This window comes from Castanea sativa, chromosome 5, assembly GCF_040712315.1.
Source record: "Castanea sativa cultivar Marrone di Chiusa Pesio chromosome 5, ASM4071231v1".
Lineage (NCBI taxonomy): Eukaryota > Viridiplantae > Streptophyta > Magnoliopsida > Fagales > Fagaceae > Castanea > Castanea sativa.
Window position 1 is genome coordinate 72,527,473 of NC_134017.1, and position 72,089 is coordinate 72,599,561.

General features: G+C 33.5%; 3 protein-coding genes and 2 pseudogenes across 3 annotated transcripts in view; 2 read left to right on the forward strand and 3 right to left on the reverse strand.

Annotated features, from left to right (window-relative positions):
- Positions 1-10,438: 10,438 nt before the first annotated feature.
- On the forward strand, positions 10,439-13,341 carry LOC142635743 (RING-H2 finger protein ATL46-like; annotated as a pseudogene).
- A 7,138-nt stretch (positions 13,342-20,479) lies between these two features.
- LOC142635744 (RNA-dependent RNA polymerase 2-like) lies at positions 20,480-27,390 on the forward strand. The gene is made up of 4 exons (XM_075809847.1): positions 20,480-21,007; positions 23,528-25,425; positions 26,351-26,501; positions 26,608-27,390. Exons 1-4 carry the CDS (start codon positions 20,480-20,482, stop codon positions 27,388-27,390), a joined length of 3,360 nt encoding a protein of 1,119 aa, XP_075665962.1.
- Positions 27,391-31,923: 4,533 nt separating this feature from the next.
- Positions 31,924-36,152, reverse strand: LOC142634037 (G-type lectin S-receptor-like serine/threonine-protein kinase At1g11410; annotated as a pseudogene).
- A 12,614-nt stretch (positions 36,153-48,766) lies between these two features.
- LOC142634036 (G-type lectin S-receptor-like serine/threonine-protein kinase At1g11410) lies at positions 48,767-54,998 on the reverse strand. Its single transcript, XM_075808306.1, has 7 exons — positions 53,682-54,998; positions 51,606-51,734; positions 50,572-50,774; positions 50,140-50,350; positions 49,761-49,998; positions 49,227-49,377; positions 48,767-49,145 (listed from the first exon to the last, which is right to left on the reverse strand). The coding sequence occupies exons 1-7, from the start codon at positions 54,982-54,984 to the stop codon at positions 48,843-48,845; spliced, it is 2,538 nt and encodes an 845-aa protein (XP_075664421.1). The 5' UTR covers positions 54,985-54,998; the 3' UTR covers positions 48,767-48,842.
- A 14,602-nt stretch (positions 54,999-69,600) lies between these two features.
- The window catches only part of LOC142633868 (G-type lectin S-receptor-like serine/threonine-protein kinase At1g11410), a 16,796-nt gene continuing 14,307 nt past the window's right edge, over positions 69,601-72,089 (reverse strand). Inside the window, exons 3-7 of the mRNA XM_075808123.1 lie at positions 71,590-71,792; positions 71,158-71,368; positions 70,780-71,017; positions 70,250-70,400; positions 69,601-70,168 (exon numbers count right to left, since the gene is read on the reverse strand). Coding sequence (XP_075664238.1) covers positions 69,866-70,168; positions 70,250-70,400; positions 70,780-71,017; positions 71,158-71,368; positions 71,590-71,792 — 1,106 coding nt within the window. The 3' untranslated portion in view covers positions 69,601-69,865. The remainder of the gene's footprint in view (positions 70,169-70,249; positions 70,401-70,779; positions 71,018-71,157; positions 71,369-71,589; positions 71,793-72,089) is intronic.

Sequence of the window (72,089 nt, forward strand, 5' to 3'; positions counted from 1 at the left end):
ATTATAGGATGAGTTTTGAGTACATGTTGCTTGTACTTGAAGAGAGTGGTTCCACGACTGCCAATCTAACAATGGATCTGGGTTGAGGTGTTACGTACGATATTGTACGTGAGGTTTTTTTTTTTTTTTTTTGATAACGAACTTGAAAACTTTCATTAAACAGAAGAAAACATTACATCATGATGGAGAGCTTGTTCCAAGAAACAAGGATTCTCTTCCATCCAAACCATAAAGTCAACAATACTAATAGCATGTTTTGCTAAGAGATGGGCAGGTATATTCCCTTGTCTACATACATGAGAAAACAACACTTTCCTAACATCATGACGAGAGCTTAGAATCCCATAAATTATATGCATAACCGAAGCTGACAAATGCTTTGGCTTCCACCTTTAAAGGACCTAAAGGAGCATGGAATTTTTTGCTCAATGCAGCCACAACCAAACCATTAGCATCACGAATTATCACACCCACCTCGAATTCCTTCATTTCCTTGAAAACAGCCCCATCCACATTCACTTTATACAACTGAGTTGATGGAGGTAGCCAACACTGTTGGACCACAGGTTCAGTTAGCAACGGTACAGTAGTAGCATTGGCTTCTTGAAATTCCAACAGCCAAAGAGAAGTATCACGACACAACTCCAATTCACCAAGCCGCTTTCCACCATTGTTAGTTTCATTATAGTTACCCCATAACCTCCAAGCAATCGTTCCCATCAAAGCAATCGCATAATCATCACAACGATCAACCATTAACATCTTCCATGCTAAGTCCATAAAACTATTGAATTGACCTATACCAATCGAATTAAAAATCCCTGAACAGCTCCACACCATTTTTGCTCTCGGACATGAAAAAAAATAAATGGCCTGAAGTTTCGGGCTCTAGCATGCATTCCTCACAAAGATCATCAAATAACACCTTACATTGCTTGAGATTCGCTTTGGTTGGAAGAACATCACGGCAAGCCCTCCATAAAAAAATGTCTAACTTTATGAGGAGCTAGTAGCCACCACAATTTCTTCCAAAAACAGCGCAAGACATGGTCATTTGAAGAAGATGCACCAACAGATTCAGCAGAGCTCTCCATGGCAAGTTTATAGGCGCTCATAACAGAAAACAAACCACTAGAGGTACCTATCCAACTTAGCTTATTAGAGGGAAGGGAATCACTAAGTGGAATACTGCTAATTTCCTCCACTTCAAAAGGTAAGAACAATTGCTGCAACAAATGGAGATTCCAACGCCTATTAACCGGGTCAATGAGTTCAGAAACTCGAAGATCCTCTGGTGAATTCAGCCGAGGGGAAACCACTTTATAAGTCGAAGAACTTGGAAACCATTTATCCTTCCACACCTGCACATTTACACCATTACCAATCTACCATCTTAGCCCTTGTTGCATAAGCTGTTGGGCTGCCATAAGACTTCGCCAAACATATGACGGATTATTACCAAGTGAAGCCTCAACAAAATCACGAGGAAAATATTTTGCTTTAAAGACATGATAAACAAGAGAATTATGTGCCATTTTGTAAGTGAGGTATTTGTGGCTTAGTATCATGCGCACGTGATACGAATTGTATCAACTACTATCAAGTGAAAAAGAGATACGAATCGTAGATAAGTATTGTTCATATTTATGAATCGTATGCTATACATATCGTATAAAAACAAGTGACAACCGTACAGAAATAGATGGCTTTTCTCAAAAGAAAAAGAAAAGAAAAGAAACAGATGGCTTAGATTTACTTGTGCAAAACGTCTAAGATCACACATATAAAACCACAATTGTCTATGTGGCAGGCAACTGGTAATAGAGAAAAAGTTGTAAGTCCATGTGAAAGTAACAGACAATTACTCATAATCAATTATGAGAAAAATTTTTACTCAAAAAAAATTATGAGACGTGCTATGTGAAGGAAAAATTCTGGTTTTGTATCTCATACAAAACACATAGCGGAAGCAACAAACTATTTCATTCATGATTGATAACGTGCACAATGTAAATTTCAGAATTTAAGAACAAGATAGCGTACCTTGGTGTGGAGAAATTCAAATAAAGATTAGAAGCACTTGGAAACACTTTTAATCTTCACTCCAATTCCACTTTACCTCCAAGATGTGTGGTCTCTCAATCAGTTTTCAAAGGAGAATGAAAGTGTGTCTCACACTCTCTCACACCATTTCTTTTTCCACTACTTTCTTAAAAAAAATTCTATATGTTTCTCCCTTTATAACCAACTGATTATCTAATTGGGCTGGCCTATTGGGCCTTTCCAATTGAGTTTTAGTGTGTGGCTTGGAGTGGGACCAAAAGGAACCAATAAGACACTAGCTCCAATGGGCCTTGGGCTTTTCTGTCAACTCTTGACAAGTCCAAAGTTACCATTAATTATATTTAATACCACTATATAAATATAATTGCACTCTAGGCCTTATTAATAAATTATATCCCAAGACTTTATTATACACGTAACCCCTTCATAAAATATTCGTGGTAATACAAAGTCATGAACGTAAACTGCTACTTTGTAAATTACTACATCTTATCCTTGAGTACCCGGTTTAATTCTTTAAAGTTATTCATTATATATTTATGAAATCCAATTTCATAAATATATACTTTAGCACTTTCTTACTAAAGTGGTTAGGCCTAACTCTCTGAATAACTGAACCCATTAAACTTATCTCAAGGGAATATTTTATATCTCCATTAAGAGACTATGAATTCCATCTTGAGAATATATGTTCCATCAACACTAAATGTGGCTGCCCAACATACTGAGGTTTTGACCGTAACTTTAGATCTCACTCCTGATATATCAAAGCAAACTACACTTCATGATCATGTCCATTATTCTCTCAGGATTAAGAGTTCATGCAAATAGAAGTCGTGGGATTTATTATTCATTTGACAGTCGTTAGGAAAATAATAAATCTCACAGCGGTCCTATTCAATATGTTTTAACTCTTAAAACATATCAACATATCAACTAGAAGTTTTCACTTCCATGATCAAGACAAATCATCTTAGTTGACACATTATAGTCTTTGCAGATGAAATGCCCAATTTCATCACCGACTACGAACTATAAATTCTGAGTTTACAAAGAACTTGTGATTCACATCTTCTGTGACTTTTCACATAAATCACATACAATGCATCTCATGGACTATATGATAATGTCCCATATTCATGTTACCATTATTTTAGATAATAATAAAATAATTTTATCAATCACAATATTAAGTCATACATCATGTTATACATCATGTTATACATAATGTCATACATAGCATCATACAATAGGATTTAAGGGCACTATTCCTAACAATCTCCCACTTGCCCTAAAGACTATTGTGCACTAATCTAACTCCCATTCCCTCCAAATGTGACTCGAAAGTCCTTTGAGGTAAGGCTTTGGTAAAGGGATCTGCTAGATTATTTGCACTTTCAATCTTTACTACCACAACATCTCCATGAGCAACAATGTCTCGAATTATGTGGTACTTCCTCTCAATGTGCTTTCCTTTCTTGTGATTTCTTGGATCTTTGGATTGTGCAACCGCTCTACTATTGTCGCAAAACAATGTGATGGGAACTTGCTCCATTCTCACAACACCAAGATCAGAAAGGAATTTCTTTAGCCAAACAGCCTCTTTTGCTACTTCACAAGTAGCAACATACTCGGCTTCCATGGTGGAGTCTGCAATACAAGATTGCTTAACACTCCTCTAACTTATGGCTCCACCTTCCAAGGTGAAAACACATTCTGAAGTGGATTTTCTGAAATCTAGATCCGATTGAAAATCTGAATCTGTATAGCCAATGGGAATCAAATCCTCACTATGGTAAACAAACATATAATCTCTCGTTCTCCTAAGATACTTGAGAATATGCTTTACAGCTTGTCAATGTTTTGGTCTTGGATTTGATTGATATCGATTGACCATGCCAACTGAATAACAAATATCTGATCTAGTACAAAGCATGGCATACATGAGATTTCCCACTGCAGAAGCATAAGGAACTTGTCTCATCATATTTTCTTCCTCTTGAGTCTTAGGCCTTTGGTCATCAGACAGAGGAACTCCATGTCTAAAAGGAAGTAATCCTTTCTTGGAGTTTTGCATGCTAAACCGTTCTAGGACCTTATCTATATATCCAGCTTGTGATAAGCCTAATATCTTATTCATGCAATCTCGCCAAAGCTTAATCCCTAGAATAAAGTTAGCCTTACCCAAGTCCTTCATATCAAATTGGCTTGACAACCAAACTTTAACCGATGACATTACCCCTACATCATTCCCAATGAGTAGAATATCATCAACATAAAGCACTAGGAACATTACTATTTTGTCTCGATGTCTTTTGTACACACATGGTTCATCAAGATTTTGTTCAAAACCAAATGACTTGATTGCTTGATCAAATCTGATGTTCCATGACCTAGATGCTTGTTTAAGTCCATAAATGGACCTATTCAACTTGCATACCATATGCTCTTGATTTTTTGGTATGAAACCTTCTTGTTGCAACATGTATATTTCTTCTTCAAGATTGCCATTAAGAAATGCAGTCTTGACATCCATTTGCCAAATCTTATAATCATAATGAGCAGCAATGGATAAGAGAATTCTGATAGATTTAAGCATGGCTATTGGTAAAAAAGTTTCATCATAATCAATACCTTCTTTTTGTGTATACCCTTTCACCACTAGTCTTGCTTTAAAGGTTTCAACCTTTCCATCTATCCCTCTCTTTCTCTTGTAAACCCATTTGCAACCAACAGGTTTAATGCCGTTAGGCGCTTTTACAAGATCCCATACATGATTGGAATCCATAGAATCCAATTTAGATTTCATAGCTTGGACCCAATGATGTGCTTCTATATCATTCATTGCTTCATCATAAGTGTAAGGATCCGATTCAGCCTCTTCTGAGATAGCCTCATAAGTTTCTCCCAAACCTATGAATCTTATAGGAGGCTGAACAATTCTCCCACTACGACGAGGCACCTGTGTACTAGACATCTCATGAGTAGTATCTTGTGGTGTATCTAATAGAGTCACATCATCCCTAGTTTCATCCATTGGTTGTTCAACTATAGGTTCATTCATTTTAGCCAAGACAGCTTTACTTCTAGGAGTAAAATTATTCATATAGTCATTTTCCAAGAATTTGACATTTGTGCTAACAAACACTTTATTATCCTTATGACCATAGAATAAACCTCCAACTGTTCCTTTTGGATACCCTACAAAAAATACCACTTCTGTTTTAGACCGTAACTTGTCAGACTTTCCTTTCAACACATGTGCTGGACAACCCCAAATGTGGAGATGTCTCATACTAGGCTTACGCTCATTCCACAACTCTACAGATGTTTTAGGAATAGATTTTAAAGGTACTAAATTCAGAAGATACATTGCAGTATTTAAGGCATATCCTCAAAAAGAAATTGGTAGAGTCGAATAACTCAACATGGACCTAACCATATCTAAAAGAGTCCTATTCCTTCTTTCTGCTACACCATTTTGTTGTGGAGTTCCAAGTGCAGTCAACTGGGATATAGTCCCATTTTCAGTCAAGAAATCCTTGAAATCACCAAGAAGATATTCACCACCTCGATCAGATCAAATGGCCTTTATGTGTTTACCCAATTGATTCTCAACTTCAGCCCTAAACTCTTTGAACTTTTCAAAGGCTTCGGACTTCTGTTTCATTAGGTACACATAACCAAATCTAGAGTAATCATCAGTGAAAGTAATGAAATACTCATAGCCACCTCTTGCTTGGATTGACATAGGACCACATACATCTGAATGTACTAGTTCTAGCAAATCTTGGGCTCTTCTACCCTTTGCATTAAAAGGTCGTTTGGTTATCTTACCTTCCAAACAAGATTCGCAAACTGGAAAACCATCAAAGTCCATGGGCTGTAAAAGTCGATCTTTGATTAGTCTTTGAATCTTACTTGAATTAATATGACCTAAACGCAAGTGCCATAGATATGCAACACTAGTAGAAGAAAACTTTCTCTTTAATGATTTCACATGAGAGTTACTATCTAATTTAGAATTGTATAATTCATGCTTATCAGGAGTTAAAATATAAAGACCATTTACAATATTGCCAGAACAGATAAACACTTTATCCTTCTTTATTAAAACATTGTCTTTCAGGATAACACAATATCCATGTTTACCTAAGTAAGTTGCAGAAATTAAATTCCTACGAACATTAGGTACATACAAACAGTCTTCCAATATTAAAAATCTAGACTTAAAATATAAATTAAACACTCCAACAGCTTCAACTGGAATCTTGCTCCCATCAGCCAAAGTAAGAAATAGTTCTCCCTTATTCAACTTTCTGGTCTCCTGGAACCCCTGCAAAGAATTGCATATATGATTAGTACAACCTGAATCCACACACTAGGAATCTGTTGGATTCTGTACCAAACATATTTCAAGAAGAAATGAACTTTTCATACCCTTATTCTTAGCAGCTTTGAATGTTGGACAATTCCTCTTCCAGTGTCCTTTCTCACCACAATGGAAACACTTTCCTTTAGTTTTCTTTCCTTTGTTGGCAACCCCTAAGGCAATTTGTTTACCATCTTTCTTAGTGAAGTCCTTCCTCTTCTTTTTCTAACCCTTGCCTTTCGACTTAGGTTGAGAAGTAGAAGCTTCACCCACATTGGCTTTAACACTAGAAGTACCAAGGATGTCTTTCGCCGCCACTAACTCATTCATTAATTCAGACAAAGAATAAATCTTTTTGTTCATATTATAATTGAGTCTAAATTCCTTGAATGATTCTGGTAGTGACTGGAGTATCATATCCACTTGGGATTCTCCATCAATGTCGGCATCTAAAACTTCTAATGTGTTCAGATTAGCAATAATACTAAGACAATGCTCTCTCACTGAACTTCCTGCAGCCATTTTGGTATTATAAATTTACCTCATGGTTTCTTGCCTTGCAGAACGACCTTACTCACCAAACATCTCCTTCAGACTATGCATTATGTCCGAAGCAAGTTCTACATCCTGCATTTGATACTGTAGAACATTTGAGATAGATGCTAGAATGTAGCACTTGGCCATCTCATTAGATTTCTGCCAACAATCATATCGCTGTTTTTCCTCAAGAGGAGCATCTAATGAAGGAAATGTAGGACATGGTTGAGTAAAAACAAACTTGTGCTCTTCAGCAGTAAGAACAATATCCAAATTTCTTTACCAGTCAACATAGTTGGATCCAGTCAGTTTGTTTTGGTTAAGAATAGAAACAAGTAGGCTAAATGATGCCATGATAAAATCTGAAAATAATAAACATAAATATAATAAGTAAACTGGACATTAGCAATTTAGCATATAAGCATATAATATGGAACCTTAATAAAACCATAAAATAATATATGCAACGACAACCCAATCTCATATTTAATATCCCTCATCATAGAGTGAACATAAAATACTATGATTGATTGAAAACTATTCTCATTATTAGTGCTATCATGATAACTCTTATCAAACACTAATAATATGCCGTTTTACATTTAGCCTCTAAGTAATAATAGTAAGAACTCAGCATAGAGGATACTATAATACTTAGTCTAGTGTATACCATTGTCTAGAATCATGTGTAACCACATTTCATCCCTTTAACAGGCTTATTTTGTAGTACCATGATAAAATACCCTTCGCATGGAATGCAAAGCTCGAAGCTAAGACAAGGTGTTTATCAAACCACTATAAACCAAGAAATTCAATCTTGTAGGACTATGAAATAAATACTCTCTGCATGGAATGTTAAGCTCGAGGAAAAGACAAAGTATATATTTCACACTGCTATGAATCAACAATGGAGGCCGTGAGATCCAACCCTTGTATCTCTCTCACACTAGATATTTTAAATTAAAGGTTTTTAAGATCAAGAATGATAATAATGCTAAACAAGTGAAAAACATAATCCTAATCTCATTAGGAATAAATTTCATTAAACTAGCATTAATATATAAAAATATATATAACGTAATAAAAACCTTTATTACATATAAAAAATTCATATTATATTATATATAATATAATATACAAATTAATATATGTAATATATATATATATATATATATATATATATATATATATATATATATATATATATATATATATATATATATATATAAAACCTTCAAAGTGTTAAAATCCTTAACATATCAACTCATGTATGCATCCAAGGATATTAACATGCAATTACGTCTAAGTCATGCAATTGAAGTCAAGCCGTGCAACAAATACCAAGCACAGTACGGTTACATTCAAAAGTCAATGGCTATACCAAAAAGATGCTCATTCTTGGCCATAAAGAATCCGCATATTCAATATGCCCATCAAGCCAAAACTATTAAATGATTTATTAATGTCAAGCGGTGCAAACAGTTAACACACACATAAACAGTTAACACACGCACAAACAATTATTGACTTGATGCAATAACATAGAATTAATGTATTGAATCCTTACAGATCAAAGCATGAAAAGGATTTCATATGGATTCAACGTTTTTCATATCAAACTTCATGAATATTAAAACCCATGACACAACACCATAACTTGATGCAGAAAATTGAAAGACAATGATGACAGTTTTCTTAAATTTTAAAATCCAATCACACGCTATACAATCATGATATGAAAGCCTGGCTTTGATACCAATTGAAGGAAAAATTCTGGTTTTGTATCTCATACAAAACACATAGCGGAAGTAACAAATAATGATCTATTTCATTCATGATTGATAACGTGCACAATCTAAATTTCAGAATTTAAGAACAAGATAGTGTACCTTGGTGTGGAAAAATTCAAAACAAAAATTAGAAGCACTTGGGAACACTTTTAATCTTCACTCCAATTCCACTTTACGCCCAAGATGTGTGGTCTCTCAATTAGTTTTCAAGGGAGAATGAAAGTGTGTCTCACACTCTCTCACACACCGTTTCTTTTTCCACTTACTTTCTTAAAAAAAATTATGTATGTTTCTTCCTTTATAACTAACTGATTATCTAATTGGGCTGGCCTATTGGGCCTTTCCAATTGGACTTTAGTGTGTGGCTTGGAGTGGGGCCAAAAGGAACCAATAAGACACTAGCTCCAATGGGCCTTGGGCTTTTTCGTTAACTCTTGACAAGTCCAAAGTTACCATTAATTATATTTAATACCATTATATAAATATAATTGCACTCTAGGCCTTATTAATAAATTATATCCTAAGACTTTATTATACATGTAACCCCTTCATAAAATATTTGTAGTAATACAACGTCATGAACGTAGACTGCCACTTTGTAAATTACTACATCTTATCCTTGAGTACCCGGTTTAATTTTTTAAAGTTATTCATTATATATTTATGAAATCCAATTTCATAAATATATACTTTAGCAATTTCTTACTAAAGTGGTTAGGCCTAACTCTCTGAATAACTGAACCCATTAAACTTATCTCAAGGGAATATTTTATATCTCCATCAAGAGACTATTAATTCCATCTTGAGAATATATGTTCCATCAACACTAAATGTGGCTGCTCAACATACTAAGGTTTTGACCGTAACTTTAGATCTCACTCCTGATATATCAAAGTAACCTACACTTCATGATCATGTCTATTATTCTCTCAGGATTAAGAGTTCATGCAAATAGAAGTCGTGAGATTTATTATTCATTTGACAGTCGTTAGGAGCATAATAAATCTCATAGCGGTCCTGTTCAATATGTTTTAACTCTTAAAACATATCAACATATCAACTAAAAGTTTCCACTTCCATGATCAAGACAAATCATCTTAGTTGACACATTATAGTCTTTGCAGATGAAATGCCCAATTTCATCACCGACTACGAACTATAAATTCTGAGTTTACAAAGAACTTGTGATTCACATCTTCTGTGACTTTTCACATAAATCACATACAATGCATCTCATGGACTATATGATAATGTCCCATATTCATGTTACCATTATTTTAGATAATAATAAAATAACTTTATCAATCACAATATTAAGTCATACATCATGTCATACATAATGTCATACATAATATCATACATAACATCATACAGTAGGATTTAAGGGCACTATTCCTAACACTATATTTATAATATTTTTATAACAAATTCTAGTTAGCAAGTTGTTACAGGTTTCTAATTTAAATCTACAACTGAAATTACTTTGTTGCCCACTAATAACAGCAAGCAACAACCTGCCACATAGGATTTGTTGTGAAAATGTTATAAATATAGCGTTTCTCCTTTTTATATGGTACTAAAAATACTCTTATTTGTGAGAAAGGGAATTGAAAGAAAATGAAGGACGGATGAGGCCAGTTCGAAATTCTCAACCTCTTGTTCAGCCTACAATGATATGGCGTTTGGTACAAGATAATGTTTTAGGATTCACAAGAATGTTTAAAGATTCTCATGTTTGGTTGCAAATTACGCTAGGGAATCAGATGTCAAGGGAATTTGGATTCCCATTTTAAACTTCTCTTAGCAAGAATGTGGATTCACTTTAAAACAAGTAGGTATCCATATTCCCAAGGTTTAAGGAAATTTTATTTTTTATAAATTGACAATTTTAATCCTCTTTTCTTATCATGTAAGCAATTAAGATAAAATATAAAACAAATCATCAATATCTTTTCCCTTGCCTTTCTCTTTTACTGCCAAAATAACATAAATAGGATAGACAACTTTGTTGATATCCTTTAACAAAGTTCTATTCAGGTTTCACTTGTGAAAAAAAAAAAAAAAAGGTTTGAAGGGGACCCTTTATTATTGTTAGGTATTCACTTTTGCTATTGTGCATGTGTTGCTTAACAAATTATTAATAGTTTATATTTTGTTTTACATTATTTATTTAGAGGAAGATTTTTTTTATTTAAGGAATTGGTAGTTCATATTCAAATCTAAGGATAAAATGGAAAAAAAAAAATTCATTTAAGATTCTTGAGAATAAACTAAACATTATTTGATAAGAGATTCCCAATGAAATCAAGCATAGGAATAACTACATTCCTAAGCATCCAGATTATAAGGAATCACATTCCTAGGAATTTGAATGATAGGAAAAATGTGGATTCTCCCATACTAAATGCTACATGAGAGTAAAATAAAAGAGTGAGACAATGTTGCCTAAGTTATAAAATCAAGAAGTGGGGTGGTTTTGTTGTCAAGTCACTGTTTCACTGCAAAAAGTGTGCATGGTTATATGCAATAACAAGTGTGAAATAAACACCACTCACAAAGATGAAACGTGATCCATGAGGATTGCCATGTGTATGGCCGTTGTGGTGGTTTATGTATGTAAATTTGGCTAGGTGAAATATAATCGTTGGATATTTTTTGATAAAATCATTGGATCTTTGGTAGTTTACGAATCATTGTGGTCCGTTTTGATTGTCGAGGTTTGTGCTGGACTGATTATACCTTACATCCAATTTTGACCGAGTAAAATGGAAAATAATAATTTGTTTTTACTCTCAAATTCTAATAAAACTCGTTTCTCTCTCCAAATAAAAGATAAATTGTATTATTAACTAGTTGTAGACCCATGCGATGTGTGGATATAAATAATTATTTTGTATTGTAATTTTCTTCTAAAATTTGTTGAAGATAATTTGTTTTCCCTAAAAATTAAACTGTTTCTATTCAGTCTAATTAGGTCCACTTTGGTCTCATTCCGTCCAATTAGGTCTATTTCAGTCTACCGGTCAATTTCGGTCCCCTATAGTCTATTTTAGACTAATTGAACCATAAATTAATTATTTTTGTAGGTTGCCTTTCCAAGTTTAACTCAAAAATTCTTTTTGTTTTTCCCCTTAATTTTTGTTTTGAAAAGTATGATTTGTTATATTTTGGCTAAATTCTTTAGTTTTGAGTTAAAATATAAAAAGAAAATAGACATTAAAAATTAGAAATATGAGCTCTAAAAATGCAATAAATATTCAAAAGTCTGATTCAATCCACATTGGTTCTATTCGGTCCATTCTGTCTTCTTCAGTCCTATTCGGTCCTATTTAGTCTATTCTGTCCATTAAAGTTCTATTCGATCCACTTCTGTCCATTCAATCTTATTTAGTCCACCTCAATCCACATTGACTCTATTCGATCCACATTGGTCCTATTCTGTTTACTTCGGTCCTATTTGGTCTAATCTGTCTACTTTTGTCATATTCAGTTCACTTTGGTCCTATTTGGTCCATTTTTTCCACTTTAGTTCTATTTAATCCTATTTAGTCCACGCTATTCACTTTGGGTTTATTTCGTCCACATGGGTTCTATTCGGTCCATTTGATCCACTTCGGTCCTATTTACTATTCACATTGGTTTTATTCGGTCTAGCAGTAATCCTCTTCATCTATGGTCTTCTCTATTCAGTTACAAGATTCTGTATGAAAGTGCCATCTTCTTCAGCTTTTTTTTCAATCAAATAAATACCCAGAAACCTCTAGCTCCCATTCAACTACTCTTTCACTTACATGACTCAAGTCTAGACCAAGCTTTCATTGATGCTCTACCTATGTTCTACTACAAAGATATAATGGGCTTGAAGCAGCCATCTGATTGTGCTGTTTGTTTGTGTGAATTTTCTGACCTTGACAAGCTAAGATTACTTCCTACTTGTAGTCATGCCTTTCACAATGCATGTATGAAAAGCACGCCCTCTCTGTAGAGGGACTCTATTGGGCTCTGGCAATCCTAAGAAAATTCTAGCACTATATTTTGTTGTTTCCAGGGAGCAATCAAATAGATTTCCCAGTGATGGAGAGAACATGTCTTCTAGTAGTCAGAAGCCAATAAATATAGAGGAAGCTGTTGGCGAAAAGAGGGCATTTTCTGTGAGACTTGAGAAGGTCAGAAGCTTACATGACGGAGTAGGTTGTGGAAGGAGAGAAATTGAAACAAGAAGCTGCAATTTTTATGCTAGGAGATGTTATTCAATGGATACATTTCAATATGTGGTTGATGATTCAAATCTACAAGTGGCATTGTCTGATGGTAATAGTGTTGGTGATGGAGGTAGTAATGTGAAGCATTTCAATGAAAGAGGATACCTTGCAAAATTTTCAGATAACGGGGATGTGGAGAGAAGGAAAATCAGTGGCGCATTAATGGCGAGAGCTTCTTTGTATCCAAGATCTGGCTTTGGTCAAAGAAGAAACTGCTTTGAACAATCGAATGGATATGTTGCATTTCCTTAATCTAAGTTGTAAAATTGTTATTTACAACTATTTTGTGTTGGCTTTAATTTCGTGCCAAATTTGATTGTATTTTTGTTCAATCATATGTACCATGTATTTTATGAGAAATTTTATTGTATGGGTCATGTGTGGAAGAGAGTGTGAAGACTTAAGTGCCTATTGAAGACAAAGTGGATTTCGCGAGAAGCTTCACGAAAAACCTTCCCGCGAAGTGAGCCACATGTAGAGCACATGACTGGAATGCGAAGAGTCATGATAGCTGGTTTTCGCAAGTAATTTGCGGGTAAGGCCTTCTCGCAAAATACCCGCGAAACATTCTGTTTTGCTTTTGGCATATCTGCTACACCATGTCTTCACCCACACTACATATACCTATATTACCCTCATACTGTAAGGAGTGCTTTTCAGAGAGAAAATCTTAGATATTACTCTTGAGAATTAGAGATTGCTATACCCACAATCCTCTGCACAATCTTTTGCGGTTTTCCTTAACTCCTACCTCTTTATATCTAAATCCTTAAGAGGTTGATAGCCCAAACACTTACCACACTCATTCTAAGTGTAAAGTGAGGTTTTGGTATTGTTGGGAAGCATTGGAAGAAGCCAATCGTTCGGCGGATGCAATCGGGCTGAATTGCGTGATCCGGAGAGCTAGAGAAGACAAGACTTCATTAAGTCAGTTGGTAGCAAGAGCTTGGAGTAGTTAATCGATTTACCGCTTGAAGGGAGGCAGAGAGGTTTTTTACCGAGTTCTTTCATTGAGTTATTTGATTTCCTCTTCGATAGCATATTGCGGTGTTATCTTGTGTTTGCATCCTTCTTCCCTACTCTTTTAACTTTCATTTTATTGCTATTATTTTATGAAAATGACTTAGAGTAGTTTTATTATTTGTTCGCTCGCATTTACTCTTATTCCGCACTTAGTTAAGTTAGAGTAAAATCAACTGAACCGTAATTTTTAATTTAGGGTCTAAACAAGCTCTTGTATTTTTTCACGAATTCGAGCTCGCAGGCCTTGGAAAACTACATTTAGGTGGCTGAGTGGGCTAGGCTGGTCAGCCTTTTTCTTAAAGTCAGTTGTGTTTTGGTGTGGAAAATGGAGCTGGGTTGAAAATTAGGGGCACAGTCACCTAGAGCATGAAAACTCTTTTAAGGTGTAAATTTGGTTGAATTAAGCTTGTAGAAAATGTGTTGCGAAAGTGGGCCCATGCATTATGTTACATACACTTCGTTACAAACGCATTCATGCGTTATCTTTTGTCAAAAGTGAAAGCTCATATTTGTGTTAAAACACAAGAGTTTATTCAAACCAAAAAAAAAAAAAAAACTACGACTAGATTGCTTTTACTCTAACTTAGACTAAGTGCAGAACAATAGTAAATAAGCGCAATAAACCGATAACACTACCCTAAGCAAAATTCATCTATCATCAATAATAAAATGAAAGCTTAAAGAGTAGGGAAGGGAGATGCAAGTACAAGATAACACCAAGACGTGTTATCGAAGAGGAAGCCAAAGAACTCGGGGAAAACCCTCTCCGCTACCTTCCAAGTTGAAATCGATCTACTAGAGTATAAAGTTGGAGTACACGAATAAAAAAAGACCATCCAAGCCTACTGTACTCCATGTACTTGAGCCCTCCAAGCTCCTGTAACCAACGGATTTCTCAGAGTTATGTCTCCTCTAGTTTTCCGGATCTCACAATACGTCCGATTGCATCCGCCAAGGCTCACCGGCTTCTTTTGGCAAATTCCCAAAACTTTCCAAGCTCTAAAACACTCAATACATTCTGAAAAGGTGTGGGTTGTGTTTGAGTACAAATCTCCTCTCAAGATATGACAATGGGAGAGGAAATGAGAATAGGCTATAATGATTTTTTACTAAGGATGAGTAGCTCTCTCTCTCTAAAAAATGGGTGTGTTCTGTTGTAGAAAACCTATATAGGGTTTTTCTCTCTAAATAACTTCTTTTACTTTTATGGGTAATGAGGCTATATATAGTATAGGTAAAGGGTAAGAAAGTCACACTTAAAATCCTCCAAGCAGAATTTTTCGCATGTATCTTGCAAGATGGTCTGTCACGTGAAGTATTCGCGAAATGAAGCCTGTGACTTGACTCTTCAGCTTCCAACATGTACTTCTCACATGACCTTTTTGCGGGTTACTCTTCTCATGAACTTCTTGCGAGCTACTCGCGAAACTACACTGATTCTTCATTTCATGCTTGATTTTTCACCAACTTAATACTAAACCCAATACAATAAAATCCCACAAAATACAAGGAAAAAAATAATGCAATTACAATACTTTTTGTCATGGAATAAAGCCAACATAAAATATAGTTGTAAATCACAACTTTACAAAACGTTTCATGGGCAAATTCTCATCTTGGTCTCTAAAGTTTACCAATTGAGTTTTTTTGCTCTCTAAAGTTTCAATTCCGCATTACTGCCTATTGGTCCCTAAAATTTAAAAAAGAGTGCTATTGGTCATTCTATTAATTTCCGTTAGTTTACTAACCTATGTGTCTAACATAACCAATGGTAGTAGCTAAATATTCTTTCTTGTAAATATGTGAAATCTAACACTACACATTTAATGCTCCGTTTGTTTCAATAGAAAATTTTGTGTAAAGATAGTTTTCTTTGTTTTCTAGTGTTTGGTAGCATAAAAAAATATGAGTTAAAGTAAAACTATCTTTGGTCCACATAAAAAATATGGCTTATTTTTAGAGATTGTTTTCCATTAAATTTTTTTGGAAAATAACTATCTCACAACAAACTATATAAGGGAAGTTAGGAGATTGTTTTTCAATTCATTTAAAGTTGCTACCAAACATTGGAAAATGAGATAGTTTTATAGAAAATGATTCTTGAAAAATGACTCATTTTTTAGTAAATATCATTGTTGAAATAGACAGAGTGTGAATTAAAAGATTCTTACAATCTAGAATAAAATTTGCTATTTCCAAGGACAATTGCACTTAATAAATTGGAGATAAAATTTTACCTTTTACGTACTATTTTGTAGATACGTTATGCAGTGGGAAGAACCCATAAAATGAATCTAATTTCCATTTAAATTTTAACTTAATTAGAGTACTAGTTTAATATACCACAAATGTAAAGAGTGAGAGAGAGAGAGAGAGAGAGGATACCTCAATGCTATGGAGTTAGATGGCACTCGGATGAAGAGTTCGCAGTGATAGAAAACTCGTTGAGATTGTAATTTGATCATCATAAATTAGGTCGTAGTTAGTAAGTTTAAGAATAAATACAAGGTTAAGGATAAAAACTAAAAGTTTAATAAACTAAAAACCCTTCACCTCCAAATTCTTCCATATTTTTTGCCAAAAATATACTCTTGGTCCCTAAAGTTTACCCATGGAGCAATTTTGGTCTCTAATATCTTAAGTAAGCACTATTGCCTATGGGTCCCTAAAGTTTAAAAAACGAGTGTTATTAGTCATTTCGTTAACTTTTGTTAGTTTGCTGATCTATGTGTCTAACAGAGTAATGACATGATATTATGTCATTGACGTGACAACTTTTTATTATTATAAAATTACACATAATAAATTCATGATTTACAAAATAGGTATGGTCTTTTCCCAAATCAAACCTACTTCAAACGGTTCTTTCCCCAAACATTTCAAATCCCCTAACATGCAAGGCAATGGAGAAATCAATGATAAGATACCCTTATTATTTAAAGAGTAACCAAGAGTTATGTAACTTAACTGATACTTTTTGGTGTACCTAACAGAAATGCCTAATGTTCAAATCCTTTCAACCAATGTAATTATTAAAATTTTAAAACCTAAAATAAAAGTATACAATAAAATATTTTTCCACACCCCTTAGCCTTTAGTCTTCTCTCCTCGCACTGACTATTTTTCCTCCCTCATGAAGCAACTTCCATCCTTAGTCTGCCTCTAAGTCGTCTTTGCATTGAAGATAAACTGATTTGGGTTGCCATAAAAAATGGCATTTACTCAACAAAATCAGCATATCAGCTCCTCAATGACATGGCAAAGTCAGCTACAGCGGGTCCTTCAAACAGGAATGCTCACAAAATTTTATGGCAGAAGGTATGATCACTGAATGTTCCAAGCAATATTTAGCACTTCATATGGAGGGCTTGTAACGATTCCCTTCCGACCAAACAAAATTTAAGCAAGTGAATCCCAATTCCAAATGCTATTTGTGAGTGGTGTGGTAGTGAGATCGAAGATTCAATGCATGCGCCATGGGGTTGCCAAATGCTAAAGGAAATATGGTGGGAAGTGGAGCTGTGTAAGAGGTTCTTATCCGAAAGATTTGTAAATTTCAGGAACCTATTTGAGGGCATAATGCTCCTAAAAAGCCATAACCTTGTTGAAAAAGTGGCATTCATTGCATGGAGCATTTTGACTGCAATGCCTTGAGAGTGGGCAGCCCAACATTGCCAACAACATTGATCCATCGGGACGCTTTGGAGCGACTTCAAGAATTCCAGGTTGCCATCGATCCTCCATTGCATATACTTGCAGAATCACCCGACTCATTGGCTTCCACCACTGCCTTAGCAGTTCAAAGCAAATTGTGATGGAGCTTTGTTCCATGACATAAACCGTGCTGGCTTGGGAGTGGTTATTTGAAACCATGAAGGCATGGTTATGGCAGCTTTAGCTGAACAGGTCCCTTTGCCCCCATCAGTTGAGGATGTGGAAGCAATGGCGTGGAGAAGAGCAGTCACACTTGCTAGCGAGCTCTATCTGCAAGGTGTAGTGTTTGAGGGTGATTGCGAGGTGGTGTTCAAGCACCTCACTTCTGCCGAGTCAAGCTGGGCTTCTTTTGGTCACATAACTGATGAAGTTTGCGCTCTAGCTTCGAATATGCGTTCTGTCTCTTTTTCCCATGTAAAACGTAGTGGTAATGCTGTAGCTGATAAGCTTGCCCGATTAGCTAAGTTCTTATCTGATCCTCATATTTGGATCGAAGACATCCATTGTAATGCAAAATATCTTGTAATAATTGACAGAAGTTTTCTGTCCATCTAATATAAAGCATCCACTGGTTTCTCAAAAAAAAAAAAAAAATGTTATCTACTCAAATTCTCCCCTTATTCTAATAAAGGAGAAATAGATTAAAATTTAATTATTAGTACTATAATTTTGTACCCTTATTCCAAGAAGGGAGAAATAAACTAAAATTTAATTAGTACGATAGTTTTGTACTAACCAATAAATTAATTAAATTTATAAAAAAAAAGAACCCACCAACATGTATCGTGTTGGGTTTCAAAACGAAACAGTCATATTTTCCCATTTGACTCTGAGGCTCCCAAATTTGTGTCCCGTTTCCCTTAGCTCATGAATAAAATTCATTTCAAGTTTATCATTAAAATAATAGTAACTACACTTACTACACGTGCTTTGGGCGTGCGATAAGACTCTTTATTTTGGGTTTAGTACTATAATTTTTTGTTCATCACAATTTGAAAAAATAAATAATTATTTTTTTCGAAGAGAATAGGATTTCTATGTCAATTAGAATATATATATATATATATATATATATATATATATATATATATATTTTGTGATCAATGTTGACTATTTAGTAGAGAGTTAATAACCATTAGGTTTTTTTCTTTTAATTTTTATCTATTTACTATTTTAGCCTCAATTTTTATTTGTAAGAATAATGATAAATTTAGGGTATTTTTAAAGAACAAAATTTAGCTATTGTTCCTTAAATTCCCCACTTAACATTGAGTCATGTGTCTACTTAACTAAAAAATACATTTTAATCCCATGAAGAAAAATCCACATGTAGAATCTTAAGAGAAAAACCTAAAAAATAACACAAAAGTATTGTACTTAAATCTTTCCAATTTTTAAAAGTGAAAAATGTAATAATTAATTTTCTGAATCCTTTTAATAATATTAATAACTAGCCTCATCACACGCGTAGACTTTTTTTTTAAGTGGTCCTATTTTGTAGAAAAAAACTGAATTTTTTTTATTTTAAATATATAATTTTTATTTTGAAAATCTAATTTATATATGAATAAATTAATTTAAAAATTAATAGGAGAGTGGTCCTATTTTTTAGACAATGTTTTAGTGGGAGTTAAAGTTGCATTTTTACCGAATTGTCTTTAGTTTTGTCCCTAGTTAAACATAGGGGTGCGGTACTATTATTTAAGAAGGTTTTCCTGTTTAAATTCCTCATTTTTTAGTTCAAAAATGTCCCTACACCCCTATGTTTAAGTAGAGACAAAATTAAAGGATAATCCGGTAAAAATGCAACTTCAACTCTCACTAAAACATTGCCTAAAAACATAGAACTGCACTTCTATGAATTTTTAAATTAATTTATTCACTTATAAATTAAAATTTTAAAATAAAAATTATATATATAAAATAATTAAATACAGTTTTTTTCTACAAAATAAAACCACTAAAAAAAAGTCTTATCACACGTGCGAAACATGTGTGATGAGACTAGTAGATAATAGTATAGATAAAAATGCAACTGTAATTTCTACTAAAATATTACCTACAAAATAGGACCACTCTCTTATTAATTTTTAAATTGATTTATTTACTTATAAATTATATTTTTAAAATAAAAATTATATATATAATAATTAAATATAGTTTTTTTTCTTACAAAATATGACTACTAAAAAAAAGCCCTCATCACGCACGTGAAGCACGTGTGACGAGGCTAGTAATAATAATAATAATAATAATAAAAAAATTAATACTCTTTCCGTCTCACTTAGTTTATTCTCTATTTTAATAAAAGTCATTAATTTATTAATATTCTTATTATATCCTATTTAATTTTCAAAACTACTCCATCTGAAAAGAAAATTAACTTTATTTAAGAGTAGTTTTAAAAACTAATAAATTTTTAAAAGTGAGAAAAAATAATAAGTAATGTTGATTTAAAAAGACTTTCAAATAGTACAAACTAAATAGAATGGGACGGGAGGAGTAAGTAATAACTGACCCACTAGTACTTAAAAAACAGAAGTGGAAAAAGACTCCAGCACTCCAAACTGAACTGACTTCCTTAACTCTCGGAAAAACAATCCAGCACGATCCCATGATTTTGCATATGCCTCTTCAGTTACTCTTGATGCATATCACTCTCTCTTTGGCCTCACGGTGCTTCGATTCTCTCTCATTCTCAAAGTAACGACTAAGCAATGAGTGTGGCGGCGGAGAAACCCACAGTTGCGGTGTCAAACCTTCCACAAACAATCACGGTCCTCGACCTCCGTCACTTCCTCGAATCCCAACTCGGCAAGGACTCAATCTTCGCCCTCGAAATCTCCACCGAGCGCAAGCAATGGAAGCCCCGAAGCTTCGGTCGAATCCAGTTCACCACACTCGAAGCCAAGCTCAAGGCCATGGCCGTGCCTCTTACTTTCGAATCCCACACTCTCAGACTCTCCGAGACAACGTACGACGACATCGTCGTACGCCCCGTGAAACCCAAGCACCGACTCGATAACTGTGTTTTGCACGCGGGTTTTTTCTTTCGAGAGTGTTGCATGAGTGTGTTGGAGTCTTGGGAGGGTGTTAGGGTCTGGGTTATGCCCGAGAGACAAAGGGTCGAGTTCTGGGTGTGGCAAGGTTCGGAGTGTTATAGACTCGAAATTATGTTTCATGATGTTTTGGAGACTGTTCGGTGTAGTCTTGCTGATGGGGATGCCGATGCCTTGGTCTTAAAGGTTTGATTTTTACTTTTTTTTTTTTTTTTTTTCTTAGCTTTTAGGTATGGCTTTGTTATTTTATGATGAATATGTTGCAGCTTTAATAGGAGAAGAAACAAGTTTTGATTGTTCTTTTATTTGATCTCTCTTGGATTGTTTATGGGAATAAGAATGAGAGAATAGGGAACAATGTATGCCTTTTATCATTCTCTTGATTAGTTAATGAGCTAGATACTAGATAGGTGGTTAATGGTTTCTGACATATTGTATATATATTTTTGATCGAATTATGTTATTGTTACTATCACCTCTACCGGATCACCCTCGTTGTCAAATGGCAAAATTGGGAGATCTTTGGGTGGAGAGGCGGTAATCTCACAAAGTTGCTAATATTTCTCAAACAAGGGTGGTTAAAAGCCTGTTTAAAGTTGAATTGAAAGGATTTGAGATTTTGATGGAGGATGGGAGCCTGTTTTCAACCTGAGAATTTACAAAAGAGGAAGATTCCATCTTCATTCTATTTTCTTGGGCAGAGATGGAGCATGGTGGCTCCTGACACGTCTATTGGAGCTAATAACACTGGAATGATACTTGGATTTTTTTTTTTTTTTTTGATACAAAAGAGTAGCTTACATCGCCCAATTTTTTTACTTGTCAAAAAAAAAAAAAATGCTACCTGGAGTTCATTAGATCAATAAGGAAGCTTTTCTGCACTATTTTTGCTTACGACAAAGAAGCTTCAATGGCGAACTATATGAGATTGGATAATTGCGAAATGTGTTGGGATGTCATGTTTTACTAGATTTGTCCAGGATTGAGGGCTGGAGATGTTATGCTTGTTCCTGGGCCTTCTTTATTCCTCCAAAGTTAAAAGAAATGGAGAAGAATGACTGTTGATTTCCTACTAAGAGTGGTGTTTTTGAGGTAAAATACTATTTTAAGGTCCTTTATAACAGATTACCCCACTTCTTTTTATGGAAAAGCATTTGGAGGAGAAAGGCCCCATAAGAGTAGCTTTCTTTCACATGGACAGCTATTAGAGGGAAGATTCTCAGTATGGATAATAATCTTCAGAAGAGAAATATCTGCAGTGTACATATCAAATAGATATTTTAGCATTGTAGAGTAGTGTTGCATGTGTAAGAGAAGTGGGGAGTCCTTAGATCAACTGCTCCTTCATTGTGATTTTTCTTATAATCTATGGTCGTTGGTGTTTTGTTTGTTTGGACTCCATTGGGTTATGCTGAAATGGGTTATGGTTTGCTAGCTTGTTGGAAACGGGTTCTGGTAGGCATCATAGTGCTGAATTGTAGAGGGGAGAAAAAAGGGGGGGGGGGGGGGGGGCGGGGGGGAAGGGGGTGGCAGTTTCATTATGCATTATGTGGACAATCTGGAGAAAATATATTCGAAAGGATTGAAAGTTCATTGTTGGAGATAAAATCGTTGTATGTACATTCTTTGTATGATTGGATGTCTGCTTTAAGTGGTCGCTCTTTTTCTAGTTTGTATGTAACTTTCAATGATGTTTGTAGCCTCCCTACTACACTTCCTTTTTACATGGGGAACATTTCCATTTTTCCTTTTCAATTACTTATCAAAAAAAAAAAAATTGGGCCGATTTATCTGTCAATGTTCTCCTTGCATTCAGTAAAAGTATTGTAGTTTGTCTCAAATTTGTTGAGTGGTAGTCTCTGATATGTATGCTGAGATATTTCTTTTGTTTTGGGTTTTGTTGATGTTCTGACTTTGTCTGATTGTGTTTGCTGCTATCTTGGTGTGCAATGTAGGCTTGAAGAAAATTTTAATTTGGGACATTGTAGGTGAATCAGAAAGAGGTGCTATAAGTACACCTTTTCAATTTCCATTATTATCCTTTTATTGTGTCTTCTGAAAGATGTATTGTATAACCTTGTTAGATTGAGAATGTATGATTGATAGAGATTGAGAGTTGATTATTTATGTTATGGAATAGAGGATTATTGGGTTGATTCGGTTGAATGTGAACCCAATATGGATGATTGCAGTTGCTGCCAAAATCTTGTGTCACATTTTAGTGCTAAGCAAAATGTAGATTTTTGCATAATAATGCAGCCTATTCCTTCTGGTAATTCCCTTCCACCTTTGTTTCAAAAGATTTATGAAACAAGGTTGCAAGAGGAGACATGATTGCATATTAACTAGCTAATGATGCGGCCCTATATAAAGGGGAAGGGCAATAAATGACGTGTTTAGCCAACCTCAAAGAGTTGAATTAGATTTATTATTTTGAGATGACTTGAATTAATTTTATCAATAAATTGTAATTTATATTTAAGGAAGTATAAGGAAGTATGTTGTACTCAACCTTTTACTATCATTTGCTTGGGGTTGTGAAAGAGGAAATAAGCGGGAGATTGGGCATTTGTAGCATACAATTCTTGGATGAAATTATCATTTTTCAATTGACTTTATCTCTTTTCTGACATTACTTACTCTTGTTGATTGGTTTCTGGCTTTAGAATACTTTGACTCAAAGTGTACTAATCTTCTCTCTCTCAGCTCAAGTATGGACCAAAGATCTATCAGAAAATTTCTGGACCTGATATAGATTCAAAATTTAGTGCTGATCGGTACAATTTCTGCAAGGAAGATTTTGACTTTCGTTGGGTTCGAACAATAGACTTTTCTACTATCAAGTCAATTGGACAGTCAACTTCATTTTGTTGGCAAATTGAAGGATTACCAGCTTCAGATATTTTTACAAGTTTCCCCCGTTATAGAGAAGATGTGAATGATCTCATTTTAGAGGACGGAGAGGAATTCTCTTCAACATCTGAGACAGTTCCACTTGTGAAATGCAATCCTGCCTCTAACTTAGCATATGAGATCCTTTTCCAAATCAATTCCCTTGTCCATACCCAGAAAATTAGCCTTGGTGCAGGTACTGATCTGATTGAGACACTTAGCAAGAAAGATGTTGAAACTGCTCTTATGGTTCTTCAGAAGATGCATAAGCTAAATTCCACTTGTTATGAGCCTGACTCATTTGTAAAGACTCAATTACATGTCCTAGAAAGAAACCGTAAGAGTGTTCCCCCCTCTTCCTGGAAAAGGTTAAAAGATCAAAATTTAATGAGTTGTCATAGGGCCCTAATCACCCCGTCAAAGATTTATTGCTTGGGTCCTGAGCTTGAAACTTCTAATTATGTGGTGAATCATTTTGCATCATATGCTTCAGACTTTATGAGAGTTACTTTCGTTGAGGAGGATTGGAGTAAGCTTCCTGCAAATGCCATTTCCACAAGTATCCAGCGAGGTATTTTTGCCAAACCTTTTAGAACTGGAATACATCGTCGCATATTGTCTGTTCTTCGAGATGGGATTGTGATTGGAGCTAAAAGATTTCAGTTTTTAGCTTTTTCGGCCAGTCAACTGCGATCAAATTCTGTTTGGATGTTTGCTTCTAATGACAAAGTAAAAGCAGAAGATATCAGAGAATGGATGGGGTGTTTCGACAAGATTCGCAGTGTATCTAAATGTGCAGCAAGGATGGGTCAGTTGTTCAGTTCCTCTAAGCAAACTCTTGAGGTCCATGGGCAAGATGTAGAGATTATTCCTGATATCAAAGTGATCTCTGATGATATTGACTACTGCTTCTCAGATGGCATTGGAAAAATTTCCGAGTCTTTTGGTTGGGTAGTTGCTCAGAAGTGTGGATTAAATCGAACCCCTTCAGCGTTTCAAATTCGATATGGTGGATATAAAGGTGTTGTCGCTGTTGACCGTAATTCCTACCGGAAGCTATCTCTGCGTAAAAGTATGGAAAAATTTGAATCACAAAACAGGATGCTTAATGTCACTAAATGGAGTGATTCCATGCCTTGCTATTTGAATCGAGAGATTATCACCCTCTTGTCTACCTTGGGAGTAAAGGACGAAGTATTTGAGGCAATGCAAATGGAACAACTGTGTCTGCTGGGAAAAATGTTGACCAATAGAGATGCAACTTTGAAGGTCTTAGAGATATTGAATGGATCAGATTCTAGAAACATTCTGGTAAAAATGCTGCTTCAGGGTTATGAGCCAAATCAGGAACCTTATCTCTCAATGATGCTTCAAGCACATTATGATAACCTCTTGTCTGATTTGAAAAGTAGATGTCGAATATTTGTCCCAAAAGGTCGGATCCTGGTTGGTTGCTTGGACGAAACCGGTATTTTAAATTATGGCCAAGTGTATGTCCGCATTACCATGTCAAAAGCAGAACTGCAATCTGAGGATCAGAGTTTCTTCCGGAAGGTGGATGAGACAACATGTATAATAGTAGGGAAGGTTGTTGTGACCAAAAACCCTTGTCTTCACCCAGGAGACATCAGAGTTCTTGAGGCTATCTATGAAGTGGAATTAGAGGAGAAGGGTCTGGTGGATTGCCTTATCTTCCCTCAGAATGGACAACGGTATACATTACATCTCTAGTTTAATTGTTTTTACTTTACATTTTTGGATTAGAGTCAGCAATTATTATGGCTGCACCAGATATGGTACGTTGGTGAGGTGCAATTATTAGAACTATTGCATTAGCTCAACCTTTATTTTACCACAGTGATTTGACAATATCATGAAAAACTCATCTTCCTACTTTGACCATGTTAGTTTACCTTCCTAAAGTATTTAGGTCCTCAGATTGTTATAAATTACAAGGATCAGGTTGACAGGTAGTTCTGGCATATGACCTGTAGAGTTTAAATTTGAGCATGTCCCTGTGTAGTGAAGTTGGACAGTTAATTTCATATTATGGGTATGTTAATATTCACTTGGTTTTAGTGGGAACTCTGTATTCCTTTCCTCATGGAGTTCTTCTTTGTTTATTATTTTTATTAAAGAAAGTTATTTGTTGGAAGGCTTTGCTGGGTTGAGCTGAGTTTTACTACTTCCTTCTTGTTTTCCTAGACGATGCATTTACATTTGATGTCATTAGTGATTGCGACAATCTAATGCCTTTCTCACAGGGTCAATTTTACCTAGTATCCTGGTTAGCAACTACTCTTGAAACCCACTTTCCCTTGCCAGGAAAAGGAAATTTTCATTTCATTAGTGATTGTGACAATCTCTTGCCTCTCACAGGAGCAATTTTACTTAGCATCTTGATTTGCAACTACTTATCCATTACCAGGAAAAGAAAATTTTCATTTCATTCTGTCTAAACACCTGCCTGCATTTAACATCTAATTTTGTTTAGTCACTTACCTGCACTGGGAAGTCATTTCCTACAACGTCTTGTGCCATGTATTATTATAACAACACATAATAGGGCATGAAGGAATGGCTAGTTCTCTTAGTTCTCAAACAGATAATAATTGTGTCAAGAATTTGTGTCCACAGACCACATCCAAATGAATGCTCTGGTGGTGATCTTGATGGAGACCTGTATTTCATTAGCTGGGATAAAGATCTCATCCCCCATCAAACTGAGGCCCCAATGGACTATACAGGGAGAAGACCTCGTATAATGGATCATGATGTGACCTTAGAGGTATATATTTTAAACTTAGTTTTACCCAGTAGAGTTGAAATAGAAGTTTCATTATATTTTTGTTATTTAGTATTTGCTCTTCTCATTAGTCTGGGTGAACTTGCAGGAAATCCAAAAGTTTTTTGTTGATTACATGATCAACGATACTTTGGGTGCCATCTCGACTGCACATATGGTTCATGCTGACCGTGAGCCAGATAAAGCCCGAAGTAAAAAATGTCTAGAGTTGGCAAACCTTCACTCAATGGCCGTCGACTTTGCAAAGACTGGTGCACCAGCTGAAATGCCCAGGGTTTTGAAACCAAAGGAGTTTCCAGATTTCATGGAGAGGGTAGAAAAACCCATGTATACCTCCAACAATGTATTGGGCAGGCTCTACCGTGCCACTGTTGAATCAACCGTGCAAGAAAGGCCAAACTTGGTCCAGTTGGAGAAGTTTTCTAAAGAAACTTACGATAATGATCTTGAAGTGGATGGTTTTGAGGCCTTCCTTGAAATTGCAGAAAAACACAAAGACCAATATATAGAGAAAATGACTAGCTTAATGAAATATTATGAAGTTGAGACTGAGGATGAAATGCTGACAGGTAATCTGCGGAAACGTGCTGCATATTTGCTTCGTGATAACAGGAGATATGGTGATTTTAGGGATCGGATTTTGCTCTCAATGAAGAGGCTACAAAATGAAGCCAAAGAATGGTTTGAAATGAGCTGCAAACCGCATGAACGTCAGCAGATGGCCTCAGCATGGTATCATGTTACTTATCACCCTACTTATTACCGGGAAGACTTTAATTGCTTGAGCTTTCCATGGATTGAAGGTGACTATTTGTTGAACATTAAAAAATTGAATACTGGAAAAGTTCGCATAAAAACAAGCCACAAGTAGCCAATTTGCGTTCAGGAAGAATTTAAGTTTATTATTTTCAGTTTATCATTGACAGGAATTTTGTTTGGTTCACTTTTTATTAAGCTGTAACTAGTGAAAAAGCACTTTTCTAAGATGTAAGTAGCGATGGGACTAGAGAAAAATCATAAATGTTAGGGAATTGACCAAGTCATTCATCAAGTTTTTAGTTGACACGGGTAAAATATATTCCTGTAGGCGTTTAAATTCAGGTTACTCAATTTGGACATCTTAGAAAACAGATGAGGTTATCCACACAAAATTTAACTCTTGGTGTATTTTTCTTTAGAAGGCACGAGATGGTAGTGCCCAAGGGCCTTGTTGTTAAAGCTAAATTAGTTAGCAACTCTTGATGTTTTCAGGACATTCAGGATTTAAATCCTTCTCTCACCAATTGTAACTATCATATTTTTTTTAAGGAGATAGTCGCGGATTTCATCATAAGTTCTAGATAATATCATTTCATGTTGTATCATCATATAATATCTTCTTTTTTGTCATAATTTACATTATACATATTAGGTTTCTGTAATAACATAATAGTGTAGAAGGTAGAGTAAATTTAGAGGAAGTCAATCTTATGATGCAATGGCATATTAGTACATTGCTTCAAATAGTGTGGGGCTTTAGCTTTAGCGACCATCTATTTCAGTAATTGTTATTTCATTTATAGAATTAGCTCCTTCAATAGTTGTTCGGCCTTTAGTATTGCAAGTACTCTTGAAAATGAATGCAGGTTGCTTTGGTGAAGGAAGGGTTGTGTCACTACTCAACATGAAAACAACTGTCGACATGGTTGGTCGATTTGTCGCATGTTCTTGCACACACAGTAGCCCAATTTGAATGCATCTCAATACTTCATTAGCAGGGTATGTCTTACCTAGTGATGAATCAACTATTTCCATGGCTTTGCCTTCTTTCCATTGGTCCCAAATCTATTAACAACATATTCACATTAGGCTAAATACAATACAACAAGGCTATTATTGCGTATCGTTATTTCCACATATACTTACGTGTCCAATCAAATTTGAGGAGGGACCATTATGATAAGAGTTGGTGTTTCTTTTACTAGTAATGATCTCCAATAGCAACACCCCAAAACTAAATACATCGGATTTTATTGAAAATAATCCTTGCATTGCATACTCGGGTGACATATAACCATTGTTGTGATACAATGAAAAGAAAACTATTGAGCGTAGTTCATGATTAAACAAAAATTATTCAAGAAAATCCTTTGTTCAATAATATTACACATAACATTTGAACTAATAAAAGATAAAAGTAATTTTCCAAGAGCTTGGTAATTTAATTGGAAAGACTCTTGATTTTTTCAAAGGAGGCATCTAAGTTCAAATCCCCCATCTCCCAACTATTAAGTTATCAAAAAAAATAAAATGAAAAATTATTTGAAAGAAGTCCATCATTTTTGCAAAAAGGGGCCGCAATTTGAACTCCTATAAAATATAATAATGTTAGTATAGTAAGCAGTTGAAAACTATAACTATATATATATATATTTATGGGAAACATAAGCATTGCCTTTATACCATTGGCCTTGGTGAGTATATCCGTCAATGTGTAAATATTTAAGATTTTTCTTGGACAAAAACTCGTTAATATTTTTCTTGGAAAATAAACAACATTTTTCATGAGTTCTAGAAATAGAAAAAGTTTGTTCAACAGTTCGAGCTCTGTATTTAGAGAAAATACTTTTTTCAGTCCAATTAAGATCATAAACAGATTTAGTAGAAACTTTAGGAATATTCCATTTTCTAAAATCTGGGTACTCACTTTCTTCAATAGTGTGGTCTTCTTCATTCACAATATCAGGAGGACAACCAGTCCTAGAGCTAACAGAGGAGTCGGATCTCCACATCCTATCAATATCTAACTTAGTTATAACACTCAATTATTATGTTTTTCTCACAACCGTTGCATTTCGTAACACATACCGGACATCAACCCTATTCCTCTCACGCCCTCACGCTCTCCTGGCTTCACGGGCCTTACTGTTCGGATCTGGGACTTTTTACAATGGCGGTGGCGCCAACGACGGTGAGATCAACACAACAACGAAGTATCACAAGGTCAGGTAGACACGGACAGAAGATGAAAGACACAACAACACTATCGGCCAAGGAAAGAATGGCTCTGATACCATAAAGGGGGAAGGACGACAGCGCAGAAGGCGGAAGCACAACAGATAGCAAATATATGGATTAATTCAAAGTAAATAATAATTGAAAGTAAGGCGGTAGAACCAGCCAAGCAGTTGTATATCAAAATAATTCAAAGTATTGAAAACAGCAGTTGTTTATTGAATATACATCAAAGTACTTACAGTAGTAGTAGCAACAAGATTACAGTGATCAACAGGTTGGGTAATCAACAGGTTGGGTAAATAGTACAAGGCTTGAAAGCTAGTCCTGGTTCCTAGTTACAAGCTTTGTAGTGAGATATCTTGATCTAAGGAGGTCCTAGAGAGAGTTCTAAGGGAAATCCTAGAAAAAGATTCTGAGTTTAACAATAAGGGACAACCCCCCTTATATAAGTGAATAAAGTAGTAAACAGTACAAAGTAAATAATGACATTTACTATTCACATCAGGACCCGTGAGGGGTAATAGGAGCGCAATATCCGGAAGGAATCAGATCAGCTTTTGAGGCAGAAAGTAGGTTGGCTGGTAGTGCCAAAAGTGGTCAACATTGTAATAGTAGCTTCAGTAAACAGTTTTACTCTTGAGTAGCATCATATCAGCAAAATAATTCTGTCTTGGAATAGTCAACAATGGATCATTATTGTCAGGAAAGTATCGTCGGCAAATAGTAGCATCATCTAGCTGGATCATTATGCTTCTAGGAAGTAGAAGCTGCATCAGACGGGTAGCCAGCATAAGGGTCTCCTGGAAAGGGATCCCATGGGGGATCATCATTGCATTCATGTTCATGATAGGTTGAATATTGGTTACAGGAACCACAATACATTAATGGCTCGTAAATAGGATCTCTTGTGAGAAATATTCTTGGGTCATCATGTTCTACCCATTGTAAGTGTCGGACCGCAGAAGTATAAGGTTTGTTAACAAAAACAGAAATTCTATCTGTACAACCAAAGAAATGGTAGTCTTTCCATAATTCTTCAGAGACATCAAGAATTCGATTATTAAAGTAACTTCTCCAACATTCAGCAAGAGCATAGGGATGTTTATGGGAAACATAAGCATTGCCTTCATACCATTGGCCTTGGTGAGTATATCCGTTAATAAGAACAAGATGCTTGGAAGGTTGAACAGTCATCCAATTATTCTTTTCCCATCTGGGTAAAGTACTCCAACATCGGATTGAAACATAAGGGGTTGCTGCAACATCTGCAACAGCCTTTTGGATAATATTAGGGAACTGGTTGATTTGAATATGACTCGTTAATTTGATGAGTCTGACAAAACCAAATTCAAACATTTGAGAAAGCCAAAAAGGATCATCATCAGTACCATCTTCATAATTAATCAAAAGGCCTGGGAAAGGATGGGTTTTTTCATGTACTCTGAGACTGCTCCCAAAGTATTTTCCCCATTTCTTTTTCAGGTAGCATCTGTTGGGGCCATCAGGTTCAACAATAGTAGGAGCAATTGAAACAAGAGTTTTGAAATATTTTAACCAAAGATCAAGATCTTTAGTCATAGCCTTGCTTTCAAAAATACAAGTTTGTACTTCTGGAGGCAAGTTGGCAACAGCACTTTTAAGCAAAGATTGATTTTTTAAACTCAATCTAGCAAAATCAGTACCCATTATAGTCTTTCTATCCATTGAATGGATTTCCTCTTTGCCAAAGAGTTGACTAATCATGTGTGATTCATCATGATGGTTTTGAGCGTAAACAAGGCAATTAAAAAGTTGGTCGGCAAAGGCTGCATTTTTAGTAGTAGGGTCAATAATTTGGGTAGCAAGGTTAACAAGGTGAATTTCAAGTGCTCTCATGGTTTTGTTGAATAGTTTGTGGTGGTCTGAAGAATAGGCAGCTTGAAGATTGTCAAGGATGAATTTAATGGAATCTGGTAATTCACTATAAATTCCATTATGAAATTGCAAGTCTGTGTTCAATACTTCTTGTAAAGTTAATATGATATCACCACTGGAATATGTCACCTCAGCCGGGACAAATTCCTGAAGGGATGTTGCATTACTGGATTTTACTCCAGAAGATGCGCCTTCATGCATTACAAAAGGGTATCCCGCTGGGAACCTTTCGTCTTGAGGAAAGTCCTGTGCAGGTGCTTTCCCCTTGTCCCTCTTCTCTGCCGAAGAAGTCATAATATTCCACTTAATAGTGGTAGTATTAAATCTTACTTTGTCCTGCCAAGTAAGGGAGAGGATGTTAAGCCAGTTGGCCATAGTTAATAATATAATAGAATATTTTTTAGAAAAGTGTGAGTCAATAGTATCAATAAAATTCTTTTGAAAAGTATGGTTCAAAAGCCAAAATCTGAAATTTTTGGATTCAATGCAGTGTCAAGTAAAACATTGCTAGCCTTTAAATCTCTATGGATAATTCTTAATCTTGAGTCTTGATGAAGATATAAGATCCCTCGAGCAATTCCACAAATAATCTCAATTCTCTTTCCCCAATCTAACCATGACCTTTTTGTTTCATATGAATGAAGACACTTGAACTCAGATTAGTCAGCATTCGTGATTACATATACAATCTCAATGCTAAGAATTAAGATGTTTAAATTTGGAGGACCATTTTCATGGTCATGATGCTTGAAGTTTATGTGAAAAGAGTACGTACCAAAAATATAAGAGTCCAAACTATTGTTTGGCAAATACTCATAAATTAACATCTTCTCTTCTCCTTGAACACAACAATTTCTAAAATTCTCACCAAGTTCCTGTGTTGGAGTTTACCAATTAGCACAACTTCATTTTTGAACTGTTCTATTCCTTGTCTTGAGTTTTTTGATAGTCTTTTCACAGCTATTTCCATTCCATTTTGTAGCAAACCCTGAAATAAAAATCCATAGGTCATTTTATCATAGTACCCAATTGTTGACAAAAATTTAATTTAGTTAATTATTCGGGCAAACTCAATTTCACCTAATGAAGTCTTACACGTAAAATTATTGGTGCTCCTAAACATTCATGACGGATTTTCCAATGCATTAACACACATGAACTAAGATTAAGCTATTCTTTTGGGTGTTGTCACTTGTATAAGGAGAATACCTTATAAACTGAGCCAAAGCCACCTTTACCAAGCAAGTTAGCAACAGCGAAATTATCTGTGGCTGCAATAATGTTTTTTAGATCAAATACTGAATCTCTTCTAGTTCCATCATGGTCCCTTCTAGTTGTAGAGTCTTCTAAGTTTGGTAAACTATAGGCACCAGATTCATATGAATCTGCGCTTTGCTTCTTCCCTGTTATAAAACAACTAACAAATAATCAGTTAATATGTTCATATATGATTGATAAGAGAATGTGCAAATGGAAGGAGCCAATGCATTGGGATATAGATAGGCTGTGAGGCAAGAAATTAAAGGACAAGCATATACGAAATTGTCTGGGTTGCTTCAATATACCATCTAAGTAATGAAAATCACTCATTTGAAAGTACAAAAAAAAGGGGAAAAAAAAAAAGAAAAAAAGAAAAGAAACGAAAAGAAAGCCCTTTTCATCTCTATATTAAATGCATTTTGTAGTTTCTTTGTCCTGTTTGTTAACTCTATTTTGTAGTAGATTTCAAGAATACGTTTTCCTTTAACTTCTACAAATTTGAAAATCATCTGAGTTGGGGATATTTTTTCTTCTTTTATCTTTTATCTCTCTCTCTCTCTCTCTCTACCCTTTAATTTAAAATTTACCAAAACCTATATCTTTTAATAAATACCATGCAGATAATTTACCAAAAATAAGAAAAAGCCAAATGCACTCTTGAGTCACCTTACTAGCATTTTTTCCACTAAGCGATAAAAAATAAGTGAAAAGAAACTACTTCAATTAAAAAAAGACTGAGTAAAGAATTGCTTACCTCTTTTCTTCTTCATTACCAACCAATACACAATGGAGGCCACAAAAAGAACCATTACAGCAACAGGAAGTCCCAGAATCGCCAACATCTTTGTTTTTGGAGCAAGACCATTTTTCTAGGCATATTGAGCTAAGATAGAAAAAATATATATATTTATTTGTTATTCATAATGACCTCATAAATTTGAGAAGGTAATTGAACATAAATAGTTAGTATTGATGCAACTTTATAGGGAAACAAGAGTAAGGACTAAGGAGGAAACAATGTGCTTAAGGAGAATGTGTGATTCCCTTATTGAGGTCAAATTCACTAGTTAAAAAATGCGCAAACCAGTTTTCACAACATCAACCTCAGATGGAACAAGTGTTACATATATAGCAGCGGGACAAAAGTAATGAATATAATTGTAGAAATTCTTATGATGCCAGGAATTTACAAAATTTAAACAATTTTCAACTTGTCAAATCGTTTCTTAAAAGTTTGAAAAAATTTAAGACAAAGAGAATTAGAAAGATTATGACATTGTTTTTGGACGGTTTAACAAAATATGTTAATTCTTTGCAACATGCATAAAATCTGGATTCTGCTAAATATTAAAAGAGAGGTGCTACGTCCACAACATTTTTACAACAAATCATAGGTGGTTAGTTATTATTGCTTCAAATTTGAACTTAACACTAAGATTACTTTTTTGCCCCAACAATAACAACCAGTAACAACCTGCCACTTAAGATTTGTTGTAAAAATGTTGTGGACATATCATTTCTCATATTAAAAAGTGTTAGGAAATGTGAGACAGTTATTATATCATGTTAGAATAAGAAATGGTACGTTAAGTAGACTGTAATAAGCACTGTAATATAATAATTATTTTAATGGTTTAGCTATTCAGTAGTTTCGTTATCTTTTTAATACAAGAAATTGTCATTCTTTGGGAATATCTATTCTTAAAAATGAGAAATAAGTATTTTTGTAATAGTTATTCCTTAGTAGGTATAATAATTTTTAAAATTAATATATTTTCAAATAAACAAACTTTTCATATGTATCTAACAATTATGAAAATAAAAATATCAAAAAATAAATATTTTCTCTCTCAATTTAAAAAATATTACTTATAATGAAATATAATTATGTGAGTAATATGTTTCCTAAAATACAATTTAACCAAGTTTTATTCCTAATAATAAATATTACCCTTATATTGGTTTCGTAATTCTCATTTAGAGTACCAAAAGTACAATTAATATGATTTCACTTAAGCAGCCTACCATTTTCTTCTATCATTTTTTTTTTTTTTTGGTTACATGTCTATGGTACCTTTTTACTATAGTTAACCTAAGCACACAAGCAATTAATGTGGTAGCAATAATTAAAAATACATTGGCAAGTATTGCTTAAAGTATTACCTAGTACAACTGTATCCACGCGTATGTATAAATCTTGTCCTTCATCAGAAAATGTTCTTATGTCGACCAAGTCCCTGTGCCATGTCAAGCATCCAATCCCTTCCTCACTCTCATCTGCACTTGTGTAAGCTGTACAAGAACAATTCCTTAAGCAATCCTGCTCACACTCCTTCAAACTTAAACTCATGTCTACATGTGCTATTGAAGTATCGAGCACCTTCACATGTGCCAACTTGACGAACCCTTCTCCGCTCTTACATGTGGACACCCCTTGGTTCCTTACACACCCACTTGATCCATCTCTAATGCGCCAATCAAGAGGTGACTTGGGTTCAAACCTGGGTAAGCACGTGCAATCGAACTCGCCCCCATTGTATGGGTCACAATAACTATTTGGACCACACTTTAAATATATATCGCATGACTCTTTTGGGTACCATAACTTGACCCATTTACCATTGCCCCAAGTGTACCTCCCAAATGTTCTTGATTCACCTAAGACAAATATAAATTTAGAGTAATCATCGACTTAGTTATGCTATACATAATGGTGATTTCATCTTGATTATTCACAAAACTAACATTCATGGGGGAAATATATAATTTAGATTTCATTTCTGGTACACCGGTCAATCTTTGGCTGCTCCAAGTTCCGGCCCGCCACAATGGAGTCCGACCCTTGTATAACAACAACTGGGGGTCCCCAATTGGATCAATTTTAAATGAGTACTTACCTGTTTTTGGGTTATCTTGGGACTTCCAAGATGTTAAGTATCGGTTCAACCCAGTCTGCCGGTCCAACCCAAGTTTCATAAAAGGAAGAATAGTATTGGTGGGATAATCAAAGCTTTGCCATAAGACCCTTTGGCTGTGTCGTTGAACCAAGACAAGATTTCCAACATCTAAGAGCTGAGCCATAGAGATAGAATAGTTTGTTGATGAGACTAAAGCAATATTTGTGGACCAAATAGGAAGGGTTTGATTTTGGGTGTGGAGGACAAGGTTTCCTTGACTGTTGATGGACAGGATTCCGGAGCTATCATTGAGTGGATTGTCTCTGTTTGCAACCCACACAATGGTTTGTTCAGTAATTTGGTAATACCAAATTCCAACGTAGCGGCAGTTGGAATTGCTAGGGCTGAAAAATCCAAGTGCAATTGTTTTTTGGTTGGAGACTAGAGTTTGACCATCTTTGATGGGCTGGTCTGGTGTTATGGTGTCAAGGGAAACGCAAATTGGGAAAATAAGGGAGAGGAGTAATAGTAATACTGATTTCAATAAGGATTTAACAGGATTCATGGGTTTTCCAATGAAGATTGTAGGACATAAGAGTGCGAAAAAAGAGCATCTGAATGCATGTGTATTAATTCATATTAATACCCCAAGCCGAAACTCACTATTCACATGTTCCCATATATCCACATTTGTTTTTAGCGTGTTGACCTTCGAGTACTTGAGTCATTTCTTATTTGCTTTATTGAGCTTTTTAGAATGAAACGGATTGAGATATGGTGCATGAAAACCAAACTGCCGACAGGGGTGGGACCATGTACAGTCCAGTGGTTCAAAAGAAACCCCTGAGCTAGCAAATATATATAATATTATTTATTTATTTGACCCCTAATATAAAAATTTGAACACCATATATGATCCTAAATTTTTTTTAAGTTAAGCTGAAATAAGCTTTGAATATGATTTTTTTAGTAATATCTTGGCCCTCTAAAAAAAATAGTAAACCTAATAATAAAAGTAGAAATTTGTTAATCTTAAATCTAAAAAAATATTAAATTTTAACAAATTTTTTTTTTTCGAGGGAATAGATTTTAATAAATTTGTAATAAACTAATAGATGAAATTAATCAATGCAATGATGATTAAAGTTTAATTATCATCAATAATTAGCATGTTTATTGTATTTAGAAACAATAGTAATTTCCAAGATTTAATCTTAGTAATAATAATTAGTATGTTCATTATATTAAAAAATAATATGTCAAATGAACTTATAATTTATCTTTTATTCTCTTATTACTACTATGAGCAAATTTGTAACAAGATTCATCTATTACCTAAGATTTACCTTCTTACTGATTCCCCAAAAAAAAAAAAATCCTAAAACTACCACTAATTGCAAACATTTCAATAATTAGCATGTTTATTGTAACAAACAATACTGCTAAAAAACGATTTGATTTATTTGTGCCTTTAGGGCATTTATTAATGAACTATTTTATAAAAATTTTGATACTATTTCTATGGAAATATAAAAATCTATAAATTTTTTTTCCTTTCTTATATATAAAAAATTTCTAAAACAAATGCCTTAAGTGTATTTGAAAAAAAAAAAAAAATTATACAAGAAGAAGAAGACAAATTAAGAAAACGAGAAAAGGTAGAAGAAATAAGAAAGAAGAAGGCACTTCTACTAAGTGCAACTAATGTTAACCAAACCACATTTTCGTATTTAAGGTTCACAAGTGTGAACCGAACACCTTTTAATATTCAAGAATTAAAAAAATTATTTGAAATTGATTGTTTATCATCTACAAAATTATATATATATTTGTCAAGAGTTTTATAATTTAATTAGTTAGCACATTCTAGTATTTCTAACGAGGATATCTAAAATTTAAATCTCCACTCCCCTAATTACCATATTATTAAAAAAAAAACTATATATGATTTATTTATTGAATTATGGATTTATTCTTAAGTCACCTAGTTATTAAGTAAGTACCAAATCTTAAAGAAGTAAATACAAAAGCAATAAGCACAATATTCAAGATTTGTTATCTCCGCGCATCCTTGGAGCGATAGTCACTTCACAAGTATAAGTGCTTGTGGGATGTGTGATGTGGGAGGCAAGAGCTGAGGTTCAAGTCTCTAAAAGAGAATTTCGCACATATATACACTTAAATTAGACTAGAGTAGAATTTATATCTTGTATTAAAAAAAAAAAAAGATTTGTTAACAAATTAAGTTGAAAACCAAAAATGAACATCCTTGATGAAAAAAGCACTCTGAAACCTAGTCGTGTAAACGCAAAGCTTTTATGTAATAGGGTAAAGGAAAACCCAATTTCTGAAAAGAAGGGAGAGAATAGATAATGTATCAAATATAGCCTTGAATTGTAGACTACCGTAAATGGAAGACTAGTGCATTTAGCAAGTGTTGACAGATTAAGCTTATTAAAGTGTTTAACTTATTTTTGTTACTATTTATGAGTCCTTATACCATTTTTTAGTACTTTTCATAGATCTTATTGTACTATTTAGCTAGTTTTTAGCTTTTTTTTTTTTTTTTTTTTTATACTTTCAACAAAAAAAAATTTCAGTTTTAGTTAAATAAGTTGTTCCCAAATATTAATATTACCTCACCTCTCACAGAATTTTTTATTTTTTATTTATTTTTATTTTTTTATGAAATGTCCACAGAATAAAGATTACTGCCCACAGAATAAGATTACTACCTTGAACTAACCAAGTGGGCACTACGTTATATATAGATTATTGCACGTCCCACACGGTTAACAAAGCTAGCGTGAATGAGATTTTGGCTGGAGTAGACATAGATTATGACTTTACTTCCATCGGTCAATGATAATTTCATTCAGCTGGCGGTGAATGAAATTTTGACGAGAGTTAGACATAGATTTTGAATTTGCTTCCATTATCTGTCAATGGTTACGTGAAATGTAATCATGTCAGGTAAGACGACCGTTGGTCGAAAAATATTATAATAATACCTGAGTCTTAAATCTAATAGGTTATTTTAGAATATGTTTTCAAATTAAAACAACATTACACGTATTTATTTATTTTTTTTACTTATACGTATTTTTAATAAATACAAACAACGTTACTAGAACAACGTTACTAAACGACTCCTATGTATATAAAGAGAGAATATTGTCTGTCATTTTCACATACACTTGTCATTTTCTTTTTTTACCACTTATAGTTTGCTACACCATTTTCAGTTTTTACCGTTTATAGTTTGTTACCTTAGAGTTAGGGATGGCAATGGGGCGGGGCGGGGCCAAAGGATGGGATCTTCGCCCCCGCCTCGTATAGATTTTTCTTGCTCCATCCTCGCCCCGTCCTGCATGACGGGGAAAATTTCTTTCCCCATCCCAGCCTCTTAAGGCCCCGCAAAGACCCATGAAACCCCGCTCTATACCGTAAAACTTTATTTCTTGTTAATTTTCCCTATAACTCTTACCATTTTCTCAAATAAAATGACATGTTTCAATATTAAAAATATACTTGAAATTATAAATAAATTTATCTTATAAAATCAAACTAATTTTTAGCAAAAACTAAATAATATTATCTAAATGCTTAACAAGACAATGTCACAACAAATATCTCATAGTATGACACAAAAATCTCATATTATGTTAATGATAAAAAGTAAATTGAGAAAGACATATGATTCATGAATGAAAAGAAAAAAAAAGAAGAAGTTAAAATTGGTACCTTATTTCCAACTTTGCTTGAGAGAAAAGAGAGGTAGAACCACGTTAGGTAGAATAAAATAAGCTGATGATATTTTTGTTTAAATAGTAAGATTTTAGAGTATGAAAAAATTACAACTTAATCCTATTAACGCGAGGTGGGGCAAGGCGAGGCGGGGTGAGGATGGGGTGGGGCGGGTCCAAAAAGTGTAAACCCATCCCCGCCCCGCCCCGTGGTGCGGGTCTAAAATCTCGCTCCATCCCCGCCCCATCACCTTTGCGAGGCGGGAAAAACCCGCACGGAGCGAAGCAGGGAGGGACGAGTTAAGCGGGGCGGGAAAAAATTGTCATCTCTACTTAGAGTTAGTGGCGGCTTTAGGATATTTTTTAGAAGGCTTGATAAGAAGATACATTTATGGGAAGAGATTAATTTTGTAGTCAATAATGTTTCCTTTTTACAATTTTATCTATTGTATGTACTAGCAATAGAAGGAAAAAATAAATTATAAGTTCATTTGACATTTTTTTCTTAATACAATGAGCGTATTAATTTTTGTTGTTAAGTTAATTTTAATTATTATTGCTTAAAATGTTTTTATCTATTAGTTTAGGACAATTTTATGTTTACATTGAACTATCAATGTAAAATTTACATTATAGAGAATTATATTGTACAAGTTTATTTAGAATCAATGTAAAGTTTACATTATAAATCATTATACTGTACACATTTGTAAAAAATATACAATATTGTATACATTTGTTTTAAAACAACGTAAATATTATATTGATAGTACAATATAAGCTATGAATTTTCCATTAGTTTATTTCAAATTTGTTAAAATCTAAGTCACCCCCTCCTCAAATTTTAGATAAAATTTGTTTGTTGTTGAGCATTTTTTTTTTTTTTTTTTTTTTGCATGTGTTTAAAAAGACCAAAATATTGTTAAGATGATTATATTTAATTTCATTTCAAGTGGGTTTAAAAAACTTTTAGAGACAGATGTTCAAAAATAAATTTTAAGGTCAAATAAAACAAAATATTATATAAATAAAACAAAATATTATATAAATTGCCGGCTCAGGCGGTTCATTTGAACCCCTGAACTGTACATGGCGCCGCTCATGGGCATACAAAATTGCGGCCTCAGTATCTTTGAAACTCGGCACCAGCCAGGAAAGTTGTTATTTTTAGTATTTTCTACCGGGTGGAAGTCTTTGAAAATCTAAAGCTTTCTATATAGGTTGCAATCTTTATTGACTATCATATCATGAGGTTTTTATGATGAATTTGTGTAAGAACACCAAGCTTGCATTATCTTGCACTAAGAACAAATTACTGACAACCATAAAGGTCACGTGATTGGTGACCTTTATTTAATATTTATGACCATGAAACTAAAGTCTATGGATGAATCATGAATGAGAGTAAAATCTCAAGGGATCGAAGTGCATAAAGAAGACTGAGAAACACGTAGTTTATTATTATACTAATAAAACGTGAGAAACATCAAACAAGTGCTTTAGATAACTATAATATGTACTATCTATTAAGACTAAAAGCGACACGGTTTGAAACACAGAACTGATCGTCAAGCGATAACATATAGAGACAACATTGTTCACATTATAGGGAAAACTTGCTTGAGTGGAAACGACACTATTTGGCGCAACTGAGGTTTTCTATACGACAGCGTTTAAATCAGCAAAATTCAATTCGAACATCACAAGGGGACAAACCATAGACTTGTCAAATCTCAGTTGAATGCAGGACGGCAGGTGGGGGCCAAGGCCGGGTCTTTTTTATTTTTAGAGTTATTATATATTTTATTTTTGCAAAATCTTAGACTTCCTTCTCCTCAATAAACCCAATTAGCATCATTTAAATAGCAACTATTCAACCAAAAAAACTTAACAAAAATAATAAAAACATTTATAATAGCAATTGTATTTTAGCCCCAAAAAAAAAAAAATTTACTACTAAAGAACCAAAAAATCATGCGTTATTAGAAAAGCTAAGATTAATTTTTTGCAACAACAGTATACTAGTATAAATATCAGTTGACTGCAACAAGTTATTAAAAATAAAATACAATATTTTATTAAAATTATATCTCTTATTTTAATTAAAAAAACTCAAATTTTCTCTCTTTCTTTATTATTTTAATGAGTTATTTATATTATTTTAAATGAAGTAATAAAAAAAAATAGAACATTTGATGTTGAGTGTATTGTAAAATGAGATGGTAAAATAGATGGAATAATTTTTTGAGGTGCTAAAAGCTAAAATTTTATCACCATCACCGTGAATGCTCTAACTTCGACCAAAAAAAATAAAAATAAAAATCCTAGCCAGCCTAGTCTTTTTTTAAAAAAATATTATTTTGTTTTTGTTAGTAAATGATTGCATCTTAATGTATTTAAAAATAATAGTTTTGTGTATTTATTAATTTTTTAATACTATATGATGCTTATTTGGATTTTTTTTTCTTTATACTTCGGCCTCCGCTAGCTTAAAATCTTATATCCATCTCTAGTTTGTTAGGACATATGTGGATATTGTTAGAGACATATGTTATGTATATTGGCTAATCATTTGATAAAATTCACTTTATTTGTAATTTGATAGATCTAGAATAGATTTAGTACTTTAAGAAACAAGGATTCAAGTTTAGTATTGAAGCCATGCAAATCTGTTCAAGAAACAAGTGAATAAGTATTGTTCACTAAAGCTCGACAGATAGATATCTATCGAGATTTAATGACGAATCTCGACAGCTGCTTGACAGAAACAGTATTTATTGAGAATTACGAAATTTAGTTTTTCAGATCTGCTTTCATGCATATCCAAGTGTATTTATGCAGGGTTTCTTTTCTCACAACCTTAGACATATATAAGGATAATTTTAAAGGCCGTCACATAAGGAATCAGAGCATCCCTTCATGCATAGTGTGACCGGAGACAAAAGTTGACATAATTTATCATATTCTCTGTAGTAGCTATTACGTCGTTGTGCTAAGGGTTTCGTAACCAAGGAGTTTCTTGATCTTCATTGTTTGGATGAACTGAAGAACTTTGCAGCCAACATTTTTCTCAAGTTGGTGTGTTAGTCACATACTTAAATCCATGCATTGATTGGCTAGTCACATACTAGGAGCTGTGCATTGAAATGAGAGATTATCACTACATTACAAGTCCAATTGGGTATTGGGGTAAGAGTTCAACTGTAGGTTGGTACAAGATACTAGGATTCCTGTACTTATAACCGTTTGTTTTGATAATAGTGGATTCTCGAGAGTGATGACCTTAAATTCACCCGATGGGGTTTTGCCTCGATAGTTTTCCCCATTCGTAAACAAATCACTTATGTCAAACTTATTTTTCACTGCATTTACATTAATTGATAATTTGTTTGTGCTACCACGCTTATTGCATGTAATTGAATCTAATTAATTAACTTGACTAATTAATTGATTAATTTATCAAATGGGTCAATACATTCTTGGCCTATCATGGTTGAAGGAAGTTGATAACATCATATTATTTGTTCTTCAAATGTAATCTAATCTGTACTTCAATAAATAGATACAAAAGCTCCCAAGAATATTATAGCATGCTAGCAAATTACACTCCAAATCTCATTAAATCCTTCTATAGTTGATTCAACCACACTATATCTCAATCTCAAATTACACTTAGAATCTCATTACCAACGACAACAGAGCCTTTATATCTACAAGCCCACTACAAGCCAAGCTCAATTTCTTCTTGTGCTCGATTCATGTTTCTTTATTTTATTTTATTCTCTTTTGCATGGTCCAAACTTATGCGCCTTAATAGGGATTTGAGGGAGTGGTTTGGTTGGGGTGGGTTGACTTTTTAGGACTTTTTTCATGTGCCTAGATCACAGGTTCTAGCAAATGGGTTGGGGCCACTTTGTAGCACCTAGAGCTCATGCAGAAAGGTCACATGCCCAAAATTTTTACCCAAATGAAGACCTATAGCTCTTGTTGTATGTGGTTGAAGACATTGTCATTTTAGGATTTTGGAGCAACCTGGCTTCTTTATAGGCTTTTGTTGCATGTTGCTAGCAAGGGCAGCTTCCCAAGAGGCTAAGATTGGCTAGGGAAGAACAACCAATTACATTTTCCTTAATAATGATAAAAGCAAGACTTCATTTTACATAAACAAAGTAAATTTAACCATAAGCATTAGTTTGACATTATTAGGGATCATGGCTTCAACCATTATGCATAGACAAGTCCTTATGAGCATCCTAAGTTTGATATAAAACCCCAAATCAGATCAAACATAACAAGCCATGTTTTACACTTGAAACCCTATACTTAGAGCAAAAACTCATACAACAACAGCATAGGAACCACATTCTAAAGTCTTAGGGTGGAAACAGTGGCACAAACGAGACTTTCTTCTCTTCTTCACCACCTCTCTCAACTTCTTCTTTCTACGGTATATGAAAAACGTTTTTAGATCTAGTGTATTATGCATATTTTCCACAAGAAAGAAAAAGTTAAATGAGGAGAACATTAGTTATGCGTAACCCATATTTGGGTTTGGAGAGAGAAATTGCAAGGCAGAACAAATAGGCTCAACCGTGGGTTTGGGTTGGTGTGAGAAAGAGAAAGAGTGAGAACCATCGCTAGGGATGACGACAACACCTGGTGAGAGTTTTTGAAAAAGAATGCATATGGGCTTTGATGAGTTGTGATTGTGTGTGACACTACCTATTATTCATTAATTTTTAATATGCTAATGTGGTATGCTAGGATTAAAGGGTGTAAAACAACAATTTCACATCCGGTTTGAATTTAAACTCAATTAAGAAAGGAGCACCGAAATACTTTTTGTATGGAATTTATATGGCTTAAGAGCTTGTAAAAGACTGTTATTAATCTTCTTTTTTCTTTTTCTTTTTTTGCTAGGTGCAAGTTTGGAATTAAATGAATACTTGCAAATTCATTTATCAAAAGTGTTTAGCCATTTGATTACGTAAATGATGGCATGATTGTCAAAGTTATAATTCCAAACTAGTGTAGAGCTATCTTTTCTAACTCACTACTTGATGATTTATAAGACTATTCATGTATACCTCGTATGACTAAAACTATAAATAGATGGTCTCTTCAATCACTATATAGCAAGTTGGAAGAAGAGAACTCTAAAATAGTTTAGAGCTAAATTAACTTTTTACATTGGTTAACGAAATTCTAGGAGGCCATCCACTCCTTTTCTCAACAAAGAGGTTTGGGTTGCAATATTGAATTCTTAATTAATTATGCCAAACCATGACATATTGATAATCATTTTTATTTTATTTTTTAAATTTGGTGATTATAACAATGAGGAAGGGATTTGAACCATAGTTTTTCTTATAAAAAAGTGAAGACAATATTATTGTATTACAAAGATCTTAACGTATATATAATAGTTTTTCTACAATTATAACCATAGTTTTAAAAACCGGACTGGACTGGCCGGTTCAACTAGGAACTGAGAGCGAGTCCGGTATGGTTATAACCCCCAAAATCGGTCAACAACAGTCAAAAACTAGAAAACTGGTCAAAAACCAAGGTTGAACCGGAAATTAAAAAAAAACGGTTCAATGCCCGGTTCGATTTCAAAAACCATGATTATAACCATAACTTTTGCAATAACTGACGAAATAGTTCACTTTTTTATATAAAAAAAATTGGTAAATAATCGAAAGGAGAAGTTTTTTTTTTTTTTTTGAGAAACAATTTTTTTTTATTTGATAAACACCCACCCACACACACACACACACACACATAGGGAAAGGAGGATGAAATAATGGAATATACTCACATACCAACACCAAAACTACATGCGGCAATTAGTGTCGCGGAGCAAGTGATAAACCCTTTCTCAATATCATACCTTATTAATGTGAGATGACTCGACAATACTGAGTATCTTTTTTTATTTGATAAACACACACACACACACACACACAGGAGAAAGGAGATGAGATAAGGGAATACACTCACACGCTAACACCAAAACTGCATGTGGCAGCTAGTGTTGCGGAGTAAGTGATAAACTCATTCTCAATATCACACCTTACTGATGTGGGATGACTCGACAACACTAAGTATCTTTTTTTTATTTGATAAACACACACACACACACACATATATAGGGGAAAGGAGATGAGATAAAAAAAAATACAATCATACACCAATATCAAAACTGTATGCAGCAGTTAGTGTCGCGTTTTTTTTTTTTTTTTTTGGAGAAACATGGGAGGAGAAGTTGGCATAAAACACCAAAAGATATTTTATTATTTGTGACCATTGGGTTACGCTTTAATGAGTAATAATGACTATAAGAGGTTTTTACTTTTTGGGCTTAGATTAGGTTTAATGTCCAGATGAATTAGTGTAACTAGACACTAGCTAGACTCAATTCTTATACTTACTTTTTATTTTTTATTATAAATTTTTAATTTATTGTTGCCTAACAAGGCCGGACTCTTTGTTAAGTATATTTCACTAAGCCCAACTGGTTAACTAGGTTAAAGGTACATGTGATTGGGGACCTAACCATGATTGAAAGCCCGCGACTACTGGACAACAACTTGCCTTTGTTTTTTTAATTTTTAATTTAAGCGAAAACCACATTTTCACCCCTATTTTTTCACATGATTCCCACTTTGGTCGTTAATTTTTATTTTCACTGTTTTTACACATCTTGTTTTTGTCCCTGCCGTTACATCAGAGACGAAAAATACACACTAGGCAAACAAAGTGCACTGTTGGCACACTAAAAACTGACATGGCCACGTCAGCATCTAAATTAAAACAAAAAATCACATAAATTGATATATAAATGTGTCTTGAACAAGAACAACAACAGCAGAAAGTCAGATCTAAGAACACAAACCCAGAAATAAAAAAAATAAAAAAAATAAACCTCCAAAATTGAATTTTCAACACTCCCTCAACCACACTCGCTCCCTCACAACAAAACCCTCTCTTTCTCCTTTTCTCTCTTTCTCTCTCTCTCACGGCCCAGCCACCGTCGCCACCCCTTCTCCGTCTGCCACCGCCTTACTCCCTCCCTCACTTCTTCATGATTGTTCCCCCTTCTCTCTCTCTCACGATCTCCTTCACCCCGATCTGCCCTCCTGTCTCTTTCCCTCATTGTAAGTTTTGACTTTTGTGAAATTTTGGTTTGGAATTGGTGAAAATTATTTGGGTTTTGTGGCTTTTTTCTTCTAAGTGTAAATATGAGTTTATTATATTTAATGAATTGTTATTGTTTTTTTGTGTGATTTTAGAATTATTTTTTCAATTTAGTAAATTTAAGTTCTTGATTATTGATTTTGTCAGGTTTGGATGATGATATGACCGGTTTGTTTTTGGGGATTCTTTGATTCTAAAAGATCTTGGTCAGGTTCAGCAAAAGAAAATAAATTTTGGAGTTTTCCTCTTCTTGAATTTTTTCTGTTATTTTTGTTTATTCAGACAGTAAAAAGGTTTCACTTAAACTTAGACAGAAACAATCCTTCACGATTGTTTGGTTCCTAAGAAAAGCAAAAGAAAATGAATTTTCAGTTTTGGAGGTTTTTTTTTTTTTTTTTTTTATAATAATTTTTGGGTTTGTGTTCTTAGATCTGAGTTTGTGTTCTTGTTGTTCTTATTCAAGACACACTTAGATCTCAATTCATGTGATTTTTGGTTTTTAATTCTGTTTTTGATTATTTTTTAAAATTTAGATGTTGACATGACATTTTTTAATGCCAAATAACATTTATTATTATTATTTTAATGGCCACGTCAGCTTTTAGTGTGCCAATAGTGCACTTCGTTTCGTGTGCATTTTCCGTCTCTGATGTAATGGCAGGGACAAAAATGAGATGCGTTTTTCAGGATAAAGAGTAAAAGCGGTGAATATAAAAGTTAGGGACTAAAGTAGGAATCACATGAAAATGTAAGAACGAAAATGTGGTTTTCACATTTCATTTATTAATAACTATATATATATATATATATATATATATATATATATATATATATAAAGAGTATAAGTGTATAACTGATTTAATGTTTATTAATGGTATCATGAAATGTGACAATAAAGTTTATGGTTAATACTTAATACTGTATAATTTACACTATCACGTTTAATAAGTTATTATTATAGACGCTTAGCAAAAAATTATCATTATATACAAACCCATGTATACCTCCAACAATGTATTGGGGAAGCTCTATCGTGCCACTGTTGAGTCAACAGTGTAAGAAAGGCCAAACTTGTTCCAGTTAGGGAAGTTTTCTAAGAATCTTACAATAATGATCTTGAAGTGGATGGTTTTAAGCTATGAAGCACAGGTGCGGGTGCAAAACTTGACAGTTTTTGAAAAAGTAGTACGGGTGCAGCGGGGTGCGGCGATTAAAAACTTATTAAAAATATTTCTATTTATATTTTCTATATTGCTAAGCATACTTTTACATATAATTGTAAATATATCACAATTTAAGAGTAATAGTAGATAATAACTAGAAGATGATATTCATAAATTAGAATACATCCTAGAAGTTTATTTTTATTATTTTTTTTAACATGTATTTCGGCCAATATTGGCCGGTTTCGGCTGGAATCAGCGTAAATAGGCCCGAATTGGAGCCAAATCAGTTGGAATCAGCCCATATCGGTGTATCGGTGCGTGTCGTAAAAAAAAAAAAGGCGAATCGGCACATTGGAGGAGCGTCACCATGTCATCGCGAGTCCGATGCAGGTGCAGCGGCCCTGGAGCCGCACCCATGCTTTCTAGGGTTTAAGGACTTCCTTAAAATTGCAAAAAAAATGCAAAGAGCAGTATATAGAGAAAATGAGTAGCTTAATGAAATATTATGAAGGTGAGACTGAGGATGAAATGCTAGCAGGTAATCCGATAAACCATCCCAACCTAAATAAAAAGGGTATGAGTTATAGGAATAACAAGTTTTAGTCCAATAAATTTATGATTCGAACCCGGTTTGATCAAACTCATATTTGTACCCAGTTTGACGCACTGATCAAACATTTATTATAAAAAGTTGACTATAATTTGGGCGTCTTACTTGGAAAACAGATGAAGTTATCCACACAAAATTTAACTCTTGGTGTATTAATTCTTAGAAATCATTTGATAGGAAATTAAGTAGTTAAAGGAGACGGTAGTGGCCAAGAGCCTTGTTGTTAAAGCTAAACTAGTTAGCAACTTTTGATGTTTTCAAGACATTCAGGGTTCAAATCCTCCCCTCACCTATTGTAACTATCAATTTATTTATTTTAAGAAGATAGTAGTGATTTCATCATAAGTTCTAGATAATATCATTTCATGCTGTATCATTATATAGTATCTTCTTTTTTGTCATAATTTACATTATACATATTTGGTTTCTATAATAAAATGATAGTGTACCATGTAGATTAGATTTAGAGGAAGTTAATCTTATGATGCAATGGCATATTAGTACATTGCTCCAAATAGTGTGGGGCTTTAGCTTCAGCGACCAACTATTTTAGTAATTGTTATTTCATTTATAGAATTAGCTCCTTCAATAGTTGTTTGGCCTTTAGGATTGTAGGTACTCTTGAAAATGAATGCAGGCTGCTTTGGTGAAGGAAGGGTTGTGTCACTACTCAACATGAAAACAATTGCCGACATGGTTGGTCGATTTGTCGCATGTTCTTGCACACACAGAAGTCCAATTTGAATGCATCTCGATACTTCATTAGCAGGGTATGTCTCACCTAGTGATGGATCGACTATTTCCATGGCTTTGCCTTCTTTCCATTGGTCCCAAATCTATTAACAACATATTCATATTAGGCTGAATACAATACAACAGGACTATTATTACATATCATTATTTCCACATGTACTTACGTGTCCAATCAAATTTGAGGAAGGACCATTATGATAATAGTTGGTGTTTCTTTTGCCAGTGATGATCTCCAATAGCAACACCCCAAAACTATATACATCGGATTTTACTGAAACTAATCCTTGCATTGCATACTCGGGTGACATATAACCACTGTTATAATACAATGAAAAGAAAACTATTGAGCATTGCATATTATTAAACAAAAATTAAAGAAAACCATTGATCATAGTTCATGATTAAGCAAAAATTATTCAAGAAAATCCTTTGTTCAATAACATTACACATAACATTTGAACTAATAAAAGATAAAAGTAATTTTCCTAGAGTCTGGTAATTTAACCTTCTTTATTTTTTCAGAGGCATCCATATCCAAATCTCCCAACTATTAAGTTATCAAAAAAAAAAAATTTTGAAAGAAGTCCACCATTTTTGCAAAAAGAGGCAACAATTTGTACTCCTATGAGATATAATAATGTTAGTATAGTAATCAGTTGAAAAAAATAAATATTTTTTTTTGCCTTTAGCCCACTTACAACGTTCCAACAACACAATTTGTATTGGCTTCAATTTGGTCCCCTCTAAAGATTCTAGCCATACCAAAATCTGAAATTTTTGGATTCAATGCAGTGTCAAGTAAAACATTGCTAGCCTTTAAATCTCTATGGATAATTCTTAATCTTGAGTCTTGATGAAGATATAAGATTCCTCGAGAAATTCCACAAATAATCTCAATTCTCTTTCCCCAATCTAACCATGACCTTTTTGTTTCATCTGAATGAAGATATTTGAACATAGATTAGTCTGCATTCATGATTACATATATAATCTTAATGCTAGGAATTAAGATGTTTGAATTCGGAGGACCATTTTTGTGGTCATGATGCTTGAAGTTTATGTGAAAAGAATACGTACCAAAAATATAAGTGTCTAAACTATTGTTTGGCAAATACTCATAAATTAACATCTTCTCTTCTTCTTGAACACAATAACCTAAAATTCTCACCAAGTTCCTGTGTTGGAGTTTAGCAATTAGCACAACTTCATTTTTGAATTGTTCAATTCCTTGTCTTGAGTTTTTCGATAGTCTTTTCACAGCTATTTCCATTCCATTTTGTAGCAAACCCTAAAATAAAAATTCATAGGTCATTTTATCATTGTACACAATAGTTGACAGAAATTTAATCCAGTTAATTATTAGGGCAAACCCAATTTCACTTGCTGCAGTCGTACACGTAAAATTATTAATGCACCTAAACATTCATGATGGATTTTCCGATGCATTAACACACATGAACTAAGATTAAGCTACTTTTTTGGGTGTTGCCACTTGTATAAGGAGAATACCTTATAAACTGAGCCAAAGCCACCTTTACCAAGCAGGTTAGCAACAGAGAAATTATTTGTGGCTGCAATAATAGTTTTTAGATCAAATACTGGCAAATTTGAATCTCTTCTAGTTCCATCAAGGTCCCTTCTACTTGTAGAGTCTTCTAAGTTTGGTAAACTACAGGCATCAAATTCATATGAATTTGTGCTTTGCCTCTTCCCTGGTATAAAACAACTAACAAATAATTAGTTACTACGTTCATATTTGATTGATAAGAGAATGTGCAAATGGAAGGAGCCAATGCATTTGGATATAGATAGACTTAGAGGCAAGAAATTAAAGGACAAGCATTTACGAAATTGTCTGGGTGGCTTTAATATACCATTTATGCAATGACAATCACTCATTCGAAAGAACTGAAAAAATAAATAAATAAAAGAAAATAAAAGAAAAGAAAGCCCTTTTCGTCTCTATACTAAATGCATTTTTGTAGTTTCTTTGTCTTGTTTGTAGACTTTATTTTGTAATAGATTTTAAGAATACATTTTCCTTTACTTCTACAAATTCCTCCTCATTCCTTTAATGAAAAGGAGGTAAATATTACTTTCATCCATATCTTTGAGAAAGGACAAATAAAAGTTAACTGGTATATTAATAATGTTTTATATTTCTATACTTTCCATTCATTCTTTTATAAACTCCTGAAAGCACTAGGGAAAAAAAATCATATTATATCTCATGTTATTTCATTCTTTTAGAAACTCTAAAAAATTTGTAGTTTTTTGCTTTTTTATTTATTTATTTTTATTTTTAGAAATAAGGTAGTTTTAACTTTTTGTTAGCCTTTAATTTTAAATTTACCAAAGCGTATATCTTTTAATAAATACTGTACAAATAATTTACCATAAATAAGTAAAAGCCAAATGCAATCCTGAGTCTGTCACCTTACTAGCATTTTTTTCACTAGACTTGGCGATAGAAAATAAGTGAAAAGAAAATACTTCAATTAAAAAAAAAAAAAAAAAAAAAAACTGAGTAAAGACTTGCTTACCTCTTTTCTTCTTCATTACCAACCAATACACAACGGAGACCGCAAAAAGAACCATTACAGCAACAGGAACTCCCAGAATTGCCAACATCCTTGTTTTTCGAGCAAGACCATTTTTCTTGGCATATTGAGCTAAGGTAGAAAAATATATTTATTTATTTATTGTCCATAGTGACCTCATAAATTTGAGAAGGTAATTGAACATAAATAGGAGTAATTCTTAGGTACTCCCGGAGCACGGAGAATGATGTTCCCTCCTCTCACATTTATGGTGGGATCCGCTCATTAAATTTATGGTGGGGTCTACCATGAATGTGAGAGGAGGGAGTACCATTTCACTATACTCCGGGACTACCTAAAAATTTTCCCATAAATAGTTAGTATTGATGCAATTTTATAGGGAAACAAGAGTAAGGACTATGGAGGAAACAATGTCCTTAAGGAGAATGTGCTTTAAAAACCAAAAATGCACAAACCGGTTTTCATAACATCAACCTCAGATGGAGCAAGTGTTACATATATAGCAGCGGGACACAAGTTATGAATATACGGAATTTAAACAATTTCAACTTGTCAAACCGTTTCTTAAAATTTTGGAAAATTTAAGACAAAGAGAAGATAGAAATGCGGAGATTGTGGTATTGGGAGTCAATACCATTTCGTACCGGCCGGTATAGCCGGAATTTTTCGTACCGGTGAATAATCCGGTACCGGTAGACCCTTATTTCGTTTCATTTTAAATACCGGCCGGTGCAATGTTTGAGTGAGAAGAAGCAACTTGCGAGAGAGAAACTAATCTGTGAGTGAAAGAGAGAAATAGATCTTAGCGTGATTATGGGGTTAGTTTTAAATCTTTTGATGAGAAAAGTATGCTGCGTGAGAGACTAGAGAGAAAATGAGAGAAGCAGATTTGTGAGGGAGTACTGAAGGAGAACGTGGGCTACTGTGTTAGTGGATAAGACTTAAAGAGAAATGAGATAGTAATAAAAAGTAAATAAAAAAACAAAAAGATAAAGTAGACTAGCTGAGACGGTGGAGGAAAAATAAAAGAGAAAAAATGAATTGGAAAAAGAGATTGGGCTTTTATTTTTTTTATATAAAAAAGAATGGATTGAGAGTTAGTTAATGAAGATGTTTAAGGTATTGACCAACGCCACAACAGTATAGATTGACCCAATAATCATTTAAAGACTATTAAATTTATTTGTTTTAAATGTTAATAAAAATAAAATTAATTAATATATATTATTATATTAGCGGTAATTCTGAAATGGTATACTAGCATTAAGCAATATTGAAATATATCATTCTCATAACTAAGTTGAAACAGTCTTCGGTACAATATTGACTCACTTAATCACTTTTTGGACAGTTTTAATAAAATTATATATAAAATTCTTTGCAACATGCATAAAATCTGGATTCTCTATATGTGCCAAATATTAGAAAGTGTTAAGAAATGTGAGACAACTATTATATCATGCCAGAATAAGAAATGGTACATTTGGTAGACTGTAATATAATAGTTATTCTAATGGTTCAATTATTCGAAAGTTTGGTTATCTTTTTAATATAAAGAATAGTCTTTCTTTGTGAATACCTATTCTTTTAAATGAGAAATAAGCATTCCCTTCTAAAATCATTGTAATAGTTACTCTTTAGTAGGTATAATAACTTTTAAAATTAATATATTTTCAAATAAACAAACTTTTCATATATACCTAATAATTATGAAAATAAAAAATATAAAAAAATAACTAATTACTCTCTTAAATTTAAAAAATATTATTTATTATGAAATATAATTGTATGAGTAAGGTGTTTTTTAAAACACAACTTAACCAAGTTTTGTTCCTAGTAAAAAAAGATTTCCATTACTTTCGTTTCGTAATCCTTATTCAGTGTATCAAATGTGCAATTAATGTGACTTCACCTAAGAACCCTACCATTTTCTTCTATCGGTTTTATTTTGGTTACATGTTTATGGTACCTTTTTACTATAGTTAACCTAAGCACACAAGCAATTAATGTGGTAACAATAATTAAAAAGACATTGGCAAATATTACTTAAAATATTACCTAGTACAATCGAATCCACGCGTATGTATAAATCTTGTCCTTCATTAGAAAATGTTCTTATGTCGATCAAGTCCCCGTGCCATGTCAAGCATCCAATCCCTTCCTCACTCTCTTCTACACTTGTGTAAGCCATACAAGAACAATTCCTTAAGCACTCCTGCTCACACTCTTTCAAACTTAAACTCATGTTTACATGTGCTATTGAAGTATCGGGCACCTTCACACGTGCCAACTTGATGAACCCTTCACCACTCTTACAAATGGACACCTCTTGGTTCCTTACACACCCACTTGACCCATCTCTAATGCTCCAATCAAGAGGTGACTTGGGTTTGAACCCGAGTAAGCACGTGCATTCGAACTCGTCCCCCTTATATGGGTCACAGTAACTATTTGTACCACACCTTAAATATATATCGCATGACTCTTTTGGGTTGAACCAAAACCTGACCCATTTACCATCACCCCAAGTGTACCTCCCAAATGCTCCTGATTCGTCTAAGACAAACATAATTTTAGAATAAACATGGGGATCATTTATACCATACATAATGGTGATTCCATCTTGATTATTCACAAAACTGACATTCACGTCGAAATTATATAATTTAGATTTCATTTCTGGTACACCGGTCAATCCTTGGCCACTCCAAGATCCGGCCCGCCACAATGGAGTTTGACCCTTGTATAAAAAAAACTGGGGGTACCCAATTGGATCAATTTTATATGAGTACTTACCTCTTTTCGGGTCATTTTTAGACTCCCAAGATGTTAAGTATCGGCTCAACCCAGTCTGCCGATCCAGACCAACTTTCATAAAAGGAAGAATAGTATCGGTGGGATAATCAAAGCTTTGCCATAATATCCTTTGGCTGTGTTGTTGAACCAAAACAAGATTTCCAACATCTAAGAGCTGAGCCACGAAGATAGAATAGTTTGTTGATGAGATTGAAGCAATATTCGTGGACCAAATAGGAAGGGTTTGATTTTGGGCATGGAGGACAAGGTTTCCTTGACTGTTGATGGATAGGATTCCTGAGCTATCATTGAGGGGATTGTCTCTATTTGCAACCCACACAACCGTTTGTTCGGTAATTTGGTAATACCAAATTCCAACGAAACGGTGGTTGGAATTGCCAGGGCTGAAAAATCCAAGTGCAAAGGTTTTTTGGTTTGAGACTAGAGTTTGACCATCCTTGATGGGCTGGTCTGGTGTAATGGTATCAAAGGAAACGCAATTTGGGAAAAGAAGGGAGAGAAGTAATAGTAATACTGATTTCAATAAGGATTTAGCAGGATTCATGGTTTTTCCAGTGAAGATTGTAGGACATGAGAGCACGAAAGAAGAGCATCTGCATGCATGCGTGTGACTTCATTTTAATACCTCAAGCCGAAGCTCACTATTCATGGCATATAATTCCATCCACACTTGTTTTTAACGTGTTGACCTTCAAGTAATGGCATCATTCCTTATTTGCTTTATTGAGCTTTATAGTATGAAACAGATTGAGATGTGGTGCGTGAATACCAAACTGCCGACAGGGGCGACACCATGTACGGTCAGGGGTTCAAAAGAAACCCGCCCATAGCTAGCAAAAACTAAAAATTTATATTTAATATTTGTTTTACTTGACCCCTAATTTAAAATTTTGAACTCCATAACTATGACCATAGACCAAGACACTAATTAATTTTTTTGAACAAATGAGAATTGAACCCCAGATCTCTTATTCAGTTATTAAAGATTTTACTAGTTCAGTTAACTAGAACCCATTACTAAAATAAGTTTTGAATATGATCTTCTTATAATATCTTGTTCCTTAAAAAAAAAAAAAAAAAAAAAAGTAAGCCAACAACAAAAATAGAAATTTGTAAATCTTAAACCTAACCAAAAAAAAAAAAAAACTCATTTAGATTTTAAAAGATTTGAAATAAACAGATAGATGAAATTATTATAAGACGTAATAATTAAAGTTTACTTAACAACAATAGTTTCCATGTTTATTGTATTTAGAAATAATAGATTATTTTCAAGATTTAATCTTAGAAAAAATAATTAGTATATTTATTGTATTAAGAAGCAATATGTCAAATGAACTTATAGTTCATCATTTAGTCTCTTAATGCTACTATGGAAAAATTTGTGACAAGGTTCTTCTTTTACCTAAGATTCATCTTCTTACTGACTCCCCTTGAAAAAATCCTGAAACTGCCACTAACTGCAGACATTTCATTACGTACTTCTACTAATTTTCTCAACCAAAAAAAGGTTAAACTTGTTGCCCACAAGTTTTTTTTTACACAATTTTACACACCCCAAAAGGCAACTTGCTTTTTAGGGTTTATGTAAAATTCTGTATAAAAAAAAAAAATATATATATATATATATATATATATATATATGTGTGTAATAAACAATATTGCTAAAAAAAAGATCCGGTTAATGTGTACCTTTAGGCATTTATTAATGAGTTATTTAAGAAAAGTTTTGATACTACTTTTATGGAAAATATAAAAAAAAAAATGTCAAAAATTATATAGACCAAACCACATTTTCATATTTAAGGTTCACAAGTATGAACCAAACACTTTTTAATAATCAAGAATTTAAAAAAAAAATTGAAATTGAATGTTTATCATCTACAAATCTAATAAAATATATATATATATATATATATCAAAAGTTTTATAGACCAACTAGTTAGCACATTCTAGTGTTTTCAACAGAGATATTTAGAATTCAAATCTACACTCCCATAATTACTGAATTATTAAAAAAACCTATATAAGATTTATTAAGCGAAATTATTACGGATTTATTTGTAAGTCACCTAGTTATTAAGTAAGTACCAAATCTTAAAGCAGTAAATAAGAGTGCAATAAACACAATATTCAAGATTTGGTAACAAATAAAGCTGAAAACCAAAAATGAACATCGTTGATGAAAAAACTACTTTGGAGACCTAGTCATGTAAATAATTTAGGTGAAAACACAATTTTGATTCCTTCATTTTGGGATCACGGTCAATTTGGTCATCTACATGCATGTTTATAGCAATTAATTTGGTTATTTTTATGTTTAATTTAGAGTTAATTTAGTCCCTACCATTAACTCACTAACGGAAAATGTCTATGTATCTAACGTGTGTTATGTTAGCATAGACGTGGCAAAAAAAATATTAAAAAAAATACATAAGAAAATGCAAGAATACACAAGAAAATTAAAGAAACTGAGAATTTTTTTTATTAAAAAAGTAATTTTCTTTATTTTTTTTATTTTAATTTTTCCAGATTAGTTTTTGTTCTAACATGACCTTTTTGTTGTTATTGAAATGCTTATGTGGCCTTTTAAATGTTAATTGTTTGATTATATATATATATATATATATATATATATATATATATTTGCCATGTGTATGCTAACAAAGTATACTGTTAACCACGTAAACATTTTTCGTTAATGCATTAACGATAGGGACTAAATTTACTCTAAGTTGAATATAACAACGATTAAATTGACTGTTACGAAACTATAAGGCCAAATTGTTGGTGATCCTGAAATGTAGAGACTAAAATGGTTTTTTTGCCAATAATTTACTAAGGAAAAACAGTTATAATAATCTACTTACAAAGTTTTTTATGTGATAATGTAAAGGGAAACGCAATTTCTAAAAAGAAGGGAGAGAATAGATAATATATTCACATTTAGCCTTAAATTGCAGACTACCGTGATTGGAATTTGGAAGACTAAAGATTACTAACCTCTCACAGCATTAGGTTTTTTTTTTTTTGACACGCCCACAGAATAAGATTACTGCCTTGAATTAACCAAATGGGCACTACGTTATATAGATTATTGCACGTCCCACACGGTTAACAAAGCTAGCATGAATGAGATTTTGACGACTTTACTTCCATCAGTCAATGAAAACGTAGTCAGGTAAGTTAAAGGACCATTTGGTAACGTTGTTTTAATAATGTTGTTTGTATTTTTTAAAAAAATATACGAGTGAAAAAATGTATAAAAATATATGTAATGTTGTTTAAAAACTAAAAATATGTATTTAAACACATGTACCAAATGAGCCCTAAATAAATCGAATAAAAATATCAAAGCCCTAAACTGAACGAGTTATTTTAGAACTACAATATTTATTATACACTTTGTCACAATTTTATATATATATATTTCCTGCAGCTGCCAAAAAAGGTTTATTCTACAAGTCTGGTTGTTAAATCAAGGATCTTCCATCGGATGGAATTTCCTAAAATCTAAACCTTTCTACGGGGTGGAAGTTTTTAAAATCTATCTAAACCTTAATTTCTAGATTGCAATCTTTTTTTATGGTAAAAAGGTTGCAATCTTTATTGACTATCATGAGATTTTGATAATGAATTTGTGTAAGAACACCGAAGCTTGCATTATTTTGCACTAAGCACAAATTGATGACAGAGAGCTGTACGTGATTGGTGACCTTTATTTATGACCTTGAGAGAGTAAAGTCTATGGATGAATCATGAATGAGAGGAAAATCTCAAGAAAGAAGAGGAAAAGAAGGTTGAGCTAGAAACACATGGATTATTATAATAAAACGTATGAACTAAGAAACCAGTGCTTTTAATAACTAATACTATATCTATTAGGACTGAAAGCGACACCATTTTGAAACACAAACTGATCCTCAAAGAGATAAGATAGACAACATTGTTCATATTACAGGTAACATTTGCTTGAGTGGAAATGACACTGTTTGGCGTAAGTGAGGTTCTTGATACGACAGCGTTTTTTTGTGTGCACACAAACGCATAAATCAGCAAAATTCAATTCAAGCATCACAAGAGGACAAGCCATAAACCAAGCCAAATGTCAGTTGAAGGAGGTTGATAACATCATGTTATTTGTTTTCAAATGTAATCTTATCTGTACATCAGTAAATAGATAGCGAAGCTCCCAAGAATATTACAGCAAGCAAATTACAATCACAATCTCCTTACACATTCAATCCAATAATGGCATCAGAGCATATTAACTCACCTCCAGCCATGACAAAATTTTTACTCTTCCTCTTCTACTTTTGATTCAGCCACACTATCTCTCAATCCTCCCCAACCCTTATCCCATCTAGGGCGGCCCAAGATGGTTTGAGGCCTCTAAGGCGATAATAATAAATGAGTCTTTTTACATTTAAATACCACTTAAAATAAAAATTTTAGTATTTTTTTTTAATTTATTGTTAATTCATTCTTAGTGATGAAGAATAGATTGCCATGACTTTTTTGGGCTCTCAAGCGGGCTTGAAATTGCGCAAAGCAAAAAGGTATTGGTAGAAATCATTTGGACGACAAAGTTGGCATTAATGTAAGATTTACATTGTAGAGAATTATATTTAACACGTTTGTTTTGAATCAATTAAAGATTTATATTGTAAATAATTATAGTGTACACATTTGCAAAAAATATACAATATTGAACACATTAAATCTTACATTGATAGTACAATGTAAACTATGAATTTTCCATTAAATTATTTCAAATTTGTTAAGATCTAAACCACCCCTTCCCAGATTTTAGATAAAATTTGTTGAGACCAAAATATTATTAACATGATCATATTTAAACATATTTCAGGTTGGTTTAAAAAGATTTTATTCAAGGTGTTCAAATTTTTATTTTAGGAGGGTCATATAAAAAAAAATTATATATATAAAAAGAAAATTGCCAACTCAGTGGGTACACTGAACCTCTTGAACCGTAAATGGCGCCACCCATGGCCGCCTTAGTATCTTGGAAACTCAGCACGAGCCAGGAAAGTTGCTATTTTTAGAATTTTCTACGGGGTGAAAGCAGTGTGGGTGATACCGTACCGTACCGGCCGGTACGGCCGGTATATATCGTACCGGCCAGTGAACCGGTACAGTACACCCCCTGTTTCGTACCGGAAAAAATACCGGTCGTACCGGCCGCATACCGGCCGTACCGGCAAAATCCGACTGTTTCGGCCGGTAAATGGATACCGGGCCGAAACACGAAATACAAATCTGAGTAAGCCAAAAAAACCCAGCAGAAAGAAGGAGAAAAATGAAAAAAAAAAATGCAAAAGGTAACCAGTGAACATATATAAATTCCAAATTTACAACATATATAAACTCAAAAAAAAAAACAAACACTCCTCGGCAGCGACACTGGTACCATCCCAATTGCGCCGCTTGCCATGGCCAGTTAACCACGCTGCCAGTGTTGTTGCTAGGAGTCTGTAACGCCACTCCTCGGCGGCAAAATTGGTACGCCTCTTTCTCTCTTGCCTCTCTGCCATGGCCAATACACCTCTTTCTCTCTTGCTCTACACTAGTTAAGACTTAAGAACTGCTCAACACTGCTGTGAAGCAGTTCACTTTGACCGAACTAGTAAACTTCTTTGAGAGTTGAGAGAGCTGGAGATGGCGGCAGCTCTTTTCACAGAGAATGCAAAATGGGAACTAGTAAACTTCTAGACTAAGGGTTGAAGTGTTGTACAGCTGAAGTGTTGTACAGCTGTTTGGTTTATCCATAAGATAAAAATAAAAAAAAGTGTTGTACAGCTGTAAATGTAAACTTCTAGACTAAGTTTTATCTTTCTTTATTTTTTTATTATTATAATAAGGTATAATATAATAAGGTATATTAGTTTTACAACTTTTGTTCCGGTGATTGAATATTCTTTACACAGTACACCACAATTAATAATAATAATAATAATAATAATAATAATATATAATATATAATAATGTGATTTATATTAGAATATCTATAAAATATTAAACATACCAATAAAATAATATTTATAACTAAATGTTTGTAAAAAAAAATCATTATAACTTTGTATATTGTATAAAATAGTAAAAAATAGCGGTAAATCCGAAACGGTACACCGGTATTGACCGGTACCCGAAATATATCGTACCACTAGCTAACCCGGTACAGCCTCCGGTACGGTATTGACTTCCTTGGGTGAAAGTTTTTAAAATATAAACCTTAATTTCTAGGTTGCAATCTTTATTGACTATCATGAGGTTTTTGTGATGAATTTGTGTAAGAACACCGAAGATTGAGAAACATGTGGTTTATTATACTAATAAAACATTAGAAATACGTGGTTTAATTGCCCGTTTGAATTCACGTCAAAGCTATGTTTTATGTTTGCATTTATTTCTTCTTTTTTTCTTTTTTTTTATTCATGCGCAACAGCTTTTAGGAGACAGTGTACTGTTCATACCGACAGTGCACTATTCATACACTGGTTGTGCACTGTTTATTAGAAAAAAAAATTAAAAATAGGTCTCACGATACTATTCATACATTTAAAAATTATTTTGCTACAGTATTTTTAATTTTCAACAATAAATTCTATTTAAATGGACCTTAAATAACTATAATACTATCTATTAAGACAAAAAAGCGACACGGTTTGAAACACAAAACTGATCCTCAAGAGATTACATATAGAGACAACATTGTCCACGTTACAGGCAACACTTGCTTCAGTGGAAACGACACTATTTGGCGTAAGTCAGGTTTTCGATGCGACAGCGTTTTGTTGTGTGCACACAAACGCACGCATAAATCAACAAAATTCAATAATTGGAGCACCATAGGGGACAAGATTGAGCTAAGCTGTAATATCCTATTAATTGCACCTGGTGCACCAGATCCAAATCTGGACAAAGGGAACAAACCACAGACCAAGTCAAATGTTAATTGAAGGCAAGGATGGACACAGGTGCGGGCAAAGGTCCGTGGGTCTAATTTTTTTTAGTTATTATATATTTTATTTTTGTAGTTGAATTCCCTTCTAAAATCTTAGACTTTTCCTTCTCCTTAATAATCTTAACTAACCTAATTTAAATAGCAATTATTCAACCCAAAAATTTAGCAAAAACAATATAAAAAAAATCATAATGGTGATTGTGTTTTAGCAAAAAAAAAAAATTTATCTTTACCACCAAAGAACCAAAAAAATCATGTGTTATTGAAGAAGTCAAAGCTAAATTTTTTGCAACTACAGTAAACTAGTATAAATACCAATTGACTATAGCAAGTTGTTAAAAATAAAACACAATATTTTATTAAGATTATATATATATATATATATATATATATATATATCATTTTATATATATATATGTGTGTGTGTGTGTGTGTGTGTGTCTCATTCCAATTGAAAAACTCAAATTCTCTCTCTTTCTATATTATTTTAATGAGCTGTTTATGTTATTTTAAATGAATTAATAAAAAAAATTGAACATTTGATATTGTGTGTATTATAAAGTGATGTGATAAAATAGATAAAGTAGATTTTTAAGGTGTTAAAAGCTAAAACTGTGAATGTTCTAACTTCAACAACAACAAAAATCCTAGCCAGTCTAGTAAAAAAAAAAATTTATTTTGTTTATTTATTTTGTTTATTTTTTTTTTTTATCTTTGTTGGTAAATGATTGCATTTTAACGTAGTTAAAAACAACAATTTTGCATATTTATAAGTTTTTAACATGATATGAATCCTTATTTGGAGGGTTTTTTTTTTTTTTTCCTAGTACTCACTAGCTTAAAATCCTGGATCAATCCCTGGTTGAAGGAAGTTGATAACATCATGTTATTTGTTCTTCAAATGTAATCTAATCTATACATTAGTAAATAGATATAGAAGCTCCCAAGAATATTACAGCAGGCAAGCAAATCACACTCCAAATCTCATTCAATCCTTTTACAGTTGATTCAGCCACACAATCTCTCACTCTCAAATTATACTCAGAGCCTCATTACCAATGACAATAGAGCCTTTCCTGGAAAACAGCATTCCTACCTTACATAAATGGCCAACAAAATTTTGTATAATGTTGATGGCATCATGGCCCCCCCTCCTAAAACCATTCCTTCATCCTCATACTCTTCAACCATGCATGATTTCAAATCCTGACTATGCTCGTTTTTTTGAACTTATCAATTGTTGCTAAATGTTTAGGTATCTACTATCGCAGATCCAATTGTATCCAACATTGTTGGACTAGTACTTCTCTTGGGGTTTGGCAAACTTTGGAATAGATGCTTTCTTCTCAATCTTGTGCAAGGATTACGCAGACTTGTTATCAACTTGCCACTCTGAAGAAAGGCAACCTCTCCCTCTAAATAGGTGATTCTGAGATTTTATCCTATTTTCTTGCTGGTCTAGTGGTCTTCCATATGAATATATAGGATACTCTTGTGACCTCTACAACTACTCAATTGGAATCAGATTCTCTTGATGAATTCCATGGCCATCTTCATACCCATGAATTATGACTTGACCAACAGGCTGCATGCGTGCATCAAATGATTTGGGTCTTCCACCAGCCAATTTTGCTGCTCAATCCTCACCCTCCACCAACTCATCCTCCACCAATAGTTGTGGGTATAATTTGATAAATTACCAATTATCCAAAAAGCTTAAATCGTTAGGAAATAGTAATTAAAGGTAATTACTTAAACCATAATTCTAATATGCTGCCTCATATATGGGCCAAACTCCTCCTTATTTAGTGGGGTTCAACATGTCAAATTTTTAACATTTTAAATGAGAAGCAGTTGAGTGAAGTTAGAGATCAAACTAAGAATCTCATGTTTTGATACCATGATAAATTACTAATTATCTTAAAAACTTAAGTTATTAAGAAATGGTAAATTTCATCACTTAACCATAATTTTAATATAACTCTTATTGGTGCCAATTTTCGTGAAAATCTACAAGCCCGCTGCAAGCCAAGCTCAATTTCTTCTTGTGCCTGATTCATGTTTCTTTATCTTATTTTATTCTCTTTTGCATGGTCCAAACTCATGCGCCTAAATAGGGATTTGAGGGAGTGGTTTGGTTGGGATGAGTTGACTTTTTAGGACTTTTCTCATCTACCTAGATTACAGGTTGTGCCAAATGGTTAGGGGCCACTTTGTAGCACCTAGAGCTCATGCAGAAAGGTCATGTACCCAAAAATTTTACCCAAATGAAGATCTGTAGCTCTTGTTGTATGTTGTTGAAAGACATGTCATTTTAGGATTTTGGAGCAAGCTGGCTTCTTTGTTGGCTTTTGTTGCATATTGCTAGCAAGGGCAACTTCCCAAGAGGCTAAGATTGGCTAGGGAAGAACAGCCAATTGCATTTTTCTTAATAATGATAAAAAGCAAGACTTTATCTTACATAAACAAAGCAAATTTAACCATAACCATTAGTTTGACATTATTAGGGATAATGGCCTTAACCATTATGCTTAGACCAGTCCTTATGAGCATCCTAAGTTTGATATAAAACCCCAAATCAAATCAAGCATAACAAGCCATGTTTTACACTTGAAACCCTAACTTTAGAGCAAAAACTCATACAACAGTAGCATAGGGACCACTTTCTAAAGTCTTAGGGTGAAACAGTGGCACAAATGAGTCTTCCCTCTCTCCTTCACCACCTCTCTCAACTTCTCCTTTCTATTGTATATGAAAACTTTTTTAGATCTAGTTTGTTATGCATATTTTCCACAAGAAAGCAAAAGTTAATTGAGGAGAACATCAGTTATGCATAACCCATATTTGGGCTTGGCGAGAGAAATTGAAAGGCTGAACAAGTAGGCTCAGCCATGGGTTTGGGTTGGTATGAGAGAGAAAGAGTGAGAGCCATCGCTAGGGACAATGACAACACCTGGTGAGAGTTATAGAAAGAGAATGCATATGGGTTTTGATGAGTTGTGATTCTGCGTGACACTACCTATTCACTAATTCTTAATATGCTAATGTGACATGTTAGGATTAAAGGGTGCAAAACAACAATTTCACATTCAGTTTGAATTTAAACTCAATAAAGAAAGGAGTGCCAAAATACTAGTAATATGGAATTTGTGTGGCTTAAGAGCTTGTAAAAGCTTGTTATTAATCTTCTATTATCTTTTTCCTTTTTTGCTAGGTGCAAGTTTGGAACTAAATGAATACTTGCAAATTCATTTCCCAAAGTGTTTAGCCATTTGATTACATAAATGATGGCATGATTGTCAAAGTTAATAACTCCAAACTAATGTAGAGCTATCTTTTCTAACTCACCACTTGATGATTCATAAGACCATCTATGTATATCATTAAAAAAGTCGTATGACTAAAACTATAAATGGATGGTCTCTTCAATCACTATATAGTGAGTTGGAAGAAGAGAACTCTAAACTAGTTTAGAGCTAAATTGACCTTTTACATTGGTCAACAAAATTCTAGGAGGCCATCCACTTCTTTCCTCAACAAAGAGGTTTTGGTTGCAGTATTGAATTCTTAATTAATTATGCCAAACCATGACATATTGATAATCATTTTTATTTTATTTTTTAAATTTTTTTTAGAGATAATTACAACATGCTGTTAACCCGCAGTTCGAACCATTTATCCTCTTAAACTCTCAAACACTTTGTGCATAGAGAGGTGCCAATTTAACTACAAAGCTTTTGACTTTTATTTTTTAAATTTGGTGATTAGAACAATGAGAAAAGGATTTGAACCTTAGTTTTTCTTATAAAAAAGTGTAGACAATAATATTGTATTACAAAGATCTTAACGTCATATTTATAATAGTTTTTCTACAATCATAACCATAAATAACAAGGAGGAAAGGATTTGAACCTTAGTTTTTCTTCTAAAAAAGTGTAGACAATAATATTGTATTATAAAGATCTTAACGTCATATTTATAATAGTTTTTCTACAATTATTACCATAACTTTTACAATAACTGATGAAGTAGTTCATTTTTATTTTTTTTTTAAGAAGTAAATAATCAAAAGGAGAAGTTTTTTTTTTTTTTAATTTTTTTTAATGAGAAACATGGGGAGGAGAAGTTGACATAAAACACCAAAAGATATTATTATTTATCACCACTGGGTTACGCTTTAATGTGTAATAATGACTATAAGAGGTTTTTACTTTTTGGACTTAGATTAAGTTCAATGTCTAGATGAATTCAGTGTAATTGGATACTAAACATAATTCTTATACTTACTTTTTAAGTTTTTAGTATAAATTTTTAATTTATTGTCACTCCTAGTTAAGATTGAGGACGAGATGCTGACAGGTAATCTGCAGAAACGTGCTGCATATTTGCTCTATGATAACAGGAGATATGGTGATTTTAGGGATCTGATTTTGCTCTCAATGAAGAGGCTACAAAATGAAGCCAAAGAATGGTTTGAAATGAGTTGCAAACCGCATGAACGTCAACAGATGGCCTCAGCATAGTATCATGTTACTTATCACCCTACTTATTACTGGGAAGACTTTAATTGCTTGAGCTTTCTATGGATTGAAGGTGACTATTTGTTGAACATTAAAAAATTGAATAGCGGAAAAGTTTGCATAAAAAAAAAAATCACAAGTAGCCAATTTGTATTCAGGAAGAATTTAAGTTTATTATTTTCAGTTTATCATTGACAGGAATTTTGTTTGGTTCACGTTTTATTAAGTTCTATCTAGTTAAAAAGCACTTTTTTAAGATATAAGTAGCGATGGGACTAGAGAAAAATCATAAATGTTAGGGAATTGACTAAGTCATTCATCAAGTTTTTAGTTGACACGGGTAAAAAAATTATTCCTGTAGGTGTTTTGATCGCCAATTTTGGCAATAGGGTGGAGCATTATACTGCAAGTTCTGTGGTGGTAATATTCAAGCTTTTAGAAGATTGTAGTGGCCATGGAAACCTATTGGATTAGAAGATTGTAGAGGACACTTTTGCACATCTATGGGCCATGATAACACTTATCTTTGATTCAAAAAAAAAAGAAAAAAAAAAAAAGACAAATACCAAAACCTATTTCTCTAGCCATAAAATTAAGTCAGCCCACAACCCATAAATGTTGCCCATGTGCTTGGCAAAATAAATATGTGAAGTAAGCTAAATTTGGGCCCATAAAGTCAGCCTAAAACCATTATTATAGTCCATAAAAATAAAAAAGCTAGCCTATGAAATCGACCAACACGAGCCCACCACAAAAAAATCTAGCGAGACTACTAAAGTCCCACGGCTGGGCTTAAATTCAGGTTGTTCAATTTCTTATCGTTTGTGGTATGGACCAAGCCCACGTGTGTGATAGAGAAGACAAGTAAAAGGTAAAATAGGAGATGTGGATATAAAAGAAAAAGGGCCTATTTGGGCTTAACAAAAAAAAAAAACTCTCAAATGGACTTGGGAGTTGGGACATATGTGAGACTCATGAGCCCTTAAAGTGCAAAGTAATACACAAAAATTCATGAAGAAAGTCTAATATCTAATAGAGAGATGTTATGTCTATAATACACAAAAATTCATGAAGAAATTCATGAGCTTGTTTTTTTTTTTTTTTTTAATAAAGCCTGCCGGTTTTTTTTTTTTTTTTTTGGGTTATAGATAGGATTTGTTATGTGCTTAATTTTAATTAAAAAAAATAATCTTGTGTTTATATATATATGTATGTATGTATGTATGTATTAGTTAGTGGTAATATATTGAATAAGTCTTTATTTATGCAAGTTGAGATTGCTAAAAACTTGTTATTATTCGGTGAAACTACAATAATACTCTTTATATAAATCAGGTTCTATTTCTCATTTTCTCTACACTTGAAAGTTATTTTTTATTTTAGTTTTTATAAATATATTGTTTGATTAGAAATATCTACTAGAAAATATGCATCTAGGTATGAAAAACTTTTAAAAATAAAATTAATTGAGTCTTAAAAAGGATCAATGGATAAATTTGTTATTAGTAATAAACAAAATATAACACAAAATTTAGATGAAAATATCACAAATGAGCAAGAAATTCACCAAAAAGAGTTAGAAAATAATGAAATGATACAATTGCAAGATAACGATGATGTTCAATTTTGCAATACAACAAATCTTGATAATGAACTTTAAAATAATTTAGAAGAAAATGAAAATAATGATGAAAATATCACAAATGAACAAGTTTACCATAATGATGTTCAACTAGAAGAAAATGAAAATAATAATGACATGTTGAATTATATTCCTTCAAATATTTATGATCCAGGTAATTGAAAAAATATTGACACAAAATTAAGAGAAATATTAGTAGAAAGAGGTCCAATTAGAGATAATGATATAATTTTTCCTAGAGGTGATAACACTAGACATATTTCTACCATTCATTACACTCAAATATTATCAAATGGGAAGAAGCACTTGCATCTCCAAAAGTGAAAATGAGATGTTAGAAGAACTTGAATACAAAAATGTAAATAGTCAATTTGCATCTCAAAAGGCAAGAAAAATATATTTTAAATGAAATATATTATAATATAAACATATCAAATAAACATTAATTTAATTAATATATAAATATAAAAAATGCCCAATTTTTAGTTCTCGCCTTAGGCTCCAAAATGTCTAGGCCAGCCCTGTCTAGAACCCATAAACAGCCTCAACCCTGAACACTTCTGTTTCTCATCTTGTGTTTTTTTCAACCTCAATTAAAATTACATGGTATTTATATTTTATATATCACCATTTGGGATTCATTCACTCCTAGATTTTTGTGGCCACATAATTAGTTCATTTGTTTTGGAAGCAAATGCATATTGTATTTTAGATCTCTCTTGTTGATGGGTTTAATGTTCTATAGACTTTTGCTCCTCCTCTGGTGAAGGGTGCACTACTAGTGCAATAAGATGTACCGTTGATGTCAACGACCAGTGCCCAAATGAGTTGAGAGCTCAAGGAAGCGTGTGAAGTCGGCTAAATTTGGGCCCACAAAGTCAAGCCCAAAACCATTATTATAGTGTATAAAATCATAAAGCTAGCCTATGAAATTGACCAACACGAGCACACCCAAAAAAAAAAAAATCTAGCGTTGGACAACTAAAGGCCCACGGCTGGGCTTAAATTAAGTTCTTATTGTTTATGATATGGACCAAGCCCATGTGTGTAATAGAGAAGACGGGCAAAAGGTAAAATAGGAAGATGCGGATAGAAGAGAAAAAAAAAAAAAAAGAATTTTCACGCCTATTTGGGCTTAATAAAAATTTAAAAAAAAAATGTCAAATGGACTTCGGAGTTGGGACATCTGTGAGACTAATGAGCCCTTGAACTGCAAAGTGTAATACACAGAAATTCATGAAGAAAGTCTAATATTTAATAAATGGACAGCCTTACCCAACACAACCCTTTTCATGTAAATGAGATGAATCACCATTAAGGGAGTTTTCGCTCTGGTGAAGCAGTTATATAGAGCTTAGTCAGGAAAACTAGAATCAATGCATCCTTTTCAAGATGAACATTGCTCAATGGACAATGATGATGAATATTAGTTTCCAATAGTCAAAACTGACCTTCCCCTCATTTAGCTGCTTTCTAAGTGACTCAGACATCATTATAAGACCAAGAGGGACCCCAAGTCCCCAACGCTAGCCCTTGGCCGAAGTGGATCAAATGAACCAAATTCTGTGAGGGAGAGGGAGATGGAGGTGGGTTTCGAACATATGTAGATAGTGGAACTGCAACTAAAGTCCTAAAATATAATGGGTTGCCAAGGTGGTGGAGCTGTAAAGACCAGCAATTGTTGGATCTGACTTGTGTTGGAGATTTATGATTGTTGGGTTAGAGAGAGTAGGCATGGGAAAATTATTAGATGCAGGCCCGATAACCCAATCTAGCTAAAAAAAAAAAAAAAGAGGTACGAGTTATAGAATAACATGTTTTAGTCCAATAAATTTATGATTCGAACCCGGTTGATCAAACTCATATTTGTGCCTAGTTTGACGTGTTGATCAAACATTTATTATAAAAATTTGACTATATAATTTGGACATCTTATTTGGAAACAGATGAAGTTATCCACACAAAATTTAACTCTTGGTGTATTAATTTTTAGAATGCACTTGATAGGAAATTAAGTAGTTAAAGGAGATGGTAGAGCCAAGAGCCTTGTTATTAAAGCTAAACTAGTTAATAACTCTTGATGTTTTCAAGACATTCAAAGTTCAAATCCTTCCCTCACCTATTGTATCTTCTTTTTTGTCATAAATTACATTATACATATTAAGCTTCTACAATAAATAAAAGAATAGTGTAGAATGTTGAGTAGATGTAGAGGAAGTCAATCCTATGATGCAATGGTATATTAGTACATTGCTCCAAATAGTGAGGGGCTTTAGCTTTAGCGACCATCCATTTTAGTAATTGTTATTTCATTTATAGAATTAGCTCCTTCAATAGTTGTTGGGTCTTTAAAATTGCTAGTGCTCTTGAAAATGAATGCAGGTTGCTTTGGTGAAGGAAGGGGTGTGACATTACTCAACATAAAAACAACTGTTGACATGGTTGGTCGATCTATTGCATGTTCTTGCACACACAAAAGCCCAATTTGAATGCATCTCGATACTTCATTAGCAGGGTATGTCTCACCAAGTGCTGGATCAACTATTTCCATGGCTTTGCCTTCTATCCATTGGTCCCAAATCTATTAACAACATATTCATATTAGGCTAAATACAATTCAACAAGGCTATTATTGCAAGTCATTGTTTCCACATGTACTTACATGTTCAATCAAATTGTAGGATGGACCATTATGATAATAGTTGGTGTTTCTTTCGCCAGTAATGATCTCCAATAGCAACACCCCAAAACTAAATACATCGGACTTTATTGAAAATAATCCTTGCATTGCATACTCGGGTGGCATATAACCGCTATTGTAATACAATGAAAAGAAAACTATTGAGTATTGCATATTATCAAACAAAAATTAAAGAAAACTATTGGGCATAGTTCATGAGTAAAAAAAATTATTCAAAAAAAATCCTTTGTTCAATAATATTACACATAACATTTGAACTAATAAAAGATAAAAGTAGTTTTCCAATAGCTTAGTAATTTAACTGAAGCCTCTTGATTTTTTCAAGGAGGCATTCAAGTTCAAATCCTCCCTCCACCAACTATTAAGTTATCAAAAAATAATTTTAAAGAAGTCCATCATTTTTGCAAAAAGGGGCAGCAATTTGTACTCCTATGAGATATAATAATAATAGTGTAGTAATTAGATGAAAACTATAAATATAGCCCACTTACAATGTTCCAACAACACAATTTGTATTGGCTTCAATTTGTTCACCACTAAAGATTCTAGCCATACCAAAATCTGAAATTTTTGGATTCAATGCAGTGTCAAGTAAAACATTGCTAGCCTTTAAATCTCTATGGATAATTCTTAATCTTGAGTCTTGATGAAGATATAAGATCCCCCGAGCAATTCCACAAATAATCTCAATTCTCTTTCCCCAATCTAACCATGACCTTTTTGTTTCATCTAAAATAAGATATTTGAACTAAGATTAGTCTGCATTCGAGATTACATAACAATCCCAATGCTAGGAATAAAGATGTTTGAATTTGGAGGACCATTTTCGTGGTCATGATGCTTGAAGCTTATGTGATCAGAATACGTACCAAAAATATAAGAGTCCAAACTATTGTTTGGCAAATACTCATAAATTAACATCTTCTCTTCTCCTTGAACACAACAACCTAAAATTCTCACCAAGTTCCTGTGTTGGAGTTTAGCAATTAACACGACTTCATTTTTGAACTGTTCTATTCCTTGTCTTGAGTTTTTTGATAGTCTTTTCACAGCTATTTCCATTCCATTTTGTAGCAAACCCTGAAATAAAAATCCATAGGTCGTTTTATCATAGTACACAATTTTTGACATAAATTTAATTCAGTTGATTATTTGGGCAAACCCAATTTCACCTAATGAAGTCGTACACGTAAATTTATTAATGCACCTAAATATTCATGATGTATTTTCCGATGCATTAACACACATGAACTAAGATTAAGCTATTTTTTTGGGTGTTGCCACTTGTATAAGGAGATTACCTTATAAACTAAGCCAAAGCCACCTTTACCAAGCACATTAGCAACAGAGAAATTATTTGTGGCTGCAATAATGTTTTTTAGATCAAATACTGGCAAATTTGAATCTCTTCTAGTTCCATCAAGGTCCCTTCTACTTGTAGAGTCTTCTAAGTTTGGTAAACTACAGGCACCAGATTCATATGAATCTGTGCTTTGCCTCTTCCCTGTTATAAAACAACTAACAAATAATTAGTTAATTCGTTCATATTCGATAGATAAGAGAATGTGAAAATGGAAGGAGCCAATGCATTGGGATATAGATAGGCTGAGAGGCAAGAAATTAAAGGACAAGCATTTGCAAAATCGTTTGGGTTGCTTTTTTTTTTTTTTTTTTGGTTTCCCATAGTATTTTCTCAAAACTTTCAACTAGAAATTAATCACTGTTCGCACCGGGTGGGCCCATGGAGGGGTAAAGCGCTGGCCCAGGAAATTATTTAAAAAGTGTAGATAGCAGGACTCGA

Bases quoted from the DNA above. Each gene is read 5' to 3' on its own strand.
- LOC142635744 (XM_075809847.1), top strand. From the start codon at position 20,480: ATGAGTGTGGCGGCGGAGAAACCCACAGTTGCGGTGTCAAACCTTCCA. The intron at 21,008-23,527 runs GTTTGATTTTTA...TCTCTCTCTCAG, and splicing joins CCGATGCCTTGGTCTTAAAG to CTCAAGTATGGACCAAAGAT. The intron at 25,426-26,350 runs GTATACATTACA...TTGTGTCCACAG, and splicing joins TTCCCTCAGAATGGACAACG to ACCACATCCAAATGAATGCT.
- LOC142634036 (XM_075808306.1), bottom strand. From the start codon at position 54,984: ATGAATCCTGCTAAATCCTTATTGAAATCAGTATTACTATTACTTCTC. The intron at 51,735-53,681 runs GTAATATTTTAA...TTTCTACCTTAG, and splicing joins CGTGGATTCGATTGTACTAG to CTCAATATGCCAAGAAAAAT. The intron at 49,378-49,760 runs GTAAGTGGGCTA...GTATTATAACAG, and splicing joins AATTGTGTTGTTGGAACGTT to TGGTTATATGTCACCCGAGT.